This window comes from Strigops habroptila, chromosome 6 (assembly GCF_004027225.2).
Source record: "Strigops habroptila isolate Jane chromosome 6, bStrHab1.2.pri, whole genome shotgun sequence".
In the NCBI taxonomy this organism is placed as follows: Eukaryota; Metazoa; Chordata; class Aves; order Psittaciformes; family Psittacidae; genus Strigops; species Strigops habroptila.
Genome location: NC_044282.2, coordinates 52,895,075 through 52,966,856, shown reverse-complemented (window position 1 = coordinate 52,966,856; position 71,782 = coordinate 52,895,075). Strand labels below are relative to the sequence as shown.

General features: G+C 42.9%; 1 protein-coding gene and 1 long non-coding RNA gene across 3 annotated transcripts; one reads left to right on the top strand and one right to left on the bottom strand.

The window, feature by feature from the left end:
* Positions 1–32,334: 32,334 nt before the first annotated feature.
* Positions 32,335–36,797, bottom strand: LOC115609294. The gene is made up of 4 exons (XR_003991802.1): positions 36,408–36,797; positions 32,900–33,094; positions 32,683–32,745; positions 32,335–32,548 (listed from the first exon to the last, which is right to left on the bottom strand). It is a non-coding gene; the product is annotated as an uncharacterized LOC115609294 (long non-coding RNA).
* LOC115609293 (protein LYRIC-like) lies at positions 36,327–66,101 on the top strand. 2 transcript variants are annotated; one of them, XM_030489293.1, is made up of 11 exons: positions 36,327–36,814; positions 46,884–46,943; positions 47,916–48,006; positions 49,589–49,657; positions 51,534–51,749; positions 53,371–53,445; positions 55,026–55,124; positions 60,996–61,102; positions 61,810–61,929; positions 63,354–63,483; positions 63,928–66,101. In XM_030489293.1, exons 1-11 carry the CDS (start codon positions 36,533–36,535, stop codon positions 63,981–63,983), a joined length of 1,305 nt encoding a protein of 434 aa, XP_030345153.1. In that variant the 5' UTR covers positions 36,327–36,532; the 3' UTR covers positions 63,984–66,101. The 2 variants fall into 2 exon arrangements, with proteins under 2 accessions (XP_030345153.1, XP_030345152.1); XM_030489292.1 differs by having other exon boundaries at positions 36,330–36,814; positions 51,531–51,749.
* Positions 66,102–71,782: the final 5,681 nt, after the last annotated feature.

Below are 71,782 nucleotides of genomic sequence, written 5' to 3'. Positions count from 1 at the left end.
CTGATGAGGGGTAATGGCTCATTACATATCAGCCCTGATCTGGAGCCATCCAGCTTGCTCTGCTGAGGATTGCAGGACCACTAAGACTCTGTGTGCACACATACACCCCCGAGCTTGTCATATATGGATGCACTCTTTGTTTTTCTTTTTCTTTCTCATTTGTGCCTTTTCTTTTCCTAAATCCTCTACTGCTCCACTTGGTCTCTGCTTTTCCTCTTTCACAAAAAACCCAGTTTCTCAATGACTTTCACAAGTACATTTGATGTTGGGTTTTTTTCCACCAACTCCCATCACCATAATCTACTTTATCAAGCGAGTGTGATTATATTGTATTTTAAGAATAGAATTTGGTCCTCAGCATTTTTAAGCACGTGAATTCACTAGGTTTTTGAGACACTTAAAAATTGTCCATCCCATACTTTCTTCTTGTGCTCCTTTCCAGAAAATGAATACCATTTTAATGCAACTTTCCTCATATTTAGAATTCTGAGGTAATATAGATTGCCACGGTTTCATAATAATGCCAGAGTTCCTTATCATCACTTTCCTTCTCTATCTTGAAGATGAGTCCAAACCAAAATCCCTAGAGACCACTATCCTGTACTACCCTAATACAAGCTCAGAAAAAGCCTGAGCATCTTGTGCAGAGTGGGTTTGGCCTCCCTGCTCCTCAGTGGCCTTCACAGGGCTTCCTTGGATCTCTTCTTGGTCTTGGTTATAAAAAATGCCTTGGAGAAGATTTTGTAGAGCTAGTAAGAAGACAGGATAGTTGGAATATACCTTTAGGTACAGTGTGTCAAAGTGACTTAGCCCTCTTTGCTCCACACTGAACTTTTAGATTACACTGATTAAAAATCCCTGAGTCCTGTATATAATCTGTGTCATTGCTCACAAGTTACTTATTGAGTAAAATTTATTTAAATCGTTATTTTCCAGGATAAACACAGTGACAGAATTAAAAAACCAATCAAAATGTTGTTTCCAAGTGTTTTTTCATTAAGATCAGTTGACCTAAAAATTACCAAACCAAAATAACAGAGTAAAGAGGTGAAATAAAAGGGAGAAAAGTGAGTGGAAAAATTAACCACTGAGAAAAGAAAAATCCCACTCTAAAATAGGTGTCAGGTTTTGTGCTCTGCTACATCAGCTTTGAGCTAGTATAGCCTTGCAATTGTAAAGGGAGAAGGACTGTGGCCAAGCATCATCACAACAAAGCATTTCTACCTGGAAATGGCCAGCTACACCACCTACCTGTGCCCTTCCCTTATCTTAGTAATGGGCAACATCTGGGATGAGAGTCACACAGCTGAAACCTGTATTGGGAATAAAATGATACTAAACACAGCATTCAACAGACCACTTCTCAGGACTTGGATGGAAGAAGAACTTCCCGTTTAGGGGTGCTAGCATTAAGGTTTTTATACTGATACCATCTACTTCCTTCTGAGGCTGCTCAATTTTCATCTTTTTTTCAAAGTCTAGAAAAGTTATTCTCAACATGGCAAAGCTTCCTTCTTTGCTTGGGTGTTTAAAAAGATATCGGGCCTTGATTTGCTTCTAGTTGAATCCATGGGGGAAAAGAAAAATAGCACATTGATTCCATAGGAGTGGAGTTAGGCTGGTGAGTGGAAAATTCCTTCATGTAGCTTTTAGTGAATAGTGAATCTAGTTAATAACCACTTTTTTGGTGCAATAATGTACTCAGGAGAAGTAATTACTACCCATTATGTTAACAGTTATAACAGATCTATGTTCAGTGCTAGGTCAAGTGGCACTAGATCAGTAGCTATTTTTCCTTTATACTCCACATGGCAGCCCAGAAACCCCATGTGCACAGGGACAGACATTCATATGCATGTAGCCCAAAACGATTTGAGCCCATCAACCTCCAAGGAGTACTAGACCATGCTGTTGCATAAGATTATTCATGTTTGCCTTTCTTTTCTCTGTGCTGTTCTTTTTCAGGGCTTCCTTATTGCCGCTTATTTTCCTTTGTACATTGTATATCTTGTTCAGATAAGACACTCAGGTTTGGATAGCTTAGTCAGCTTTTACTGTACCTAGCCCCATAGGAAGTTTTGGTGAGGCAAATCAAGCTACTTGCCTTAGTGGTTTGGTTTATTCCTGTCATAAACCTGAAGCCTAGTGTAATGCATGTATGGGGGGTAGTGGGACAAGCCAGTTGGGAACATGCAGAGTGGGAGAGGGATGCTGATGCTGAGAATATTTCATCCACCATTCACAGGAAAAAAGCTCACTGAGAGTGAGCAATGAAGTGAGTGAATTGCCTTGGCAAGATACACAGATGCCAAAGGTCATAGAGTAAGTATGAGACTCTATGAAACTCATTTAATGGGGGGTTCTCTATATCCTAAATTTTACTTTTCTTCTGACACAGGAAGATTCCCTTAGGCTTCCAACATCAGCTGCTCTCTGTTATGCTGCCATCTGTTATGCAAAATAACTAGAATTCCTTTTTTCTCTTTCCCCAGTGGCTTTCCTGTATTTCAGCTTTGGTCAGCTCTGGTTAGTTTGTCTTTTTAGCTTTCTCTTATGATGCCTTTTACTTGTTAAATAAAATATTGCAAAATAGCATAAAAGGATTTATCTCTATACATAATATGCATCAAATCTATCTACATTAGTCATTCGAGAAATACTCTTTGCTTTGCTTTGTAGTTGCTGATTTAAATCACAATATATTCCAAAGTGTATGTGGCATTTATGCTGGGAGTTGTAGCAAGTCCACTCTGGTGGTATACTGCAGACCTGAATCCAGATTCAGATTTTAAAACATCTTTGACATGCAGATGTGATTAAGGGTTTCAATTTAGAATTTTCTTCCCTTTAAGATCCAATATGCAAATTATTGTGCCAGAAACTAAATATCCATAATATTTATATTGCCAGTACTTACCAGGGTGCACCAGAGATTGCTTTGAAGTATTTGGAGACTTGTTAGGTTGATATGGATTTTGAAAAGATGTGAAACGCATTGTCAAACAGACTGCACAGAGGTATTGTTTTCTTATTTTAACTCTTTTCTTAGAACTAGTACTTTTTTTTTTTTTTTTTGTGATGCTCAGGTAAGTTTTTAGGGTAAAGCCTCTGCACATCTTCCTGTGCAGCCTATACATTCACAGTTTCTTTAAACTGAAGAAATATTCACTATACATGTAGAAAACTCAATTTATATCTGACCAAAAGGGTTTTACAGCAAAATCACTTTTCTGCAGGTTTTCAGACGACTGCATTAAACCCAGGATTCAATAGCCTACATTGCCCTCAGAAGACCACAAACGCTGCGATGTGATGTCTATCTCACTAGTTCACCACTCCCCTGGGAGTCTGTGCAGCTCTCTGTGTTCCCCTAGCTGGTGGAAATGATTTTTGGAGTCTGCAAACTCTCTACATTGCAAATGTCACTTTATAAATGTAAGAGGAGGGGAGACTTCGCTATATTTTAGCCTCAATTTTGAACTAGATTACAAGGAGGAGGGTAATTTTGATGGCATAGGACCAGCCACAGAGGATTACTGATCCTCTGTGGTTTTAAAAGTTCAGATGTGAACTTTTGTGGGGGAACTGGGAGGGAAGGGGCTGTGGATCACAGCATCTTGGAGCTGATCAAGGAGAAGCAGAGAAGGAACAACAGGAACTGCTGTCATCTGGCACTGTTGTCTCTGCTGGCCTCCAGCAGACGAGCTCGTAAGGTTTAAGGAAATAGTAAGTTCATTTTCTCCTAAACCACCTGAACCTCTTTTTTTCAGTCTTTGAGATGAAAAGCCACAAACCCCATGCAAAGCCTGCCTGTATTTATGTAAGTGCTAACTTGCTGTGTGCTCCTGTAAACGTATGCTGTGGCTCCACAAACTCACCACCTCTGTGCTATCCAGGTAGCACAGAGATCTTGATCTTAAATAATCAGGGTGTTCTGCCTGGGAGCTGTGAGTGTTCTAAGGGCCAGCAGCAATGGGCTTGTGAGCCTCCATGAAGGAATAAGAGACACAGATGATGGATCTTATACCACTTACATTCAGATATGTAAAATTCATCACCTGTCTCAGCTGCTTTTCTGGGCATCCTTTACAGTCACTAGAGGTAAAGTAGGAAGCTGCAGGAAATTTTCTTCTTATCTAACTTTGACATTTCCCTTTGAATAGGAAAAATAAATACCTCCTCAGAGCGCTCTTTTGACATCACAGGTGGCAGAGGGAGCCAAAACCCAACTTTTACATATTGAAATTTAGGTGAAGCTGATTCCACTTGGAGTCTACGCCTGATATGTCCCAGGAGGAGTCCTAGTGAGGCACAGCAAAGCTGAAAACTGGTGAGCAGTGAGCTGAGCCTCAGCACAGTAGGCTGGGAGGTGTCCACACCTGGGGATGTTGACCAGATGAGTGCCACTGTCACAGACCCAACCAGATTTGCTTAAATTTACTGTCATATGCCAGTCACAGATTGAACCAAATGCCACTGAGCTGATTGACAGTGAACATCTCTGCTGAGAGAACATCTCTCCACTGAGATGTTCACTGTCAATCAGTAAGATTGCCTGGAGCAAATAAGAGGTGTGTTTTAGAAGTTCCTCTGCAAGAATATTCAACATGGAGGTGTGCTCACTGTGCAGGGAATTACCCGGACTTCAGTCTTGTAGCAACATGATGGTAGACTGAAGACACTTCGCTCTTGTAAGAAATCATGCTTTTTTGGATCTCTTGAGGAATTTGGCAATAAATAATGGGTTTGAACCTTACACCTTTAAGGCTGCTAAATATGGGGGGAAATTACAAATACACAGGGTTTTTTCTAAGAAGGGACCACATATCATGTATTTACTGAATGATTTTACAAGAATTCTCCTGTTAGGAAACTGCAGGAAAGCTGTAACTAGTAAGTTACCCAAGCTACAGAGCAGTGGACTTTGCTGTATGAGATGTACCTTTTGGGGGTTTAAAGGGAGTTTAGAGAGATTTGTATATTAGGAAATCTGAGCTGGGATATGAAGAGAAACCTTTCTGTTACATGACAGACACACTGAGCACTACAATGAGTTGCTGAAACTCTTCAGTCATGACAGCATGTTCAGTATCACTAACAGAAACAAGGGAATTATCAGCGGAATAAAAACTTTATAACTCATCCTGTCTGTCACTTTAGAATGATATATACTTGGATTGCTTCCTCCTCCACTGACTTGCAGCCACCTTCAGGGATGGGACAAGTGCAGCTGTTCAAACACCATGCAGCAACCCTAAACCATGCAAGGAAGTGGAGAGATTTATTATTTCTCCCTATCTGCAAGGAATTCTAGGAAGATACTTTGCATCCCCCAAAATACTGAGTCTTTTCTGACAAAAATATGCCAAGGTATTTTTAATGTTCAAGCATATTGGACTTGTTTTTGTTTTATGACCACCAAGCAAGGACCCACCATTGCAAGTTGCATGGAAGGAGCAATATTTACTTTTCAGCCGAATTTTGATAAATTGAGAACAAGTAAGTGTTTTGACTGATAAAGCATAATTTAATGGGAGTACTGGAAAAAACGTGTTCTCAATTTAATTTTTTCCCTAATCTCTCTAAAAATGCTGAGAAGGTGAAAGACTATGTGGAGATCTGGGCAAAACTCCTTTCGTTTATGCCTATTTCTGACTTGCCTGTGGACACATTACTTCATCACTTTCTCTGCAAACAATTTTTTTTTCTTCCAAAAGACGGTGGAACAGTCATGCCAATGTGATTATTTTCAGGGAAATATTCCCAACTTGAAGATACCTTAAGAGTATTTATCTAACCATGAAAGAAGCTGTGCTTCTAGTTGAGTTAAAGAGCCAGAACTGTGTTGAGAAGTGCTCTGCAGAGGAGATCTCCATGATTATACAGATAACACTTCTAGCATTGTGCTGGAAACTTCTGCAACCAATTTAGTTGAAACTCCAACAATGGCCTGGGCTGGTATGTCTTCACTGATTTGTTCAGGGTGCAGGACTGGCTCCAGGGCCCTCAAAACATGAATAAAATCACAAGCAGGGTGGCTTTTTGCTGTACTGCATGACCCAGACATGTACTTGTGATACCTATCGTACATATTGCATGAAGGTATGACTACAGCTGGGCTTTGGATCTCTCACAAGGCTCTCCAACACTGAATCAGAGCAGCTGAAAGTGAAAAGCTATCTGAGGCTTCACGCATCTTTAATTTCAGACAATGAAGCCTCCCTCTCTTGTTGACAGATCCAATGTTGCTCCTGGCATGGATTTAAGCAGCTGTAATGTCAAGGATTTACAAAAATTCAAGCAATGGAGTATCGCCCAGGGCTCCAGCAAGCACAGTTTAAATGGTATAATTAGGCATTTACTGAGATGTTTCTTTCTGCAAATTATATTACTTGTTTTTCACACATACTTACAGCCCTCATTAGTCGAAGCATAAGGTACTATCGTAAACCCTACTGAAGTATTCAATCTACATTTAAAATGCTGGGTTAGTAAAGGCAACAATTCAAGCATTTATTAGAAATGCGATTTTCAGACCTTTACATGCAACCAGGAGTTGTTTATTACTAGCTAGGTACATCTGACCTCACCTCACATGTTCATCAGGTATGGCCTACAGAAGACCAGCCTGGAAGCGCAGAAAAGCAGGGTTGTCCTGGCTGACCAGCACATGGCTCTGCTGCTGACTTTACTTCCTCCCTTAGCCTTCATCCCTCTTGTCTATCATCTCGAATGCAAGCTTTCTGGAGGAGGGACTCTTCCTCGCTCCCTTACACCAAGTAGTCCCAATGTAGGTTAAGGTCTGTGGGCAGTACTCTAACATACACATACATAAAATTCTCAGAGGAGTAACAAGACATTTGGAAGGGGGAACTACCTGCTTTTCCTTTGTGAGCTCCCTGCAATGAGAGCTGCTTACTAATCTACCAGCAGCCAAAAGCTCTTGTTGTCCTTTATTCCCCTCTCACTCTGACCTTGCTACAGCTCTAAAATTTCAAGATATGATATTCCTAGTTATGTAGAACCTTACTTTCTGGGAGACAAAAATCTGTGTACTCTCTCTCTGTAAGTGTGACTTGCAGCAGGAAAAAACCTTAGACGAGGTTTACTCTTCCAGATTAATTCCTCTTAATTCTTCTAATTCTTGAGGTCAGGAAATTATATCACGAAATTATGTAACACAAACAAAACATGGTTTAAAGGAGAAATTTAGATTGAACAAATATATTTCCTGTTAGGTGCTCATGCTGAAAACTGCAAACAGCTGTCAAGGGCAGCCCTTCACCCAGGACTGTGCATTCTTTCCTGGCCTGAGTACGCTTCTCCTAAAAAACAGTTCTCCTGCAGCCTTACAAAAGATGCTGAATCTGAAGTAAGAAGGAAATAACTGCTGTACAAATGTGCTACTTCATTTTTAAAACCATTGCTGGTAGATATTTCTACAAAGAACTGCAGTTAAGATAGAAGTTAATGTAAAAGAAACCACCCTGTGGACCACAAGCATTTTTTGCAAAGAGAACAACCAGTCATTAGAATAATCTCCCCAGGGAAGTGGTGGACTCTCCAACACTGGACACTTTTAGGATGTGTCTGGACAGGGTGTTGGGACATCTAGTCTAGGTCATGCTTTGCCAAGAAACATTGGACCAGATGATCCCTGAGGTCCCTTTCAACATGGTATTCTACGGTTCTATTCTAACATTAATTTTCACTTCTGTCATTGGGGGTACAAGAAGTAAATGGCGTTTGCTTCTAGCTACAATATTTACCAGTTCCCACCACTTATATATATATAAAAGTGGATGCTTAGGCTACCACATTGTCTTCATCTTCAAACAAACAAACCTTTGAGAAGCACCACAAGCCCAAAGGCTGGGCACTGCTGGTGGGTGTCCGGACACTGCCCCAGCCCTGGCCAGGGTGCCAGCACTGGCCTGTTTGGTGCCCAGCCCCTCTGGAGCAGCCACAGGGTATTTATCACTTGTGACTAACCCCAGTTTCCTATATCTCTGTGCAATGTGTGCTGCTCTCTGTATCTGCAGAATCTGTAAGTCAAGATTAACTCACTCTCAGTTATTGTGGCAGCTGAAAAATGCTAGAAAGGAAATCGAAGTTATTTCAATTCTTTCTGTGCGATTTGTTCAGCTTCAGGAAAGAGAGAAACATGCAGTGACAAGTCTTAACTCTGAATGGTTTTAGGGAGGGTGAATCTGTGGGTGTAACTATATCACCCAGTGTACCCAAGTTCACAAACAAGCCTGTGAGCTGCCTGAGAAAAAGGCGAGAGGAGAGAAAGAGATAAGGAAAGAAATACAGACAAAGAGATAAGGAAAGAAAGACAGAGAAAACAGACAAAGGAAGAAAGGGAAGAAAGGGAGAAAGGAAAGGAAAAGAGAAAAGAGAAAGAAAGAAAAAGGGAAGGGAAGGAAAAGGGAAGGGAAAGGAAGAAAAAGGGAAGGGAAGGGAAGAAAAAGGGAAGGGAGAAGAGAAGAAAAGAGAAGAAAAGAAAAGAAAAGAAAAAAGAGGAAAAAAGGAAAAAGGAAAAAAGGAAAAAATAGAAATAAAAAATAAAACACAAAAAGAAAAAAGAAAGAACAAGGACAGAGGGAGGGAGGGAAGTCTATACATCTTGTTTATAAATTATGACTTTTCACAGGCCTAATTTTCATCACTAAGTCAAAATATGACATTTTACTTTAAAAATGTGCTTAGGAAGTGAAACACAGCAAATACCATAATGATGGAAATATAATCACAGACTGAAACGGCTCAAGGGCAAGCAGACCCGCTCTGCGCGCTAGCACCAAACAACACTGTCCCCAAATACCAATATCAAGACAAATTAATATCTCTGAACAACTTCTGCTCTCAAACTGTTCAAATCCATATCTGACCTCTGCTGGCCAGGTTTTTCCAGTCTCTTTACATGATTCATCTACAGAACGCCACACACCGACTTCCCAGGCATGCCTGTGGCTGGTAGGTGATATTCTGCATATGGCTATTTTGATTCCTTTCTCAGTAGAGGAATTACACCAAGTTTTTAAGCAACTGAGGAATCCAACCACTATTTCTAACTGTTTTCCAAACCTTGAGTTGACACCAATACTTTGGAAGATAGAATTTGGTGGAGTGAGATACGTAACTGGTCTCACAACAGATACCCAGGCAGTGTGGCCTCATTTCAGTTGCCTGCGTGGGAATTCCCTGGGTCAGGTTTCCCACGGGCTAACACACCTTACTGTCACCCAGCCACTGGGACAGCTATGACTGCATTGACAGGAAAAAAACATCCTTTGCTTATAGAATAGGGTTATTAACAGTTATTAACACAGTTTTTCATGTTCATGTTCTTGCTGTGTTTATATAAAACAGAATTGACTTTACTTGCTGGTTTTAAACTTTTAGAAAGTGCAAGAGAACATGCCTGCATGGAAACATGCTGGACTGGCCATCAGAGAGGGATGAGTTCTCCTCTTTGACTGCAAACTGCATCTGAAATGCAATTTGACAAGTAGCTGATTAGTATAATACATCACTGAGAGGAATCCGCATACTGGGTGTGCTACAGGGACCTGGCACAGCACAAATAAACCATGGTGAGATGCATATTGCAGAGACACAAGTCTCCACAAACATCCTAACCTTGTCCTCAGCCTTCACTAAGAGCCATTGCCTCATGGGGCTTGGGGAAGCGTCCCTCCTCCCAAGTGCTGTGAGGTGCATCCCAGTTCTTTGGGAATAATAACCATATAATTTGATGTGGGTATCTGACAATAACAGCTATATGAACGCTAATCACAAGTAGTATCTAAAAGTAGTGTCAGACACAAATTGTAGCATTCCTCAGAATTACCAACTCCTGTTTTAATGGCAGAGTTTGTGAGCTCTTGCAATATAATATAAACCGTGTTGTGCAGGGAAATCAACAGACTTACATGAACTTAAATGTACTTTCTTCTTTCATGCATCGGTATGTATTACGGTTGGGTTTACACTGTAATCCTTGGCTAGCCACAAAAACCTGAAGACTTTTAGATGCTTGTCACCTGTTAATGAGCCACAAGACTGATTTCTTGGTGTTACGACATTAATGTGACCTCATATTTACATGCAAGAGAACACTGGCAGAAAATATCAGCACAAGTCAAATCCTGAAATCCTTTCCTGAGCAGAAACTCCCATCAAAATCAGTAAGATGAAGGATGTAAGGATCACTCATGTAAAAGTTTCAGAGCTATTCTTTCCATCTACATATCTAAAATTACTTGTTAAAATGCATCAGATCAGTTTGCTTTCTGTCTTTTCTTGCCAGCATGAAAAATGCTTTGATGATTGCACAATCAGAGTCCTTCAAAGAATAGCTCTGATTTGACTTAAAAACCTTTGTAATGCTGGTTTTGCCATGTAGACTAGACTTGCCTTTGGGATGAATTAGATACTTTCTGCCTGTCAAGCTGAAATCCACACAGCAGTTCTCAAATTTTAACAAGCAGAAAATCTTTGTTGGAAAGACAGGTTAGACTTGATTTATTCTTTTTTAAGATGAGAAAATACTGTCAGTAGCAGTGGAAAGGAGTAGACATGTGTTCACTGGTTACAGCAGTTACAAGATCCTGTATGTGAAAAAATGGATTAGAGCAGCATGGATTTCGCCTTTAGTAGACCTGGAAAATTTAGTTACAGGTTCGTATTGGTGAACAAATGCCATGAGCTGATCCCACTGCTATCAACATGAAGGGAAATTTTGTCATTCATTTCCTAAGGAACAATTCTTATTTATTTTCTTTAGTCCTTATCCAAGAATCTTACCTGAGCAGCTCAGGGATTTAACTTTGCAGCGCACTCCCAGGACATTATAACACAGACTGTGAAGAAGACCTGATTTGAAAGCTGTGTCTTAGTATAGGCACTCCTATAGGAACAGGGAATGAAGCCTACTGTGTAGGTAGCCATGGAAGTCATGGACTGCAGACTGAATTTAAGGGCAGCAATATGAGCTCCTGTGTAAAGCAGAAGAGGATAATGTGATTCATGGATGTATGAACAAGGAAGTAGTGAGTAGGAGTGGGGATCTGATCTTATCTCTCTTTGCTGCTCTGGTAAGACTAACATTGGCAGAATGCAAAAAGTTCTGGTGCCCATATTTTAAATGGGAAAAGTTGGAGACAGGTCAGAGAGAGGATGAGAGAAAATGTCTCTCTCTAGTGAAAGCCTGGAAGGGATCTCTCTGCTTACCTTATCAAAAAGATGGATACATGACTTGATTAAAGTATACAACTACCACCACAAGAAGATAATACCATATGCAAAAGATCTCCTTCATCTGGTGGAGAAAACATAGCAGGAATCAACAGCTAGAAGCTGAAGCCAAACAAATTCATATAAAGAAACTCAGGCATGCATTATTAATAGTAAGAGCAATTAATCCTGGGAACTACTTACCAAAAGTAGGGTTGGATGCTCTGTCTCTTGATGTTTTCAGATAAAGATTGGATGTCTTCCTAGTAGAGATGCCCTAGGCAAACCCCTAAGAAAGGAAAGTAACGTGAGACATAATAGTCCATGATATTCCATCAGACCAGTTGAATGGATGATCCTATTGTTACTACACACTGGCTCTATGTCTGCTAGTAAGTTAAAGTAAGTCAAAGGACCCAGGCCCAGACTCCAGAACATGGCAACTTACCCTATTAAATTGCTAGGATAGTCCCTCACGTGCTGTTGGCCTGGGTCAACTAGCCCTCTCCCAGACACACATAGCACAGTTTGGGAATGAGCATAGTCCAGGGCTGTAGGAAATTTGGACATGGGCACCCTATTTTGGAGAGGAAAGAAATGTAATGGTGGAGTATGCTGACCAGACCACCCTTTGGTTGGCAAAATCAATTTTTGCCTATATTATTGGCAGAGGCTTGAGTTGCCTATGGCTGCACAAGGTTCAACACAAAGCAAGAGAAACGCATGTGAATCAGGTATTCCAGAACCGCCTCCGAGTAGGTGGAATGATGTTGACAAACTCGCAGCTTTGATGAGCCCTAAAAGGGAAAAAGGAAGAATGTTTTGACATATTTTGAATATTCAGAAAAGATAATTGTTTCCTGCAGTAACTGACATTCCATAGGGGTAGTGTATTCCTGTCAGTCATGTCCATACTAGATAGAGACATTGAAACAGTGCTTCCCACACAACCCTTGCAATTAGGCAACACGGAGCTTGATAACAGGGAGCTTTTAAATGTCAACATAGCTTCCTACTCCAGTGCTCACCCGGTGCTCATTAGCAGCATTGAGTTAGTGTGTTTTGTTACTGACAGTGATGATGTACAGGGACCCAATTTCTACCCCTCGATGCCTGCTGTAATAGCAAAACAAGGAATGCAAGTTCATTACCAGATTTAGTATCTCATCTTCAGGATCCCAGAAGGATGCTCTTCACTGTTTCCAAGTGTTGGAAGTATTTCTTCCATTCTGAATGTTAATTTGATGCTAGCCCTCAGGGGTTTTATAGAGGAAAAAAAACTCATATACTTTGACTAAAGCTTTATCAGGGTCTAAACAATTTCTACAACGAAATTGTATCTACAATGCATGTTTTCCAGCACTGTTGAACCTGCAGTACAGTAAATATTGTATGGGCCATAAAGACAGTTGTGCAGTAGTTGCTGGTGTGCATCAGATGTCCCTAATGCATAGTTAGGTCTGTTGGGAGACATGAGAGAAAAGACTGGCATTATAGCCAGCTTCTATGTAAAGACTTCCAGACTTCATCTCCATTCATAAATCAATCAACACCAAATCTCCAAGAGAACACAAAATAGTATTAACCTTTCTTCTAGTTGAAGAAAACAAGAGAGAAATGTGCTTTTGGTTCACAAGATGTCCAGAGAAATGAAAGGCAGGTCACTGTGCAGAGACACTCCGTAGTTTTATGAGAACTGCATACCTCAAAAACAGATGTTTTCCTCCACACTAAGTACCACAGTGCCAGGACTAACTTAGCAGACAGTATCTGAATGAGGGAGTTTAGCATTAGTCCACATTCTCTCCACAAAACGCTCAGGCCAGCCTTGCTCTCTGTGTGTATCACAAGACTCTCTTGCCCAAGAAAACTGGGCAATTCTGAGTGTCTCTGAGACTCACCAGAGCTCTACAGCAGCAGCAAGGGAATGCAAAAAGACCGTTTTAAGGTTTCTTCTGCAGGCCTAAAGATCCTATGCTGACAACAAGGTCATCTATCTCAGATCAAGGTTTATTATTTTTGTGAAACTCGGATCACTCAACACCTGGAGGCAATTTCCTAAGCATCTGCATTTTTACAATGTGAAGCCAAGGTGGGATGAAAGGGCAAAACCCAGTCAGCTTTCAGAAAACCTGGCACTCCTGGGCTTTGCAAGTTTGCCTTAGCTGAGTATAGTTGTCATTTGTAGGGTATCCGTGAAAAGCTTCTGGTTTAAGTGGAGCAACACTGTGGTTGAGATTTTCCCTTCATTTTACAAAACACCCATATTTTAGAAAATTTCAGTCATGTTTCATCCTGGCCTTAAAAAATCATATTGTCATAAAAAGTGGATATAACACTGAAAAGTGTAACACTGAAAACCATCACTCTGAACAGAGGATACAGATATACTAGCAAACTGCAAAGAGGCCCATGGGCTGGCCATTGCTCATCCCCAGCCAAGGCCAGCTTGCACTTTCACAGCCACAGCGCAGGCAGGGTTCAGGAGCTGGACCATTGACAGCAGGCATTTTGGATGTGGCCACTCAGTTTTGGGGGAGAAGGTTCCTTATGTCTGTGGCCATGAGGTGTGCCACAACTCTAGACCATGGAGCAGGAAGCAGTTGAACTATTTTTTATTCACATCTTAGGGTTTATCTTGCCAGGACATGAGAGAATAAGAACAAATGAGGCTCTCAGCAGCACTTCAGACATCAGAACTTAGCAGGAGGCAGTAAGTTACTGTAAAAAGTCAAGATTCAATTTAGGACACTAAGTTGAGGTGTCTACATCTAGACATCAACACGTGAAGCAAAGGAGCAGTTCAGTTCCTATCACCTGAGACCTACCTAATGCCCTTTCTGGCTTCTGGACAACAGTGCAAAAGACATTGGACCTTTCCTGTGCTGTGTCATTTCTCACAGTACCACATAAAAGTCTCATGGACCCCAGGACATGTGTCTAGGCAACCAAACTGTGCCAAATTGCTCATTGCTCATTGGGCTTCACTGACTGTACTGACAAGCTCTCCGCTGACCATGATGGTCTCATATGTAAAATGCATGGTTTGCTTGTAGACACAAGTTCAGGAGTCTTAATACAGAGCTGAAACCTACCCTGACTTCCTAAAGTATTAATCTTTAAATTCATAATAATTTAATGAATTTAAAAAGACAGACAAATAAAATCATATATTGGTCTTAAGATGATTAAAAATTAAAAATAAGAAAACTATTCTTATTTATTCTATTCAAAGCATAGAGAGGTATAAATATCAAGAGCTACCAGTGCTGATTTCCATACTTTATATTACTCTTCTGTGTGCCATTCTAAGTATTAAAACTTTGTCTATGTGACTTTTGCATTTTCAGAGGAAGTCATGGGTGGATCACTTCTGCGGATGCAGCATTGGTCTCTATCATCTTTTAATATTTTTACAGAGCACAGAAAGCAAAGGTGGTAATAAATTTCCAGGACATATCTACCGTGCTATCGCCACCTCTACGGCAGTGACAGTGAGTCTTCTCAGGTGATGGCACTGCAGTGTGAGAACTTCCAACAGGAGAAATGAAGGGGCAATAGCAAGAAGAAAGAGGCTTCTCAAACAGCTGAGTAAGACACTTTACTGGGCATATTCAGACTTGCCAAACTGAGCCCAAAGACTTAATCCATTAGGACCAGTCCATGTCCACTATATGCTCAGCCTCCTGATGGACATCTTGTCATGCAGAAAAGCCTCACTGAGATCTCTTTTCCACTCTGCTGTTGATGGTCTTCTGGATCATAGAATCATAGAATATCTCAAGTTGGAAGGGACCCATAGTTCGGTCACAGACCCATAGAATATCTTGAGTTGGTGAGGGATCGTTGGAGTATCCCTCACCTCATTGTCATCCCAATTTTTTGGTCTTGTCTGATTACTTTTGTAACACTTTCATCATGTGCTGTTAAGCTGGGTCCAGTTTTGAACTGTGCCTCCCTGAAAACTGGAGCAACCCTGACTCAACCTCCCATTTGGAAACTTGGGAGGCTAAGTGGCTCCCTCTGTGCATCCTGGGTTAAACAGTGTTTTCCAGTCACAGTAGCAAACTTTAGCAAAGTGTTTTAAATGAGCGGAATTTTATTTAGAGGGAAGAGAGGGAAGGAAACAGAAGGAAGTATTAGTCTGGGAAACCTGAATTAACAGTCAGCAAGCCCCACCCCAGCTCCTCAGACTAGTTATTAAAGTATTAGCCTGGACCCAGCTTTCTGCTTGCAGCTATGTCTGTGCCAAAGGGACAGCTGCTGCTCTCCTCTGTGGTTGCATTCCCCTTAAAGCATGCCTGTGCTCAGGGTGGTTCAGTGGGGTGACTGGTCAGGCCGTTTCCAGGGCTTTGAGTATCCCATGGACAATGATCCCAGCCTCACTGCTGATGAATGATATCCCCATGGAGCCCACAGTCTAGGCAGATATTCCCAGTTGCCGCAGACTGGTGCCCGGTAGTCTCCATGCTGCAGGTTTTGCCGTGGGCTGCTGTGGCTCATGCAGTACCACCTCTTGCTTACAGCTAGGGACCTGCTCCCACCTGCAATCATCACTCTCAGGCCACCTCCTCACCTCAGGGCCATCCGCCCAGAGCTCCCTAGAGAAACTGGAGGTGGCTCTTCTCCAGGCTCACCAGTGGGGCCAGTGGACTCCACACTTTTAAGAAAACCAGCCATCATACTTACAAGCACTCTGGGTGCAGCAGTTGTCTCCTATTATGTGTTTTCACTGTACCAAGGCAAAAAAATGTAAAGTTTACAGCTATTACTAATGTAAGTAACAATGGTGGCTTCGATAATGAAATAATACATGGTCCATAAGAGGATTATAACTCTACCAAATAGCCAAAACTGATGGAATTCAAACAGGTGGGCTAAAAAAAATAGCGTAGGTAGTGAACTGGTGCAGCAGTGACCCCTTTGCAATGGAGAATGTGGTTGATAGCCATCCCCCCTCTGATGCCTGAGAAGAGGGATGTGTGCTCAGGTGCAGGAGGCGGCATGATGCAAAAGGAAGTTAAGGAGAGGAAACACACGGAACAGCAAGAGGGAAAAAGATGAGCAGAGCACATGATATGAGCTGGGGCAGGATAGCAGGATGGGGCAGAGAAACAGCCAACCTGAGACATGGTACAGCCGTTTCCTACCCACGATGTTCCATCTTCCCTGAGATACTGCCTTCTCTTCCTTCTCCCCCTTTTAAGTTTTCAATACCAGCACACACTATGTCCATGGGGCTGCAGACCAGGACATCTCCTGTCTGGACAGCCATGATGACATCAGTTCTAGTGATATCCAAAAGAGTATCTAGAGTACCTCTCCTCCTCCTCCCTCAGCATACCTTGGCTCTGATATTAGCATCAAAGGTCCTTACATCAGGAACAAATTGCATTTGGTTCAGGTTTGCCAAGTGCTATTATAATCTGTATTTGTATTTCTCCAAAGCCTCCCCACCAGGTCCAATGATATATTCTCCCTCGTGTTACATGTTACAGAAACTCCCTTTGAGCAGTCTCCCATCCCCATGAACACAGAGCAGCATGCACATGGTTAAATGGGCTCTTCACAGCACCCACATTTTTAAAAGATGGGCCATGGGCATTGTAGCTTTCAGCGTGTTTTCCCTCCTGCGCAAGCACGGGTCTGGAGCGCGCTGTGGGTGGCAGATGTGAGTGACATGGTACAAAATCTGGGCTGGTCTGACTTGGCTGAAACTGCAGCTGAATTACAGGCAGTGGTGCTGGCTCAGCCTGGGAGTGGAGAAATGTCTCTCTTGAGTATGATGATGGAGTGTGAGAGAAACTGGGAGGCGAAAGCTACGGCAGACCAAGCCAGCAGCAGGACCCTGTCAACACTTGTCTCCCAGTGCCTCCCAGCCAGGCTGCCTTGCTACCAAGGATGTGATTCATGGAGATATAGTAGTCAAGAGAAACGTTAAGTATGTTACATTGTCCTCACCTTCTCCTAGTAAAAAATGAGGTTTTTACTTTTACTTTTTTACTTACATGTGCTTTCATGTCCTGCAGGCAGCTCACTCACATCATGTGTGCCTTGGAGCAAGGAAACAACCATTGGTCTTTCACTGGAGAACAGAAGCACTGGAGCAGTGCTGAGGATGACTTGTGATGAGAAAGAGAAGAACAAAGAGTCCTCAGCAGCCAGTGCTGGGACAGGCCGTCCTTGGGCCTGAGACATGCTGGCAGCCCAAGGGGCATTGGGTTGGAGCAACAGTGCTATATTCCTGCAGCTGACAGGAGGAGTCGTGCGAAGAAATGGAGACTTTCCCCATTGAAGAGCTTTGGTTCACATTAAGAAACCCCAAAACAACAACAACGAAAAATCAATCTGCTGCTACATGCATAGCTTGGAACTGTTACAACTTGTGAGTGATCTTTGAGCAGCCCTCTTCATGGCTGCAGAGGCATCAGCTATTTTGGGTTTAGGCACAAATTAAAGGATGTCTTGCCTTTGTTTCCCATCGTCTGTCCTCTCTGTACCACATAGGGCTGATCTTTACTCATCCTTACTTTATAGGGAAGGGCAAAGCACCCAAGAATTCAAGTGTATTGCATCAAAGATAATGCTTTTTAAAAAACACAACACAAAACCCCGATCTGAGTATGTGGTGAAAGGGCCTCCCCGCCTTCCTCAGGCAGAGATGAGATTTTGGGACTTAGCGATTTGTCAGTTTGGGCTCCTGTTTCAATGGAGCATCTTCATTAAATAAATTCTACTTAAATCTGCTTCTCTATCACCAGAAGAACCACTCTGGGCAAATCCTACCTCTCTTCCTTTTGTAAATGACTGAGATGAGCTCACTCACGTGCACTGCACCTGCATCACTTAAGCTTAGTAACAAACAACGTAGTGAAATAAAATCAGCGTGTTAGCCATTTCTTTCTCAGATTCTCATTTCCTGATTTCTCTTTGTTATCTACATAGGAGGAAAGCAAGTGAGAACTTCTTTATCCTTTCTGACTGTGAGGCAATTAATTCCTCTTTAATTGTGAGGGTGTTTTGCCATAAATGGTTTAACTTTTACCCAGGTTGTCTTCTGCATCTCCCACTGCTTCTCAAAACCTTTAAGAAATATAATGTTATAATTACATGGGCTCCCTGACTCTCACATTGTGCTACCTCTGGGAAACGCTCCTATGGGGACACCTATTCTGTCAAGGGCTTTTTGCATTATAGGGGCTGTAAGCAGTGATGGTCCCTGCCAGTCCTGATTGCATTGCTGCGAGGACAGACAAAAGGCTGGTGTGTTGTCCCTTCCCATGGGTCAAGGTGGTTTGAATCCCTGCCTGCCCCAGCAAGGCTGCTTTTTGGGGAGCAATTTTGGGGGAAAAATTTCTTCATTTACCACCTCTGTGACAGCTTCTTCCCTTGGTGAAATGTGAAAGGAAATTGCCCCACAAGTACCCTGGCAGCTAGAAACAGTTAAAAGTTTCCTCCAGAAACCTTCTGTATTTGAAGATTTTGATTAATATGAACTAAAATAGTTTGCTAGAACATGTGTATCTACTTTGGAGGGGAAAAAAAGCAGAGATTTTTTGCTTCACACAAGAGAAATATATTCCACTAAGGTAGCTAACAGGTCAGTGTCAGGGACCTTTGGCTAGACCAGAGTTCAAATGTCCTGGACATTTGAACAAATGGACAAATGGACATGAGGACAGGGACTCGACCTTTTGTTTACCAACTAAGTCTGAGTATAAGTAAAACGCATTTCCCATTTAGTCAGAGGTTGAATGAACAGTTGGAGGGGAAGTTTTGGCTTGGGTTGAACCAAGAAACAGAAATTTGGGTTTTCTAAAGAAGAGAAATACTTTTGCTGCCATATAAGTTATTTTTTACTAAACAACAATGTTTTCAGACTCTTGGGAGTGACAGAATTCAACCTTTAAAAGGCTTTCTTTTGTAAATGTAGGAAAATTTTTAAATTCAATTAAAAAATGAAAAGTTATGTTTGGCAAATGCCAGGAAGAAATACCAAAGTAATATTTTTAAAAAATATTCCTGCATTATTTTCAGGGTCAATATTTTTAGCCAAACTTAACTCAGATCTATAAATAGATTTGGCATTTCTAAAGGTGGGTTGGGTTTTTCTCAGGGGAAAAAAATACTGCTTGTAAAATTAAATGTAAAAAGCTTCAACATTCTTTCACCACACCTGGAATAAGGATCTTGACCATTTGGCTATGCTGGAGTAAGTGAGGGGCTTCTCACTTGCTCATATTCTTTTTCCATCTTTAAAAATAGTGGTCTCCTCCTGTTGTGAAACAAGAAACCAGTTTTCTGGTCAGAGCTCTTGCCAGGCCGTGCTCTGTCTCCTGGGGGTTGAACTCCATTGCAAACCTACTTTCCCATTAAACACTTGACCAATGCATGGAAGCAGTTTATGAATGGGAACACTGCCAACGAGTCCACGTGCACTTCCCAGGCCTCTGGCATCTCACCAGGCTGCTGACAGAGAAAGAGGTGGCAGAGGAATTATCTAAGACAATTGGCACAGTCTCTTGTGGACTAATTCCACAGGAAAGCAAGACAAAAATTAACCTCCAGGTTTGACGTTCTTACTGTCCCAGGAAGAGAAAAAACCACCAAGGAACGACTTTTGGTGAAAGCTAAGTATCAGGGCATGTACCTGTAGGTAAACATGTTTAATTTCTTGAGCTGGATAGCAGTTACACTATTGTGAGTAATATCAGCTGGATTATGACTATTCTGCCACTCCTGCAGACTCAGAGGATGGAAAGCTGAAATCGTTGCCCTTATCTGTTCTGCCTGTTTGCTCTTGTGAAAAGCGAGGGACAGGTTTACAAGTGGGACAGGTTTCTGAGGGCTCATTGTTAACAGCTGTAACTGCTTCCAGTACAGTTCACACCCAAAGGCAGGTCAGTGAGCATTATTTTCACTTCCCTTGGAAAGGTACCGAGAAACGCCGGAGATGAGATTTTATGTAATGCAGCGATGTGGTACAGTGCTCCGTAGGAAATTTACTGGACCTTGTGACTTAGACTACCATGAAGAAGCAAGATTACTTATTAAAAGTTCACTCCTCTGCAGTATCAATGAAACAAGAAGTTTGACACGATCTCAGCATCAGGCATGCCAGTTTTCAATGGCAACGTGATGGACTGATGCACACGGGAACTCCAGTTTCACTGCCAATGCATGTGCCATAAATCCACAGAAACAAATAGGCTTTCTCTGTATTTATAGGGCCAGGATGTTGCCATGCATATGATTGTATTTTTAGATTTTACAACAATTTCCTTCTGTGGGCAGAAGCCTTATTGACCCCAAAATAAACACTACGAAATCAAAATAAATGCCAAGGGAATATGGGCTTCAATATAAACTGCCTAATTTCTGGCTCTTTAACAAGTACCTATACAAGTCTCTTGCTTGTATAATAACCACTGAGTCAGAGTATGACCCTGAATGCTCGTTCGTTACCTCCCCAGGTGTTGTGGGGAAAGCAGAGTCTCATCTCCCCAGCTGCTAGTTCTCGAAAGTGTGTAGTGAAGTATAACATATGAAAGGGCAGGACTAAGCTTTACATCACTTTTTAATTCAACAACTCATTCATTCAAATAAGATTTACGAAGGCATTATGCAGTGTTGCTGTATGCAGTCATTAGGGGTGTGTAATGAATATCTAATTCACAGACTGAGAAATTTAATTGGATGTAGATCATCTTATGACCATGATCAGAAAGCAAACAGAAAGCAAATTTGTGCACCAAATAAGCTTATAACAAAATGCGTTGAAGTCTCTGACTCAGTTGTTGTCTTATATAAAAAAGAAATGTTAAAGAATTGTGAAACCTTGAGAATTACGCAAGGTGGGAGTTTAATTAGTTTTATTGAATTTATTATTTTTTTTGCACCACTAGTAGCTTTTAATTACTCATTGCATTGTAAATGCTTGAAAATCAGAAATAAAAACTGCTGGTAAATTTGCCCTTCAAACTGCTGTTAGAGTAATGGAAAATTAAACCTATCTGTACAAGTTATTTTACAGTGATATTTTAATTCATACATAATATAATGAATGAGAAAAACAAACAAACACACAAAAATCTTATTCACTCATTTTTTCCTGAAAACTTGTCCAAGACATTAAATAAACATTTCTCAACAATCATATAACAGCACTTTTATTTCCACTAGAAAGGTTCTTCCACTTCGAAAAACTCCCAATGTATTTATGTTACCAAAGAGCATTTCAGAAAGTTATAACACACAGGCATCTATTTTCCGGCCTGCAGCTTACTGGGAATACTTACACAGTTTCTTGCAAATAAAAGGTGGGAAAAAGATAAAAATAAAATATTTATTGCTAAATCTATAAAAATCCAATAAACAAAACTTGACACGTGGATTAATTGGAAGAAAAAGCGATTTTTTTCACATTAAAAAATTACAAATGTATCATCAAAAGGGAAAAACAGAAACTTAAGTACGCCCCATTATCTTCCAAAGCTGTTCAGCACTAATGGAGTGAAAGACACGGTGATTTGAATTTTTTTGCATAGACATCTGCAACCATTTGCTTTATAGAAAATAGCAGAAGAAAAACATACTTCTATTTGTAAACATGGCATAAGCACTCAACACAAGGAAATGGAAGTCAGCTATGGGGAGTTCTGGAAAGAAACATAATGTACTTTAGCCCAGAAAATTACTGATTATTTCAAGTAATGCTGACCCCAGTCTCCCTTGTCCCTTAACATGGTCAACTTGCCCATGGCAATGACAGTCACCGCACTTAAGTGAATTCTCAAATACGTTTTTGTTGCTACTATTGGGTTTAATTTACTTATTTGATTTATTAGGTAGCTAACTAGCGTGAATTCCACTAGAGTGGAATTCAGGTGTCTGTGATTAGCAATATCGGTATTGCTCAGTATTTGGGATTGCATCTCCACTGATTTTATTGAGCAGGAGGCACTACAGAGACTAAATTGTGAGAACAGGGAAAAAAAGTATCACATTGGTGTGCCTGTATTTTTAGTTACCAATTTCCTCTTAGTCTGCACTCTGCACAGCCTCAGCAATTCTTGCTGATGGCTGATCTCAGTTCAGTAATTTCATTTCTCCACATCTCATGTAGCAGCACAGTGATGGCACATACAAACAAAGCATGCCAATTTGATTTGAGTATTTTGACATCTCCTCTAATATCTTTACAGCATAAGCACAACAATAATAAATCACTACCATTATTTATTATTTGTACCCAAAAGCCTTGGCCAAGCTCAACTGTAGCAACTTTTTTCTGCATAAAGGTAATGATTAGGTCTCTGCCTCAAAGGTGAAAGCTGACTATAAAAAAGAATCACTGTAACTTCCAGGTTTACTCCCATAGCCAGGTCCTCCTGGTAGCCAGGAAGAGGTGACAGGGTGCGGAGGGTGTTTTGGGTCCGGATGTGCCCAGGTGCCGCGTGGGACAGCATGGTGGCTGAGGCCAGCATCAGGATGTGGGTACTGGCGCCTGTGCTTGGACTCGCACCCTGCAAGTGTGGAGTTTGCTGCCGAAAACACACCCGACCAGGCTGGGCTTTCAGCTCCGGCCATCTATCCCCTGTAGTTTACAAACCAAGCCCCACATTACACAAAGCTTACTCATCCCACCACCACATATTTATGCAGTCTTGCCACTCTCAAGCAAAGCTCTCAGCTGTGCGGTGAAGAATTCGATATTAAACATTGAAGCAAAAAAAAAGGGATAAGAGCTGGTGGCAAAGAGCCACAAATCCCAGCAGTCTGCAGTGCCTCTTGCTCGCCTGCCCCAGTTTTGCGTTACACTCTGTGTGTGACTCAGCCAGGGAGAGTGAGCGCCGGGAGGAGTCGGAAAGAAATGTGTTTGGAGGAGGAAACTGAAGGAAGAAAAGTGTTTTCTGTAGGGGGATAGAGTGGTACGTAGGGCTCCATGGTGGAAATCCAACATAAGCCTCGTGCAAGACTAACTGCTATGATCTCCCACAACTATCTTCTCGTTCCTTAAGTAATTGAGGCTTTAGTTCAGCAAAGCATTTAAGCTCAGGCTTCATTTTATACTGTCAGTAAGTGTTTTGCTGAACAGGGGCTTAAAGTATCAAGCTTGTTGCGGGAGATTTATCCCACCTAATTACATATGTTTGCAGTGCAGAGATCTACACCAGAGCTAGTGACTCCAGGCTCTCCTTATTAATGGGAAGAGATAAGCATTTCTGGGGTGCTGGTCATTAGGCCTACTCTACCTTTGAATGAGAAATACCATTCAGTCAAAATGTTTGCAAGCAGAGCTTAAAATAGCTAGATCAGATGTAAATATCTACAAACCAGGTACCTACGTTCATATACCTGAACCACAGCAACCTCTGATGACAGAAAAGTAGAAGGTATCAGGCAAATTGGAAGGTATCAGGCAAATATAAACTGAATTGTTACAGAGAAATGAAACTGAAAATTATTTTCTCAGTGGGAACGTTAAGTTTTTAATTGTTTTTAAGACAAACAGCGGAAGAATAGACGATTGTGATTCCCTTGTTGAAGGCATTATTTCTTTCATACTTCCTTTGCCTGAAATCCTCCTCTGCCTCCATTGATTGCTGAGGGTTCCTGCTCAGCAGCCTATCTTTTAGAAAGCTGAAGCTAGGTAAGATTAATCTCCTCCTGTGTCAGACATATTTTTGGAGGAGGAATCCCAAACATTCAAGACATTTCTGCAGAGTTATTCGTCTCAGAACTCATGTTTCTCTGAATGTTGAAGACCTTTGCTCTCCCTGCGTAGGCAACAGGGATGTAAACTTCTGGGAATTATTGCAAATATGGGAATGCCTGGAATCCCTGTGGGAAATATCTGCAAAACCCTTAGACCGTTTTATCTCTGAGAGCACATATTTTTGTTTGCTTGAGTAGCAGTGGAGAGGATGACCGATTACCGTGTTGGGCAGTAAAGCATCGCACTATTTCTCTGTTTGCCTGCTGCAGACTGCCTCTAGGAGAGGCTGGTTTCTGGGCAAACACCACTGAGCACAAGAGCAACAGCAGTTCTCTGTGTGCTGTGGTGGTGGGGTCGAGGAACGTGTGCAACTGCAAAAACGGCAGCAGCAGTTGCTGTTGTTGAAAGTAGAACACAGCGGCAAACACACTTTTGTTAAACTGAAGGAGTTGGTGCTTAATGTGCTCTGACGCCTACAGCAGGAATCCAGGATGCCCATTCAAACTCTCAACAGAGGCAGTAAGTTAGAAGTAAAATCGCTTGACATTTCCTCCTATGAACAGTGGACACAGACAGCTCCAGAAAAACATTCATCCTATCCCAAGGAAAAGATTTAAAATTTGGGGGTTGAATTGCTTAGAGGTTGCAGCTTCTTTCTAACTGCAAAAAAAAGTCACCAGTTCCTTAACCGAGGTGGATAGTCCAGTCCTTAAATGTTATTAATATAAGTTATATACTTCTTAGCACTGGAAAAGTCTTTTTCTCTGCACTTTGACATCTACTGAAATGAGGACCCTGCTGAGATTGCCGCTTCAATGTGCTACCACAGCAGCTGACAACAGAGCTCTGGGCTCTGTAAAACCTTCAGAGGGAAAATTCACATACAGGACCACAACACATCTTTCTCTTTTGACATTCAAATCTTTCCAATTCTAACACACATCAGAGCTTCTCCTGCAAGCAGTAACCTGGCAGCTGCATGGGGACCAAATCTGGTAAAGAGTTTATTTTACTTGGGGACAGATTCTGTCTGGGTGTTTTGTGGGACTTGAAGAAGAGGAAATGATTCACTGACAAAGGCGGGAACAGATGCCTTGACTCACAGTTTCCTGGTCTAACCACTAGACAATTCCTCTTGCAATTCTTTAGTGCATCAAAAGGATGGATATTTTCCTAATTCCTTAAACATCATGAAATGGTTGTCCTGGATTATACATCCAGGCTTACCATACTGCCTATTGTGGGAAGACGTCTAGTTTTTATTCTGCAAGTTTGTAGGAAAAGTACCAAATAAGTAAGTGCGTTTGCCCAACAATCTTGTTGACACTATTGGAACCGAAATGCCAAGTCTGCTGCATTGCTTTTCTCATACTACAGGGCTGGGGGCTTTGGGGTTAATACACTCAAATCTCAGTTCATAAAATTCCAAACATAACAGAGCACTTGTTTGTGCCAAATTCTGAAAGATTCTGGGTGATGGCTAAGAAACACAGGAATATTTGGCCCGCATGAAAGCAAATTTAAGACATTAGTGTTCAATTAAATCGTTCTGGAGTTTCATTTTCCTTCCAGTAAACAGAATTTCTTTACATCTGTGGCCACTACAAGTTGTTTCTAGATCATACAAGCATAATTAAAAGAGTGCTTTATGAGGCATGGATGCCAAAAAACCTTATAATTACATTTAAGATGTCAGCTGTACTTGATAGTCTTAAACAAAACTCCACTGCTACCAGATTGTCTCATATATGCAGTTTCTTTTATAAATTATTTCTCCTAAAGAGAAAATACCCTATTTTCAAACCCAGCTTGCTTATGTTGACAAATGTGTAGACTCACTCCACAGGATCCTCTTTCAGGAGCTTTCAGTTTCGTGAGTCAGTCAATGTTTCTCCGTGGCTGCCTTTCGGGCTGATTTTAGTTTTAGTACTGTGCCATCTGCTGTTGGAATTGCAAATTTCCCTGGGTCTTCACAGTTCGCAACCACCAGCTCCGGCAGTCTGGCCGCTTGTGACTGTGATTTGTTCCCATGCGAGGGACAGATGCAGGGTGACTCTGCTATACCCATGTGAGGCTTCAACCTTCCCAGGATCATTTACTTCACTGTTTTGAAGGGCTGTGATTTCGCATGCACATGTAAGAACCTCCTTTTATCCCTGTTGCTCAGATGTAATTTTATCAGAGGTGGTATGTCACATGTAGGATGCAGGGCCATATTCTGCAATATCAAATTCTCACAGAAAATTGAACCTCCTGAATTGCTCTTCAGTTCCATGAGCAGAGAAGCTGCACAGACAACTAAGGAACGGGCAGTTTCAGCTTCCCAGCATATTTGCTAGCTCTAGGTACCATTGCAATTGCTGCTGAATGAGGCTATAGTTCCAGGTAAATAGAGCAGGAAGGGAAAAGGCTCATTGGAGGCCAGCCCCACAAAATGAGGAGCAAAGGGCACCACAGGTTCTCAAGGGCAGTGGAGAGCATTCCTCAGCAATGTGAGGATACTGGGTCTCAAAAAGTAGTTTAAAACCAAGACACTTCTTAGGATATCCCATGGCTTCATCTGTCAGTGCCTCTGCCTGATCCTCATTATGGGGCTACTTCCATCCCTGAGACTCAAGAAATTCACTTGCTCACAGAAGGTGTTTTCCCACCTTCTTCAAAATATGACCCAGTGAATTTCATTAGGCCTGCCTGCTTTTGTCTGGAAGCTCTCTTGGTGTATGAGTTAGTAACACAGTTATTCCAGTGACATTTCTAATCACACAGATGGAGTTTCTTTGTCTCACACAGTGGTTCTGTGCATTCACACAGGACCATATATTGAATGAATCATATGCCCCTCCCCTAAGGCACCTGCAGTACTCTCTGCTGGTGGCTTCACATACCACAGAGTTCCTCTCCCAGCAGTCCAGTGCAGACCACCCTGCTAGTACCAAACAAGCTGGTTTTCGATCTGGAAACAGCAGACGAACATCACCATAGTACTGCAAATAACCTAACTGGTCCTGTTGAGAGGCAGAGTGAATTAGGATATATATCACAGAATCATAGAATCACAGGTGGTTTCGGTTGGAAGGGACCTTAAAGATCACCTAGTTCCAACCCCCCGCCGTGGGCAGGGACACCTTCCCTGATCAGGGAAATCATAGCAAATGTATTTTCAATTTCAGAATTTCAACAAGGGGCATCTTCCTGGCAGTCACTGCAGAACAAGTACACTGTACTTCATACCTGCCTATGGCAGCTCAGGAAATCAGGTGGCTGCTATACAGATGAGCTCTCCAGGGAGACAAAGTCATATTTCAGGAGACAAAACTGACCTGGAACTTTTTAATCACACTCCTGGTTCCTGTTATAATTACATCCAACTGCCTCGCATCACTAGCATGTTTATCTACTGACACTACGAGGAAAGGAAATGTCTTACGTTTTAGACAGAGAATTATGTTAGGAGTTAGTTAATGGGACTTTATTACTGTGAGTTGTAGGACCTGCATCTTTGTCATTTAGACTGTAAAATGAGGAACAGGTATATGCTTAGGCAGCAAGCCGAGAAAGGCCAGCACACCATGCAAGAAACTGTTTAAACAAACTGGTTAGAAATAGGACACATATGCATTCAATCCCATTCTGCTTCAGGATTCAGGCAGGTTTTAAGGCTTGTTTTTCTCTCTACAGCATGAAGAACTCCCAGCTCAATAAGCATTGTTAATACTTCCAGTTGGCACATCACCGCAACAACACTGGCCCCAAGGCTTTAGGTACCCATCCTAACATCAAAAGCTCCTGCGCTGAGATGTCACCCTGCTGGCCACGCTAGCCCATGGCTCGTGGGAACCTGCCCCGATGCTACTCACAGGCGCAGGAAATTCCAAAGTTAAAACTGAGGCTGACTGGGAAAGCAAAGGGTGGTGTTGCCTGGAAAACTTGTTGCCTCTTGTATTCCATGGGCTGGTGGAATCTGGGGAACACTGATCTGAGGAGACAAGCAGATGAAGGATGTGAAAGCAAAGCCATTAACTCCTGAGCCAAAATGGCTCGGCCAGAGTTACCCAGCAGAGCTGGGAGGAGAACATAGCCCCCGAGGGGCACCTAGACCAGACGGTTATGTGTTCTAGTTAAGAAGTAACATGAAAACTAACAAGAACATGAAAAAAATCCCTTTAGCAGACTGACAATGTGGCTGATATTGCTGTCCCCCCTCCACTTCATTTAATCACCTTAGAACTTGCCTGTAACAGCAAATGATTCATTTTCAGATAGAAACACAATGAAGTGTCAGAAGACACTCTTGACATAATGATGGCCAGCACTTCCTTCCAGGGTTTGAGCTTTTCCCACAGGACATGCTGTCCACTCCAACCCTCTTTCAATGGGAGCTGCCCTCCCCCCCTGCTGCCCATAACCTGAGGCTAATTAAGGGAGAGCTATTAAGAGGTTATGTGATCCCGAAAACCTTCCCCAGTTTGCCTGACTTCACGAGGGTTCAGAGGGGGTGTTGGATCAATAGAAGGACTACAAATGAAACAGGAGGGCTGAAAGCAGGAGGCAGAATTAGCTGTGACTTTCTGACCATGAGGACTTCAGCAAGAGCAAGCCATTATGGGAAGCAAGCTCCTCCTGAGAGAGCCCTCAGGGTCCAGCCGTCGCTGTTGATCTCTTTGTGGTGGGTGGACAGGGGCATGGAGCTGCCTGCCCCTCTCCTGCCTGTCCCGAGGTCACTGTGGCTCTGCCCAGCAGCAGCACAGCTCAGGCAAAAACCTTGCCCTGCCGTGGCAGCTAACCATTTCCACCCTGGATTTCCTTCTCCTGAGGCACTTTGCTACACACATTCCCAAGCAAGGGAATAAAAATAATTCCCAAGCTAGGGAATTAAAAATATGACTGCCTCTGATCCGTGCTGGGTAAACAGATTTTGTTTTCCTATTTTGATTGTGTTGAACTGCATGTTTTGCATGATATCTAAAGACCACAGTAAGCTGCGGGCAGCACAGTTATTGACAGCTGAGAAAAGAGCCATCTCATCTCTGGAGATGCCTTATACAGGGAACTTAAGCTGAAGACCTTAAATTTAAGAAAATGTTATCTGAAAGGAAGCTGGGGTGTAGGGAACAGCTAAAGGACTTCAGCTGGGCTTAAACACGCATTCCTACAGGGGCTTGGAAAATTACAAGATACTCCATTCTGAAAAACACCTGCAAATCACAGCCCTCCCTTCTGAAATGCTGCATTATTTGGGAAGAAATGTGGAGGAACAAGTAACCCTCTGCATGGGAGTCTCCAATAGGATTGCTGCAACAAAAAATGTTGTATGGGGTGGTGGGATGGCTTTGAATGCTAAATTACGTCATGTTTTAAGAGAGACAACACGATAAATGAAATTGCAGGTCTAAGTTACAATATAGTTGCCATGGCAATTATAAAATAGGAAACCATTGCCGTCATTGCTTGCATTGTCACATGCCTTAAGGTGAAATTTTGGCTCCCTGGGTTATAGAAGGAGACAAAAATGTTGGGCTCATCCCAAGAGGCTGTGTTTCTGTGGGGCAGGGTGAGCAGAGGAGCATCAACTCCAACAAATCCTGCAGGTTGCTCTGACTCTGGCTGGACCCTTGGGACACAACTCAGGGACACAAGCCTGGGATCTGGACAAAGCAGCAGTTTGAAAACTGCTTAGTCATTAATAGAGATTTCTCCTGCAGAGCTAGATCCAGAAGCTTCTTCATGATGACTCCAGGCCTCCAATCTGGCTACCTACAGATCAGAGTCTTCAATTAAATAAACCTGTTTATCTACCCACAGTATACAGGCAATGCCCAAGAAGGATGATCTCCTTCAGGTATAAGGAGACCTGGAATTAAAGGAAGAGAAGACAAAACAATAAATCATCTACAACCGGGTTACATCTGGGGGCAAATGCCCCGTAAGCCTCAGGGCTGACTCCCCATGCTGAGATGATTCGCCCCAGCTCTTCCGGCCGTCCCTCAGGAGCATGAGCTCCAGTGATGGGCCAGCTCTGGAAACTCGCCATGGTCTTTTACAGCCAGACTCATAATTTCTCTGCCTCTAACGTTAAAACACTGAACCCAAACCAGGTCTGAGCAGCCGGTATACTGTGGGTAGAACAAATAAGCATGTACCTACAGAGCACCATGTAAACAGAGCCTCCGTAAGCGACTTTTATTCACAGGAGGTATGCCAAGAATATAAGAAATCAAATGCATCTATATTAATACTTCATTACAGGAAGTGGTACTGCAAACAGTGCAGAAACATATTTTAATCCACTGACCAAACCTGCTGCAAAGATGTGTTGGGACAAACCATCTGAGAGCAACACTACTAATGCACCAGGCTTTTGTCTGCTGATGGTATACTGACCAGCCCATGCAACAACCACAAATCTCTTCAGTATCCTCAAAAAGATCTATCTGTAAGTGCTCCGGATTCCCTGTTAATCACTAAAAAGATTAAACTTCTTCTTCCCAACGTTGTGATGAGATTACTCTGTGCTGGCAAGACAGACTAAGTGCTGTAAAAACATTATTTCTCCTTTGCAGAGGATGGAACTAAGTACAGGGCAGTCACCTTCTGGTAACCAAAAAGTCCTGTCATTTACTCTAGTAATCCAATAAATGTTTCTGAATTGAAATTAGTAAACTGGCTAGGGAACAGGAAAAACATGAGCAGGCAGCTCTACTGGAGCCCCTAATGTGTTGGTGCAGAAAAGAGAGCTAAAATGATCCCACAATGCATATGCTAGGACCAAGTAATTAAGTTAAAGAGGCTGAATATTAACTTTCTATATGACCACACAGAGAAAGGATGTCAAGTGGATGTGCAAAAGAAAAGCCTCCAAAAATAGCTTGAGACTTGGTGGAAATGCTTTTTGGTGAGCACTGTAAAGAGATCTAATATCTTTTATTTATCAGAAGAGAGTTTAAGAGGTAATGTACTTGTGATGTTGAAGCACTTTCTCAGGAAGAATACAACAGCTACAAGAAGGATATCTCTATCAGAGAAAATCACAGAAATCAGTGGTGGGAAATGAGATAACATTAAGTTAGCAACAAGATGTATTTTTTTCACATGGAGCATGACTAAACATGAGAAGAAACGATGAAAGATGTGGTGGATGTGGTACATTTTTCAGACCTTCATGTCTCCAGATCAAAGTGAAAGATCGTCTTCAGACATAGAGTCGTGTGAGCATATATAGGGAAAACTCTGTGGCCTTTCAAACCTAGATCGCATGAGAATATGATGTTGTCTGAACACTGTAGCATAAGCCACACTTATGGATACTTATTCATATATTTTTGACAGTAAAGCCTCCCTGAGGGTAACAATCGCTTCCCTCCAGTGTGTCAGCTGCATCTCTCTGAATGTTGGTTTTGATAGCAATAAACAGTGTGGCATCACTAATTTACTCTGTGTTCACTGTGTCGTGTGCCAGTCTGGAACAAAGCAAGAACAGACACTTATGTTGATTTTAGGAGACTTCCCTGTAGTCATCATTATCTTCAAAAAATGCACATGTGCTGCCAATCTCTGGTGAAGAGACCTAGGAAGTTTTTAAAGCAAGAGCTTGAACTGCTTATCAAAAGAAACAGAAAATCACCAGCTGGTTTCCCAGGCAGATGGATCAGACACAGGCTGAACAACACTGAGAGCAAATATGCATGTAAAGAACATACTAACACTCCTGTCTTCTGCTGCTAGACAAACCCATTTTTCTTATTGCATAAAATATTTATAATAGTGTGTTGTAGGTTGCACTCAGATTTTTTTGTACAGGGGAAGGGAATAAACTCTCCTGCCAGATTCCCAGATCTCCACTGCTGGTGGCATGTGCAAAAAACCTCCCAGTGCTGCTGTATGTTCATGCAGCTCTGCACAGGCTTTCATCCAGGGGAAGTGGATGCTAAGAGTGCAAGAGTGAGCCGGGGCACTTTACAGCTTCTTTTCTGAACTGTTTGACAGGGATGCAAATATCTTCTCCTTCAGGAAAGCCAACTATGCATAATTTTATGTCTACTTCTACTTTGCTCTCAAGGCCTTTGATTTTATCTTTAAACCAGCAGTGTTTACAGTTCTCAAGATGATCATGTTCTGCTAAAAAAGTTCCTTTGTCCCATGCTGTTGCTGACAAATCTGCTAGTGAAACAACTTTATTATCCAGCAACTTCAGTTTTGCCTCCAACTTTTTCTATGTACCCTTTGAACTGACATTGTTGCATTAATGCCTGCTATGGCTTTGTCTACCATGCATGTCATTGCTACATCCTGTTAAAAGCAGTTGCAGCCATGCTTAGCGCTGGCTTCCTCCTTCCTTTTGAAGCAGTTTTCTTTGACTGGTCTTAATTAACGCATAAGCTGGGAAAGTGCCTTCTTTCCTCCTTTCAAGATGTTTTTGTTTCTTTGTTTAATTTCACATCTTTGGCTGAATAGATGTTTCCAGTATGTTCTTTATGAAAATGAAAGGGAAATTGAAGATTGCACAACTTTTTATTAGTGAAAGAAACCCAGGCCATGGTTCTTCTTTGACTGCATTACCATTGCGTGCTTATTTGACTCCATTTCTTCTCCCTATTCAGGAAAGCCAAGTAACATGATTAAAGTCCTTTTCCAACTCAAAGACTTTGACAGCAAACAAAGATGGATCACTTACCAGCCAAATGAATCATGTACAGGAAGCCAAGGCAAGTGTTAAACATACTTACTAGGGGAATCAGTTAAGAATGGAACGCTGAAGATCTGCAATTCATTAACACCAATTCCATGTACTGAAACAAGAGATTGAAAAGCTATTAGATAATTAGTAAAAATCTATAAAGCTGCATTCCTCAAATCAGCCACAGATGCCGAAAGGAAATGCCGGACTGCCAGGCCAGATATCAACTTGTCAAGGAATTAATCATCTTGTTTAATGGCAAATACCTGGCCACGTGGGCAGCCGTGCAAAGAACTGAATAGCCTGAACAGACGGAAAACTCCTCTCTCATTACTGGTTACTGTCATGCTTTGCCAGGCGTGCAGCTAGCATGCTCCTCAGTTTCCTCAACGATGGGCAAAGCAAGCTCAGTAGTTTATCAGCTTCACATGTGTCCATGGAAAGTCACTAGTGCACAAGGGCTTCAGACAGGAGGAAAAATGGGAAAGGTTTGTGAATTACACAAATATGTTACGAATACCTCTCCTGTACATCAGCAGATGAACCTTGGGATTTGGGGCAAATGTCCCTTCAAGCCTGTAAATAACTAAGCCACAGGCTGTGAGATCATCTCAGCCTGTAAATTAGCTTCATTACAGCAGAGCAAGAGGGTCGCAGCCAGAAGCAGGGCCCCATGGCAGGACCACTGCCCAGGGAACACATCCTGGCTCTACATTTCATTACCCATGAATGCCTGAAATGGAGACCTGCGCTTTGATCTCTGCCACATCTGAACATCCTCCCGTCCGCATCTGCATAGTACTCGCCTCCAACGGAGGGCTCAGAAACCAGCTACTGAAAGAAAAGCCACTCCGTGTCACTTAAACCAATGCAAAACCCCATTGTTTTCCATGTATTTACCCGAAATTCCCATAGTCTCAGAGAGCAGAGGACAAAGCCTTGTAATGTTATGAGCAGGGTCTGTTCTGAACAATGTGGTAAGTGCCAATTGCTCCTAGCAGGGAAGACACAGCTCATTCTCTCCCCTTACTTGAAGCTGTCTGAGCGGCTGATAGAAACAAAGCTCACCTGCCTTGTTTCGGCTACAGTTTTCTGAATTTCCAGTTGAGGGAAGATGATTAAGGACTACTAAATACTGCCAAGAGGTCTTCTCGCTGCCCCTCAAAAGGTGCTTTTGCTGAGGCAGTTTAAAAGCTTCCTCTTTACATCCCTGACTTGTTTGAAATCACTGTTTTTTTCTATCACATCTGCTGCTGTTGATTAAACACAAGCAGTGTCAGTGTAAGGTACTTCTCTTAGCTTCCACTGGTGACTCCTTAAGTCTACCGCTAACACATCAGGTCAAGAACTTACAATTTCTGTGAAATGCTATTAAAACAATTATTTTGTTCCCTACTTCTTTTTCCAGAAAATTTCAATTTTTCACAATTCAATACAAAATTGAAATAAAAGTTTATGCTTTAATTGCAGCTAGAAAACTCTGGTTTGCTTCTACCACGAAAACAACCCAAAATGAGATCTTTGCCTCTTTTTTAAAAAATCGTGATCTGTTTTTGTCAAAATCAAACTGTTTTCATGAAACATTTAAACATTAATAAGACTGGATCTTGATCTAGAACAAATAGATGGTTCCAATTCCTGGTTATTGGACTTTCTTCCTGAGTCCAAATGGAGAACAACTCCCATCAGACATCTGCAGTAAGTTTGTGTCACACATAAATAGAAAAATATCTTCTCAGGCTTGCAATAAAATTTCAGGCTTTCCATATAACATGTCATCATGAAAATTTGTGCTATTTTCATAGAGCAATAGTGTAAGGGGTATGCTGTTAAATAAACCTATATTAATACTAGAAAAAAGTCTAATATGGTAATGCTTTTCTTCAAAAATAAATGCCATTACAGGCCATCTACAGTAATTGCCTTTATTTTGTGGAGGGGAAAAAAAAACAAAAACAGAAAAGAATGGTGCAAAGCAGTGATCTCATAGTCAATTAAGCAACACTGACTGCTGAAATGTCTTTCAGCTTATGTTTCCCTGGGAAAAAGAAAAGCAAACTAATTTAGATGAGCTGAAAGTAGTGATATTTATTTACGATCCAAGGTACAGATTGCTTGCTTTTTAACAGCTCAGAGATGTATCTGCATTTTATGAGCCGAAAAAGCAAGACAGGGGAAAAAACAACTATCAAATTGTTATAAAACTAATCACACAACTGCCATTTTTTAACTTCAGGGGAAGCCCCTGTCTCTGATATTTGCACATAACTACCTAGGTACCAGCTTAGGGCTCCAGATAGGTACAAGATAGGCATAGTCTCATAAGAAATCAGTATCAGAGCTAGGCACAGAAACGCTGAAATTTCTGAGGTTTCAGACCACAGGATTAGTCAGTGCTGAAGTTTAGAAGATAGGCAGGATGAGATAGACAGAAAACAGATAATTTGTGAGATCCATGTTTAAATGGAAGCTTCCCACCCCAACAACGGCATTCAAAGTACCACCGTACTCCCCTAGCCCTCTCCCGAGTATTAAGGACTTCTTCCTCCTCAAAACCTTCTTCTCCCCATAAAGCCAATCAGCACATCATTTTATTAATGATCCTCCTGTATTTGGTCTGGAAATTTCTCAAGTGCTATCACACCTTATGGTGCTTTCAAAACCTAGACTTGTTCAGGATGAATTGGAATTAAGCCCAGGAAACTGGAATGATAAATCTTTCATCCCGGAAGAGGTGGTAATCTTAATGGAAGGATGGATAATGAGCCTTCCCAATTGCTGTCTCTGGCAAGGGCATGTGTTTGGATTTGAGCTCCAGTGTCTGGATCCATGCTTGGGAGAAGAGCGGTCCCCACTGGGTATGAAATAAAGCCAAGATAGACAAAGGCCATTTCCTTACCAATCCCTTTGCACTGGGTTTACTACAAACATGTAGGCTTATGCTTTTTATGCACAGTTTTATCCTTTTTATGCTGTTCTGTTTAAATAAGGTTTACTTACTATATTTGTAGTAATGCCCTGCTTACACCTGAGTTTGTGCCAGGTGTGAGGCATGACCACATTGAGAGACAATTCTGCAAGAGGGGCTCCTTCCTTCCCTTCACTGCTATTCACTGCTTTATATCTCGGAGGTCATCCCTCTAGATTGGCCAAGATGAAATACAACTTGTCATTTTACAAGAAGCTCTGTGACTCTGAAAAAAGGCTTTGTGAGAGCATCACCTGCATTTATTCATCAGGTGGGTGGAGAAATTTACCATCCAGCAAAGCAGAGAGGTTTGTGGTTTGAGGCACTCTGCCTAGCGCTCTGCTAGCGGTGATGAACTGTTATTTCTCCGAGGATCAGCGCTAGATGAGAACGCATCACACACTGCATTACATCGGCAGTTCTTGTAATCATCACAGGGATGTTGCTCGATGATGGCACGTTTGTAACGGCGCCTAAGATGTACATTCCTAAAAACATCAGTCTAGACGGGTGAATTTTGCGAAAACGCATCACTCGTGACCACCACCCCCGTGTATCCCGACCCTCGGGACCTGCTCTCAAATAAACGCTGATGCCCGCGGCTCCGCGGCTTTGAACCGCATCGCCTTCGCGATTGCTTCTCCGCGTTCACTCGCCCATAGCAGCTATTCATCCCGAGCGCTCGCCCCCTCCTCCACTCCCCCCGGGCTCCGTCCCCCCCCCTCCCGCACCGCGCAACCGCCCTCACGGCCAAATCCTTTGCATAGAGACTCCCGTGAGCACAGCCGTGTCCGCGCCCCCCGTACCCCTCCTTCCGCTGCCGCCCGCCGAGACCAGCGCGGCTCCGGCACCAACTTTCCGTGCGCGGCGGAGCGGAGCGCAGCATCCATCCCCCCTCCCCAGCCCGGGGAGGGGCGGCCCGGGGTCGGCCATGCTGGGCCCGGCGGTGCGGCTGGCGCTGGGCGCGGGGGAGCTGGGGCTGGCGGCCCGGCTGCCGGCCCTGCTCTGGCCCGCGGTGGTGCTGGGGGCGGCGGCGGCCGCGCTCATCGTCCTGCGGGGGCTGCGACGGGGCCGGGCCGCGACGGGGCCCCGCCGCCTCCGCCGGGACAACGGGGGGGCGCGGGGGGAGGAGGATGAGGACGAGGATGGCTCCCGCCGGGCGGCCGGGGCGCTGCCGGCGCGGCAGCCGGAGGAACAAAGGCGCACGGCGCAGGTAAGGGTGGCGGGGGAGCTGCCGGCCCGGCACGGGGGTGTCCCCAGGACGAGCATCCTTCCCTCTCTCCTCCCCAGCACCTTCTCCTCCTGCCTGCCCTGCCCTCAGCAGCACCGCCGGGCCGCCCGGGGTGCGCCCCCTGCTGCCAGTGGCTACAGCCATCCCATCCCATCCCATTCGCACGCCCAGGCAGCCGGACCTGCCTAGAGATGCAGACTCCCAAACCTCTTCGCGTGGTTTAGGGGTTAGAGGGCTCAGCTTTCCTCTCCGAGCCCTGTGGTGGCATCAAGGGTACAGTGTCAAGCAGCAGGTTGCTGGAGCACCTGGCCTGGGATTGCTGGAATTGGTTTTCCTTCCACCACTTTGTCTAGCACAGTAACTCCATATGAGCTTGATCCTCTCTGCAGGGAATTAAGAAAACTCTGGTTAATGTCTGTCATGTTAAGGAGGATGAGAGTATAGTATCTTTGTTATGGTGTTAATACAATGTGCTAATAATGTGTATTTACTCTGAATCAAAGCTTTGTTATTATTGCATTAATGTGAGCTAGTAGCTGTGAGCTGATGAGCCTGGCCGCCTTGTTGAATCTATGTTGGAGAGTTTGATGTGATGCACAGCAATGGAGTTCCCATATGACATTGTCATGACTGTGTCACTTTGACTTGCTGTAAGCTGTGCGTAGTGGCAAATCTCAGCGTACAAAACAATTTCACCAAGGTATTGCAATATGGAAACAGGAGAACATACTGAACATAAGTATGTACTTAATACATCAAGCATTTCTGAACATTTTTATCTGCTACTAGTATCTCCCAGGTCTCACTTCTGAGAAAGACAAACATAATGAATTTGTAGGTGGGCTATAAAATAAGTGGGTTTGTTTTTCATGAACACAAATGTATCAGGCTTTCCATCCTGACACTAGTTTTCAGGGGTTTATTATTTTGTCATGAAAGTTTTGACTTTTAGTTGACTTATATTTTAATAAGCTATTCCATTTTAGGGCATTTTGTCTTTCATCAGTGAGAGCAGATCTTGACCTGACAGCATAGGTATCCCTGAATTAGTAAAGAACAATTAAATCAAACAGCAATCCAAACAGAACCGCCCATGCCAAGGGATAAAGAGGGATTTCAGTAACAATCTTTTATCTTTATAATCATCAATACTAGATGACTTGACTTGGCTACAGAATGAGTTAAACTGTTGCAGAGCCACTAGTCATTGGAGGCAGTGCAGGACAGAAAGGGGTGGACACCCCCGCTGCTGTCAGAGACAGGCCTGGTGCTGTAACGGTGGCAGGGTTATTAGTTCAAGCTGAAGACATTGATTTGAACAGATATTTCCTGGTCAGAGATGCTGTACCTCACAGGCCTGAATAACAGAAGCCAAAGAAAAGGAGGAAGAGAGAAAACGGAGGGATAAATTTGTTTACAGTCATCTGCAGCTTCTATCAATATTGCTTTTCATGGCACTGAGTGATTCCTATTCTTTAGGGGCCGCATTTACACAGAGTAGCATCATCCTCCATATGAGACCCACTGATTATTTTGTAAATGCAGAGGAGGCAAAATAATGGTCCTAAGGAGGTAGAGAATGAGAAAACGATGATCAAGAAAAATAACTTAAAAGATCCTAACAAAAGATAACCTGGGGAAAACATCTTACATGCTGAAATGAAAAAATCAGGCTTGTCCTCCCATGGCAGTACCCTGCCCTTTCTCTTTTCTATTTGTCTCTTTTGTTTTCTTTTCCCTACCCCCCTTCTCCACTGCTCCTTGTCATTTCCCATCATGTTATCTCTGTCTTTGGAACATCATATCCTTGAGGCAAAAACTTTATCTCCTTACGTAAGTGTAAAATGATGCATGCTACTTTGGCACTTAGCTGATGCAAGGATGCCAGAACAGCAGAACACCTTTAATATGCCAAAATTTGCATATGAAAATCTCTACCAAGGCAGCATCAGGGATATTACTAGTAACAAAGTCTTACATCCGTAGACATAGCCAATGCCATAAGCTGGTCTATGCAGGTATTACTGGATGGGAGCCCCTCTTTGCTGCCTCCTGAGGTATGAAGCCAAGAGACGAATCGCCTCCAGTGCTCAGGTGTGTTGATACATCCCAGCAGCCAAACATCTGCATATCCTGGAGTGGTGGAAAAGTCAAGATCTTAATTAAGAGAAACCAGGCAGTTAATTATTTTTTCAGTTTGGGAATGCATGTGTGCCGGTGATTCCCAGCCACTGCCCCATGGGTGGGCTGTGAGACTCCAGGGAATCTGCTCTTACAGGGCTGCAGCTCCCCAGATGTAGCACTGATCTCGTTTCCTCTGCCTCCCACTATCCCCCATAGCTGTGGGCAGCCAGTGCCTGCCCAGGGTGCCTTCACTGGAGGGTGCAGTTGCCCTCAGCTCTCAGGGGCTCCTTCCCAGCCTGAAGCTCCTTCACAGCCCAGCCCTGCCAGCCACCTCCATCCCAACCCTGCCCACATCCAGGTCACTAAATGCAGCGGTGCACAACTATGTCAGTCTCTCCCAGTGCCAATGCTGCCAGTAGGCAGCTTTCGAGCTTTTAATCTCACTACGTGTTAACTTTGCATGTAGCAGAGTAACAGGATGGAGTGATTACTTATCTCAGAGCAGGCTTTAAGACCCAGTCTGAATTGCTTTCACAGCCCATGTCAAAGAAGTCTGTTGAACGAACTTTGGATGCACACAATCATACAAGCACATTTTGAATGTGATCTTGTCATGCATCACACATAACAAGTTACATTTTGCCTGTTGTCACACACACAAAATCTCTAGAAATTATGCTGGAGGGTGTTTAGTCTTTTTCAGGATAACCTTTTCCCTAATAAAGAATCTTTTAGGAAATTGCTAACAAGAGTTGCTGGAAGCCAACAGATGTGAACACGATTGCTGTTGAGTTTTGGGATTTATGTTTATTCAAAATTTTGGGGTTGTTCTGGAAATTGGTCAGTTCCAAACGAGGTTTTTGCACAAATGCTGGGATATCACCTTCCTTAGGCAGCTTATAAAAACCTGTATTATCTGCTGCATCCCAAAAGAAAGGTTTCTGCTTTTCAGAAATGTCTTTATAAACTGGAGATACTTTTTGCCTCTTGCAGGGATTGCTTAACAGGCCCAGAACTGTGCAGACATATGCAAACAAACCTTTTTGCCTGCCCTTTCATGTTACACAGTATTCTTCATGCCAGTGCAACACAGTTGCATAATTATTTTCATACAGCTCTCCTGGATGAGAATTGATTTTGTAGGTATCCTGGAAGGTGTTGGAGTTGGGTAATTGCCTCCTATAAAATGGAGCCTTGATCCCTTGTTGTAATGCTGCTCTAATTAATTAGAATACCAAAATCCCAGGAAACTGATTTCTTCATCCCTCCTTGCAAGACTGGTTTTAATCTGCTCACACTGTGGAATCTCTTCTGTCTTTCCCCAGATGTCTCATCAGATGATAAGAGCAGCTGAGCTGAGGCAGGTACTGTTGGCTCTCCATTTTTATGGCTGTTGTACATGGCCTCTTGTGTATCCTGGGCAGGCTGGCCAGCAGGAGGATGTGTAACGTAGGCAGCAGCATCTTAGGGCTGCTTTTCTAATTTTCTCTTGGAATTGTCTTTGAATATGAATGGCTTCAACTGCAGTTCTGGCTCCTGCTTCTTGCCATCAGCCTATATGTGTTACCTGTTAGTGCTCAGGGGCTTCCTACAGGCAACTTCATCCCTGGGAATATGTGCAGAGGAGCAGGTTTTCTGTGCTGATGGCCCAGATCTTTTTCCACAAAGTTCTTGGAGCATGCATTTGATGGGAGCAGCACCTCTTTCCTCCACCAGGCACCTTAAACAAAGGGCAAAAACTAATGTATTTCCAGTGTGTATTTCCCATATAACTGTGTCTATTCATTGCATGTGTTTCTCATGTAATTTTCTATTTGAACAGACTCTTCTTTCCTACTGATATTTAGACATTTATCTGAACTGATTTTGTCAGGGAACTTTGTATTAATGTATATAAATAATAGCTATTAATAATAGGATGATTAATATTTACAATATTGAGCACAAACCAAGATCCTGCTCTCTTTTCCCTCCCCTTTGGAGGTACCCGTGTGTAGTGTTGTGAGCAAGCATGGCCCAAAGATGTTCTTTTATGTTCTTCTGCCGTGCATGAAGAGCCTCTCGGTTTCCTTTGCTAACCAACCCAATATGTTTTTGTGGTTTCCCATTGTCACCTTAGCAGAAATTGCCACTGTGTTATCCTTTCTCCACCTATTAGGACTAAATGAGGAATTTTCATAGAATCACAGAAAGGTTTGGGTTGGAAAGGACCTTAAAGATCATCTAGTTCCAAGCCCCCTGTCACAGGCAAGGACATCTTGCACTAGACCAGGTTGCTCAAAGCCCCATCCAAGGTGGCCTTGAACACTGCCAGGGATGGGGCAGCCACAGCTTCTCTGGGCAACCTGTGCCAGTGTCTCACCACCCTCATAGTGAAGAATTTTTTCCTAATATCTAATTTAAATCTCCCCTCTTTCAGCTTAAAGCCATTCCCCTTCGTTGTGTCACTGCATACCCTTGTAAAAAGTCCCTCTCCAGACTTTCTTTGAAGCTGTGCCTTCCTGTCTCTCTGGTGGACTCTTGCTCTGCCTAAACCCCATCTTGCCTCCTCTGACAAATGCAGGCTTGTCCTTTCCTATTCACCTGGATTGCACTGGTTTAGGAAGTAAGTCTCACAAGCTGATAAGTCCATCGTCGGCACAGGACCATGTGGCAAAGCCAGACTGGCCAGGATGTCTGCTTCCATTTATGACAATCTGATTCAGAATTAATGCAACTCAGTGCTGCTTTATTTCCCAACATGTTTGTCATGCAGATTGTTCATTGTCTGCTGATGGAGCAATACAAGCTGTTGGCTGGCCGCAGCAGTCCTCTGGTTTGCCTACCTTGTGGCTGAGCCTTTGCGTCTGTGTGCAGGAGAGAAAAGCCCATTTTCAGAGCGCAAACACCAGACTGCAAGTGGTATTGCAAATATCCAACTCATCCCTAGTGTAGACTAAAAAGACCAACTTCTCCAGAGGATGATGAGAGAGGGGAAAACTTCCTGCTAAGTCTTCAGCTTGTTGAAGGTCTGCTGAGAAAGCTGAAGAGTATAGTGTTATCTTGTTCAGTAGCAACACGGCATGTTTCAGGGAGGTTATTTAGTACTCTGCTTAAAGGTTCTTTTCTTCGTGCTCTTTTCTCTCCCCTCCCCCTTTTTGTTTTTAATTTAGTGCATGTTGGTGTTGCTTTTCCTGTACCGCTGTAGCCTTTTGTCCAAGTCCACCATTAATCTTGCGGTGTAACATAAAGGAGAAAAAAAAAAAAATAGTTTTTGCACTGGAAATGAGCAGTAGGAAACAATTTAATTGAAGTATTTCTTAAATCTGGAAATGGTTTTGTGTTCACAGACCCCCTGCCAGAACGGAGTAGTTTTGCTTCCTTTCATTTCCAGTGTCCAAGCCACTTAATTCGAGTCTTCTGAAAGTGGTAGCTGAAAACAATTTTCTGAATCTTTATTCATGTTCTTGAACGAATTCCCTGATTTCCAGTGTGTGAAGCATATAATAGCTCCCCTTGGATTTCATACACTGAGTTTATTTTGTCCTAGTATCCCTCTACTGGGGAAAGCTTTGCATGCTTTCTTAAGGTTAAGGCAGTTTTAAGCACCTTCCCTATGTGGGACAAGGGGCAGTTAGTGAACCTGAAGCTAATGTTCACATTATTTTTAATTAATCCTGTAAGCAGCTGGTGGCACTGAGATCTGAGAACAGGCTTCCTGATCTGACAGACACTTACAGAGGTGTTTAGTTTTGTAAAACGACTAGTCTCATGAAGCTATTGAAATGCATAAAAGTAAGTGTCTAGGGGTACCGTTTTATGGCTTTGAATACAGGGTTTATATATTAATGATTAAACCCAGTATTTTTTAATATTTGAAGACCTGTCACGTTGCCTTCCTTCTTTGTGACTTTATGTAGAACTGCATTAACAGCGTAAAATAAATTAAATGCTAGCTCAAGAGAATAAAGGTTTCAGAGCAATCATCAGAAATATAACCTCAGGTTACACAGAAAGGAAAAAAAAGGCAGGGGGTGGGGGGGAAATCCTGTTCCACTGGGTCATGAGCAAATGGCCATGAACTAAAAATAATCTTCCTATTGTTCCATAGAATGTGAATAGAAATTAATATGCTAAGTCTGAATCCACTAAAAGTCCTGATGCTGTTTCTCTGCATGTATTTAATGTATTTGGAATTGCATTGATGATTTTATACAGTCACTTAATGTGCTGGGTCTAGATGTGTTCTCCCTGTACAAACCTACATTTTTCATTAAGAAAAATCTACCCTGACAAAAATTAATTTCTCTTTAATGAGTCCATTAGATTAAGTGCAATAAAATCATGAAAATTCCCTTTCCCTTTTCAGAATGGCCAAAAGGCATGGTAAAGAGGCATGACTAATCCCGCATCCTAAGGGCTTTGAAAGGGAAGAATGGGGTAGGATGGAGTTCCTCAGCCATACAGCCAGCTTACTGCCTGAAAAGGGGTTGGATAAAGGCAGGATTTAATACGAAAGGTCAGGCTAGAATAATACCTTTCCACTGAAAGGAAGCTGAACTCGGTAAAAATACTTGGTGATGAAAGGAAAGGAGTTGCTGCTGTTACTGAAGGATGGTGGAGAAGCAACGGATATTTCAGGTTTGAAAGAAGAGCATCACCAGTGTGATGGGCTATTTGGAGATCATCAGTCAGTGGTGGTTTGGTATTTTTCTTGCACTCAGCTGTTCATTAGGAAGGATGCAACAAGGTTCAGGAGTCCCAGGCGGGTACTTAGGGCTGAATAGCCAGTCAGTCATCGTGAAGACTCCTGGGATATAGTAAATGACTGTCAACACTCTATTTTTAACCTCTTAGTCAGTGATGGAGAGAGAGAGGGATGTTTGCCTAGCAGATGAAATATCATTTAAGTAGCGAATGTTGTGCTTGTCTGGTAAAAGTATACAGCAGTCAGACTGGCAAAGCATTAAAACAAAGTGCTGCAATTTTTCCAACTTCTTCCTTGCTGTCATTTATATGAAGAGAAGGTCCAGAAACGTGATCTTGCCTATGCTGAGACAAGTCTGTCAGAGCCAATAGAGTTTGCATCTTCCCTAATTCTCTGTTGCACTCAACATTTTCCCTCTGGAGCTCTCCCTGCCCCTGTGAGGGCTCTGTATAGCCCCGGGCTGTGCTCACTTACGGCAGCCTGGGGGAGGAAGACAGTTACATGTCCTTAATCTTGACACCTTCTCGTCTCTGCATGTAGTCCCTCTTGCTTGCAGAAGCATCTTGATATAAAGAGAGGCTAAGAGGAGATCAGATGTCTCTTACCCTCTGTGTGTGTCTGAAAGAAGGCAAAAAAACATCCTTGTCATCCTCATAAGTTGGCACTGCTGTTTCTGTTGCTAATGGCAGTCTTGCTGAAGGTACCTTAATTTGGGAGGTCCATTTGCAAAGAATGGTGAAAGAAAATGGTGAAGATTTCATTACGGGAACTGGGAAATCACCAGGGTTTGTTGAGATTGGAAAGGAATATTGTGCTTACATGTTGTGTGGCTTCCTCCAATTGTCCCTTCTTCTACTCATCCCATAAAATTCAGTTTTCCTGAAGTCCTGTGTCATATATTGAAAAGCCATGCCCCTGACATTTTACATTCCATAGAACTGTTGTTCACTAAGACATGATCTGTTTGTATTTTCACATATTTAAGTGGACAGAAGCATATTCTGAGAAAGAAAGAATAGTGTAAGCTCAAGATCTTCCATATCTAAGTGGTTCAAATTTTCACCAAAATTCCCCTGGGTTTGTATTTTATGTCTCCTGTGCTATGTGAGAGGTTGCTCCCCTCCTTGCTGCAGGCAGAGTGGTATTTTTCCCTTGAGCAGAGGAGGATATGGAAAATGGTCTGTTTTGTAGTGGATTCTGTGGAGTGCCTCTAGTAAATGAACCTTAGAGTCTCAGAAGAGAGATGACTGCCTGTGGGAAAAACCAAAGATGGCCTTGCTAACTATTAGAAAGTGTTGCTGGATTTTAACACAGAAGTCATTATTTTGCTAGTGAATGTTCAGAAGAACATAACTGTAAACAATTATGTTGTTTACAGTTGACAGCTAAGGGAGATGAAAGAGATGTGGACAGCTTGGTTTAAGCTTATAATTTGAAGATGATGGATCTTTATAATTTGAAGAAGGCAGGGATTTCAGCTCCTGCTACTGTGATATTTTACTAGAAGACCCAGAATCAGTGTTGTGTGTGTATTCACAGTGGTATGTTGCAAAGTCTGCAATTTTGGGTCCTCCCTCTTAATAGTTGCAGCGCATCCATTGAACACCAGCCTGCTAGGTCCATGCTACACCCTTGCCCACCATGAGCTTGTAACTGGTCCGCGTTCCCAAGCGAGCACCTCCAGGGACGAAGCATTTGCCAGCATACAGGTGCCTGTTGTGCTGTCTTTAAGAAGCACTTCAAATCAGATCCTTCTGAGATTAGTGAAAAAATAGCTCCAAAATCTCCACAGTACCAAAGAACTAAGCATTAATAGGCTAAAGGATTGCAGCCCCAGTGGGTTTGCTGGGGATAGGCATGGCCAGTCACCTACAGGATTTTATTTGCTGGTAACTAGTCATCACAAACAGAGATTATTTTTTTGGTGTCTAAGAAATAACTGGTTTATCTCTTGGAAGAAGCTCTTTCAAGCCCTGATGATGTTGCAGGGTGTCTTTGGGATCATACATAAAAATGTATTGCTTTGTGGAAAAGTTTCCTTGTGTCCCGTGTGGCTGTTTGAGAGCTGTAATCTCACCCGTCACAAGGTGGCTCTGAGCCTTTGCCTCTCACATCTGGGGTGGTGTCACCTAAAGGGATGTGGCCATCCAGTGAGATATTAAAAGAAAAAGAATTTCCTGATTCACTGCACAGTGTTTGTGGAGCGTGCTGATCTCTATCTCTCTTTTCATTAATTGCACATGTTATTTTTCAGCCTGCAATGGCAGGGCTGTGATAGTGCAGAGTGGGTACCGCTCCTCTGCAGCTGAATCAGAGCAGATTTTGCCTTCTAGAGTGTGTGTGGCTAAATTCTGCCGCAGCATCTTGGGGACAGAGATGACTTGTGAGGGTGGGGCGGAGGAGTAGATGGTGGAAAGCATCAGCAGTCTCCCGTTCCCCAAAAGGACTGAGGGCACCTGGAGCCCCTCCATCACCAGCCTGTGAGAGGGTGCTTCCTCATGCTGAGAGACAGCTCTGGGCTGCAGCCAGGGGTTTTGCTCCCTGCAGGGCTGCCCTCACCTCCCAGGCATTGGGGCTCCGTGTCCCCCCTGGCAGAGGTGGAGGATGGATCAGGGTCTATAAGTGACAGCCTTGGTCAGGCTCCCTTCTGCAAGCTTTAGGTTCAGCTTGGCAGTGGAACAGGTCTAATGGAACTAAAGGAAACCTGAGCAGTGTTGAACAAGGTTTGCATTGCACAAGGAGGGCAACCCAGGCAAGGGAGAGGAGTGCCATACATTCAGGAACATGCTCCTGTGTGTGTCAGGCAGAAACAGGCACCTGTAAGAGGGAGGTCTGCCTTCTCTTGGATGCTGCTGCTTGCGTAGCATGCAGTGGCCCTTGCTGGCACAGCCCTTCCTGTCTCAGCTGCAGATTTACACCCTTCCACCCCTGTAGCTGGAGGTTGGTCACTGCCACTGAATTCTTAGAGAGCCGAGACATTAATCAAACTGTAATCTGAAAACTCCTTAAGCTTTCATGATTTACTTTACAGGATCTAGGTAGGATGCAAGCTGTTCTTTTAGTTGGTCAGATTTGGGCCACAAATTCTAGCCCAGATTTGTACAGGAGGTTATTTAGCTGTGTCTTTCAGCTATGTATCATGTGAAGGTACTGAAATAATTGTATTTGTATGTATATTTACACATATACACACATCCGCATATATATTCCGTAATGCATTTTTTACTGTCCATATTCTAGGTTCCAGTGAATGGCCAAATTATAACATCAGTCAACATCAGAGAGAAAAAGCTCGTCAAGGTACCAGCAAGAGTTTTGGAGTTTATATATTGTCTTTCAAGAGACTTGTTTTAAGAGTATTTCCTATTTGGTAGTCCTTTGTAAAGATAATTTGTTGTTCCTGTTGTTGTGGTACTTAAGAGATGACTTAGGAACATAAGACCAAGTAACTCTCTGGTACAGTTACACTGTGGTGCTTGTCACTGCCACCACAAGTTGGACGGTCTTGTGGTCCATGCGTGAGCTGGGATTGCCTGTATTTCAGTTCCAACTCTGACATGGACATTTCCTTGGGTCTGGGCAAGGGTTTTATCTTGGGCATTGAGCACTTGTATTGTCATGGAGGAAAGTGTCTGTGCTTTACAGGTACTTCCAAGTGAGGAGCAGCCCCCCACCCTGGGCGTGTTCCTGATAGGGGTATTCTGCCTTGGAAAAGTCAAGAACCACTGTGTAAAAGCTAGAATATTCAAAATTGAAGGCTTAAGGTTAGCTCTACCATTTCATCAAGCCATAAGAAAATGGCCTCAGCCACTGCTGTGCCCTTTCAGATTAGTGTAAACGAGAGATACCTCCATTTAAAAAAGGCTGTTCCATGGGGCTTTTTTTGGCTAAGCATAGGCAGGGTCTTAATGCTTGATTTCAGCATTGCTGATTGTAAAGGGGGTAAATAATTTTAGGGTTTCCTCCTTTACAGGATGAAAATTAGTTCTCAGGAATGATGAATGCAAATTTTACTATAGAGCAGGTACCTGAATTAAAATCTGAGCTTTCTAACCTAGCAGATAAGTCAAATTTTGTAGGCCAAAAGCTGTAGCATTCATTGGTTTGGAGTTTGCAATAAAATCTGCTGAGGAAGACTTCTGCACCCACTTAAAGATTCCAGCAACAACTACTCTCTCTCTGAGTACCACTGTGTGGCTCTTTTTTCCTTCATGATGAAATGTAACAAGTACCTGGTTTATCTTTCTGCCATATATCTCCTGTATACTGTAGCCTAAGAAGAAGAGGAAAGCCCAGTGCTTGGACAGGAAGGTGCCAAAAGACCTGCTTTCTGCGGAAAAAGACAAACTGCAAGAGGAGGAAGGTAACAAAAGATCTGGTTCTTCTGTTATCTGATTTATATTACCAAATAATAACATGAGATGAAATATTTCAAAAGGGAAGTCTTCTCTATTATTCTAGTATTCTGTGTTATTGGGAAAAAATGCCAGTTTGGGAGATAATTATATCTATTAAGGCCAGATTGGACAGGGCTTTGAGCAACCTGGTCTAGTGGAAGGTGTCCCTGCCGAGATGAGCTTTAAGGTCCCTTCCTACCCAAACTATTCTATGATATGATTCTATGATCTGCTCCTTACTATGCGTAACTACGACAGGGACCATGTGTTTTTCTGTAAGGACTCCTCAGGTCCTTACCACGTTCACAGGGATGGCAAATCTGCAGATGAGGAAGCATGTCTGAAGTGGCCAGGGGTCCACTGAGTAGCAGAGTCCCGTCTTCATGCTCTTACTCTAGTCCTTAATCTTGTGGCCTCTGCCATGCTGACACACAGCTGAAGCTGTGGTCTTCCCAGGCAATGTTTTGTGGTGCCCGTGATGGAAGCTGGTAAAGGCGCTGGGGTAATATACATCCAATTTCTAACATGCCCATGAAACAGAGTCAAGATCTTTGCTTGCAAGCAAATCTGCAAAGAAATCTGGCAAGGGCTAGCAAGGCTTAAGCAGCTAGAATTTCACTGGAAAATACACTGCATCCCATGAGCCCCTCTCTGTCTCCCCCCATCAAGGGTCATATTGGAAAAAACAAACTCTAAGCTTTTTTGGACTTAAAAGATTATAATGTGATTCATGGGGTGGTGAGACCAAAAGAGAAGCCCTCACTGCTGTTGGACCAGAGTCTTCCCTGTGGCCCCTTGTGCCTGGAGCAGAGTGCCTACAAGGCTTCCTGAAGAGAAGGGGAAGCAGTAGAGCCTTTTCTTCAAATGGATGTTTAGTTTTTTGAACACATGAGCCAGCGAACTGTTTCACATATTATTTGTGGGTACTTTGGAAAACGAAAGAGTTTCTCTCTGTGAAATCCAGGGACTGTGTTTTTCCTTTTATTAACCATTTGTGCCAGTCTCTCTAATGACTTCTTGGGTCATGGAGAGCATGGATGGAGGCAGAACCTGGCCCATTCAGTGTGAATGAACACGTGTTGAAATCAGCTGTCTGGCAGAGGGTCTCCACATCGCAGAACAAGTCTGAGGGTATGTTCAGGGCTAGAGAAAGCCAGTAAATTGAAGCCTTGTTTGGCGATTAAGATTTTCTCTGCTGTCAGATGTACAAGGCGGTTGATGCTCTGCTGTGACATCTCCTCTAAGGGAAAGGGGTGTCACGTCAGGCTGACACAAAGGACAGAAGAATATGTGCAGTTACATGAGTCAGGACATATGACAGGCAGGTTTGTGATGGGGATTTCTTATGTAACTGTTTTCTGCAGAGACAGCAAAGGCTGCATGCAGGGAAGATGCTGCATGAGGCCATGCCAGCACTCGCTGCCCTTATGCCACTTTTACAGCTAGTATCAGAAATTACGAAATAGCTGTTTACCTTCATGCTAAGCAATAAAGGCAGTAAAAGAAGTTTCTTGTTTGCTTAAAAATGAACTTTGCTCTGTGTTGTAGGAGTTTGGCAGACCAAGATTAGCAGCCGAGAAAAGAGACACTTAAGGAAGGAAAGGCTGAAACAAAAAGGTAAATGTACAGGCTCAGTTTACACATCTGCCCTGGCTGAGCTGGTCACCGCTTCTCACTTCCCAACATCCTTCTGTTCTTTGTTAGTCATTCGGCAGCAAAATCTTTGCGCTCACTTAGGCTATTAACTTAGGAAAAGGAAGCTTTGGGAGCTCTTACTTGGGACCTTGCCTTTTACTCCAGGCTTTCATTAAAACACACAGTATTACTCATAGGACTTTGAAAGCAAATGTCTGTTAGATCTGAGATCTGCTAAAGGCTTGGTGTAATGTGGATTACTTACTTCTGCGTGACTTGAGAGAAGAAGTTTTCTGACAATGGATGTATAAAAACCTGTGTAATTTGCTCAGTTCCAAACAGGTTCTTTAATCCAGACCTGCGTAGGGTAAACAACTATAAAAGGGGGATGTGCTCACTCCATGTTCTTCCTCTGGGGATTTCAAAGTGTCTGCTATGCACTTATGCCTATACACATTTCTACTAATTATGTTGTTATTAGTGTTATATTAATGTTATATTTATATATGAAAGCAGGTCATGGAATTAAGACATTTGGAAATGTTTTAATTATTTGTGATTAAATGATCAATATAATAGTGAAACCTGTAAGTTTAATATATTAAAGTAATTTAGAAGCTAAGATAGAAGTTTGGAATTGGGAGACATAGCTGGATAAATATGGGTGTTTGTGCACTGTCTGCAATAAGACTGCCTTAAAGTGCTCTCAGATGATCTACTAAAATCGAAGGGCAAGTGAACAGCAAATTTTAATCTAAAAATATACAGACATTTTGGAACCACTTTATCATTTGGATTATGTAAAGTTCAACATTGAGTTTGGATTTTTAACTCTTGGATTATCAAGAGTTAAATATCTGCATGACAGTCTCTAAGGGCTTATGGTGCTGCGGTCTCTACTTGCTCTCCAGCAAAGTAGGTGGGTCCATTATTTGTCTGTCTTCATGCAAGTTGGCCTGTTGGCATTGGTGGTGCCAGCTGCATGTGCAGAAGGTTAACGCATGGTTTAACAGTAAGATCAATCAGGTGTTAAGTGCTTTGCTGACCCAGGGGAAGGGAGCTCAGCTGACCACATCACAGTTGAAGCACCAGAAGTCCTTGGTGCAGTCCTGGAGCCTGGGTTGTGCAGCAGGCTGAACCAGGTCATTGTGGTGATCCTGTTTAGTATGGATATTTACAGAGAAATGTGAGGAATCCCTACCCCTGCCAAGTGCTGATTGCTGTTTCCTAGCAGGGAAGATGCATAAGCATTAAGGTGTGTGAAGATGGGGTTAATGACAGCAGCGGTCCCCTCCCCACCAGAGCCCCAGGAAAACACTTTGCTGTTGTGAAGGCTGGAGTCATAAAGTGCATTAGGAGTCCTTTAGAATGAAAGATGTTGAAGATTATCGTAATTATTTATAAATATCCATGTGCCTGGTGCTGATTTCTGTAGCAGCCTTGAATTACCAACATCCAAGAGGTTTGCTTTCTTTTTTCCTTGGAGGTCCTGCTGTTCTTTTTCTCTCCCTCTATTGCTCTGGGTCCCCAGCTGGACTCTGGAGGCATTGAGCCACCCTTGCAGTTAGGGAGGGATGCCCAAGGCCTCTGAAATGCAGCGTCATCTCCCGTGGAATTCGTTGCTGGATTGTATGGTGCCTTCCTTCTCACATGTTTGGTTTTTTTTATCTGCTGCTTCAGTGTCCCCTCCCAGGGGCTCTGCTTTACTGTCATTGTATCTGTAAATAATTTCAGTTGGAATATAGCCATTACTTCTGATGGGTTTAGATCAGGCATTGCTCTGTTGTTTGCCCTGTACAAACTCTTCATTGTAATTAAAAATAATGATGACCCTGTGATAATGTTTATTCCCAAGAAGACCCCAGCAGAACATCTCTGGGTAGCTTGGTGGTTGAGCAAGCCTTTGACTGGGATGAGAAGAGAGCGCTGTGGCCACTCACAGAGGACACTGGTGGTGGTGGAAAAGGTGCTCTCATTGCCAAGGCAGAGTGTGGGACCGCACTGAAGGCCTCAGGAGCCATACGGGAAGAATCAGCTCCCTCCCTGGCAGAAGAGGATGTTTTCTCCAATGTAGGTGAGTGTTGACTGTCAAGCCTTGCAGAAGGAAAGCTTCATGTCCAGCACAGTACAGCCTCACCAACATTCATCCTGCATACGTGCAATGTTGTCCAACCCTTTAAACCCTGCTACTTGTTGTTTATTTTCCAGCAATAGTAATTCCTGGTTTTATGGCAGGAATTTTTTCTGTGTTGCAGACTACCTGTTGGGTACAAGTTGTTTTCTACCCTCAGGTATTTAGTGTTTGGTTCCTTTGCAGCCAAAGCCTTTCCCTTCCTTTTCAAGGATGCTCACACATGGTCAGTTAGGCTTCGGGGTATATCTGCAGCATGTAGATCAAAGCAGTATGAGGCAGGGTATTCCTATATCAGTTTGCCTATTTGGCAGTTGGAAGTAGTCTGTTTCCGTCAGTGCTGTGCTGTACCTGCACACTTTACCCAGCTTCCCAGCTGATTCACCCCTTGTTGGTGTCCAAACAAGGTCAGTTAAAGCAACTTTGGGTCTCAGTTCTGCTGCTGGGACATTCTCTATGTAACATAAACTGGAGGTGGGAAACTGCGTCCCTATAACCTCAGACACCTTTAAAGCAGTGAAGGGGTGGACTGGCAGGCCATTAGGCTAAAGATTAGAGATGCTGTTATCAGCTCTTTTACTGGTATTTGATGACTTTTCGTTTCCATCATAGAATCATAGAATAGTTAGAGTTGGAAAGGACCTTAAGATCATTTAGTTCCAACCCCCCTGCCATGGGCAGAGACGCCCCACACTAGACCATGTCACCCAAGGCTCTGTCCAGCCTGGCCTTGAACACTGCCAGGGATGGAGCATTTTTATAGCAAAGTTATATTTCAAATTGTATTTTTACTGTGGGTGATACTGTAGATTCTAGGACAAAACCAATAATCAGTAACAAGGAGGTAACTGGACCTTTATATCTTTATATCTCTCTTCCTGACTTCTTGGTGGAGTGGGAGAGTTACAAGTTAGAAGTTAAAGTTGTTAATACTACTTTTTGGTTAATTTTCACAAGCATTTGATTTTTGTTACAGTATCAATGATTAATCAATCTTGATGACCGGACTGATTGGTATATAAGGCCATACAATGACTCACCTTCAGTAACAGTAATCCAGTACTCTGGTGATTCAGAAAATGGTCTTAGATTGCCCTTACATGAGTTACATGAGTTGCTTTCTCTGCTAGCGTCCTTTTTTTCTTTTCTTTGCAAAGTATAGGGTTGATGGGGGGAGGATGTTAGTACCATTTTTTACTCTAATGCTTTCAAAAGGCCAAATTCCAAGCTGATATGTGATGACAGCTTCTGCCACTTGTGCATAAAGGGGGCAGGCATCAGTTCAGATGAATGAGGAATTTGATTAAGTCCAGAGAAGTGCCATGCTGGTGTGACGGCACTTTGAAGGGCTGAGAAGGTGTACATGGCGACTGGGCTGAACTCTTTCTGTCCCTAGAAGATAATTTCTCCTTGCTTGATTCTTCTCCAGCAACAGCAGTGACTGCAGGCTTGGGATGGCGTGAACAGGGAAGGGCTGTAATGAGTGCCTGGTAGAAACTACAGTTGCCAGCTCTGAATGTGACATTGCATTTTCAGTTACTGTTTGTTTGCTTTCTAAATGCAGGAACATGGGATATTGCAGAAGTAAAATCCTGTCCTGTGACCTTTGGGACATTATCAGACCTGTCCAGAGAGTTAGGTGAGTGGTCTCTCTTTGGACTTCCATGTGAATTCCTCTATCTTTTTCTTAGATGCTTGGCTTAAAGTACTCTCATTGCTCACATATGGGTCTTCTCCCTTGGAGCAACATTTCATTAGACGCTCTTCCACAAAGAGCTTGCTTGCACCTGCAATCCGCCACACCAGCATTTGAAGAAGTGACATCAGAATGTTTTACTTGTCAATTTCCAAACTTGTGTCTCATCTAGGAATAAATAAAAAAAAAATACTGCCTCCCCTGCAAATTCTTCCTGTTAGATCTGCTCACACAGGAGGTTTCTGTTGTGTCCTAATGACCAGAAAATTCAGAGAATTCAGACCAAGGGAGGGAGCAGATGCCCAGCTTGGAGAGGTCCTGTTAGAGGCTGCCTAGCCAGCAGCTTCCTGGCCAGCACAGCAAGGGATTTTCAGCTTCAGCCTCTCCACACATGGCCTTGAGAAGGATGGAACACCTCCTGGTTTTGCATTCAGTTGAGCGGTGTTCCTGGCTTTCACTTTGCCTCTCTGCAACTGTCAGTCCTTCTCACTGCCTGGTTCATCCACTCTCTGTTTACCAAAAACTCACACTTGTCTGGAGGTTCTGGAGGTCCAGCTAGCTGCCTGATGAATGCAAAGTCTGGTCTGAATCTTTTAGAGATGCTAAAGGCAAGCAGAGATACATATAGATAGACATCCGTGCACAGAACAGCATGTGTGGTGTAAGCCAGAATGCTGAAATTAGTTTCTAAAGCCAGACATGGTAATCAATAATCATGCCACATTTAATCATCTATTTTCCAACACTGCATCAGGGGAGTGAAGCAGTTCCTAATGTGCAAGTACTCAACAGGGAGAACATTAACATTGTTAACATTTGCATTTATGCAGAAAAAAATCAAGCCAATACAGAACTATACAGAATCAAGGGAGCTGTTTAGGTGAAAGGAAGAAAGAAAAGATCAGATATATGAAAAAAGAAAAAATTAAAAAAAATCTGGTGTATAAAAGAACTGAAGAAAATGCTAGTTATGTACAGGCCTTAGAAAGGGGCTAAAGGAAGGCATGTGAATCCTACTGGTTGCTTTAGTTGTTAGAAATAATAATCAAAAAAACTTTAATTCGTCTTTTTCTTCCAGCAGCTCTCTTTCATCGGTGCTCGCTCTTGGAGTAATTCATATGATAATTATGGATTTCTGTTAGAATGAGCAGAAGCCTTCTCACTGAAGGCAGTGAGAGTTGGAGCTGGATACACTGGATGTGGCTTTTTTTCTGCAGGAGCTGTAGCTCCCTTCTTATGTCCCCAAGAAATATGTGTTAGAAGTTTGCATCTCCAAATATTGTGTTTTTAGTAACTTATGCATGTAGTGTCCTCATCCAACCTTCGTTAATAAATCCAGTGTGATGAGCAGCACAATGTGGGGTTTAAATTACATAACATCCAGGCATCGTGACATAGCTAGCAGATAAAGGCATGATTAATTGGTTTTAATGATGTGAATGTACCTATGTGATTATCTTTTAGGTGGGGGGGTGGGGGGGTGTTTGGTTTTATTTTTTAAGAGGATGTCTTCCTGTATGCAGATAACGTGAAGACTAAATCATCTGAGGACAGTCCTTCCAGATGCTGTTGGCACACCAGCTCGACTTTCCTCCCCGCAGACGATGCATGGCAGGGGCAAGGTACATCCCTTTGCTCTTTTTCTGTTGAAAGAAAAGTGTACCAATGCTAACACCCTTTTCAGTCTGTTCCCTAAGTCTCAAAAATCAGGGTCCACTTCCCATGTGGCTAATCTGCACAAAGGGTGGTAGAGGTAAGGAAGAAATTCAGCTTGGGTCTGGTTTTGGGCAGATGCCCAGAGTTGCTGTGAGCTCAGCCAGAGCAGCAGGTGCCCTGCTGCTTTGAGAAGTGTAAGAACATGCATTTTATTTATGTTTTTACTTAGTGACAAAAAAGGGATGCAGTATGTAGAGTCTTGTGCAGTGCATTCATACTGCTGCACAAAGTGTAATTAGACACTGGGGGTAGCAAGACCAGCTATAGGGAGACTGTCTGAAAGTTTCTGTAGCTTGGTGTCCTCTCTCTGGCAGTAACACATAATAGTTACGGGCGGATAAGCACAGGAACAGGGCGGTCCCTCCTCTCGCCCAGCAGAGAGTGGCCCAGCGACTCCCTGAGCTAGAGGCAACAGTATGGCCTCTATGCTTCAAAACCCCCATGTGTTAGCAGTCATTGCAGATTATTAAATTTGTGCCATGAATGCAAAGTTGGGTTTGGTTTTCATAACTGGAGCATTGTGTTTGTCCCCCTCCCACTGCTGGGTGGGGAAGGTGGAGCTGGGTGGCCCCTTTCCAGGCAGCCCCTAGTCCAGGCTCTGTGGGGTGGCCAGGGAAGAGCTACAGGGAGGACAGGGTGCTGCTAAAGCACGAGGTACCTCTGCCAAAACTGAACGTCTCCTCTGTAACACCCAGAACCCACATGCAGAATCCAGCTCCAGTGGACTCTGAGCATTTCAGTCTTTTTACGACTGGTTGTTTTTTTGTTACTTTTAACATCTGCTTGATAGGCCAGCGTGGGTCCTGAGTGGCTGGAATAATTTGGCATGAACAGTGTGGGTATTATGTCGCCTTTTCTCTTGACCTTTTGGTCAGGATTGATGTATCTATTTATACGCCTGCTGCTAGGAGGCTTTTAGCCTGCTCTTGCAGGAATGATGGCCGAGCAGACCCCTTCTTGCTCTTCTAGCTGCTCTGATTGCCTTAACTGCAGGAGAAGCCAGACTGGTTGAATGCATTGAGGAGAACGGACTGCGGTCATCACGCTGGTCCTCTGCCCAGCAGTTATTGAGACTTTGCAGCAGACGCATCAGTTTGGCCATCAGAGGATTTTATAAATAGCATAGTTTTCTTAAAAAAAACAAACAAACAAAAAAAAAAAAAACCAAAAAAACCCAAACAAACAAACAAAAAAAAACCAACCCAACCCCAAGCATTCCCGTCCCTTAGTGGTGTGTTTGTTCATCCCCATGTTGCTGCGGGGCACTGTCTAACTTCTGAGCCCAGGCTCACCCGTGCCCGAAGGAGGGAGGCAATGCAGATAGCTCTTCAGCAGCCTTTCCTTGCGTTGCATTTAGCACGTCACAGTTGGTACAGTTGGGATTTGATCTGCAGTTGCAAAGCCAGGCAGAGCTCTGCTTTTTCAGTGCCCTGTCTGGGAGCAGAAGAGATAGGGGCAAATACAGCAGCTCTCTCTTGCAAATGTTGGAGCAGAAGCATTTTGACTGAAAGCAGAAGTGGAAGGATTCCTGCCTGCCTTACAGCTTCTTTCTTAGTAGTAGTAGTATTTTTCCTTTAAATCTTCAGCCTTGATATTGATGCAGAGGGGAGTGTCACAAACATGTATTCCCTGAATTTAGATGAGGTAATGGTTGGCATTAAGGCCTGCGCTGCAGGCAAAATGAGCTCTTTGACAGTTAAACAAGGCCTGTTAGCGCTTGCAGGCCTCTGAACTAAAAAAAAAAAAGCCATTCATAACCTGAATGTGAGCTGGGGTCATTTTATCAAATCCAGATCAGTACACTTAATGAGTGTCTTTGTTCTGTGCCGGTCTGGTACAGAAGAAGGAGCGTGATGCTGGACTCCTGCCTCTGCTCTGGCTCACGGAGCAGCCTTGGCTGGCTCCCTGCTCCTCATCGGGATATCTTTTTGTGAAGTACCAGTAATAATAACACCCTAACCAACAAAAGGTTTGAGGCTTAAGTGTTGTTGCAACTAGAAGTGCATGCACATAGAGGGAGAGAGGGAGTTAGTAGTTAAGGAACTTAGGCCACTGTGATAGGGGTGGCCTGGTTGAATGCATTGAGGAGAACGCATAAAAGACTGATAAATCAGTCTGGTTTCAGAACACCACACTGCTAGGGTGATGTTCATTAATGATACACACTACTGATGGTTAATTCTTAGTCACTGCCACATCTGGAGTGCTGTGCCCATTTCTGAGCTTCCCAGTGCAAGATGAGCATGGACATACTGGAGTAGGTCCAGCAGTCTCTCATGTGTATGAACACCTGATGGGGTGGTTGCCTGTGACAAGAAACACAGGAAATTCCACTTACACATAAGAAAATTTTGAGGTTTTTTTTTTTATGGTGAGGGTATTCAGGCAGCAGAACAGGTTGCCCAGAGAGGTTGTGGAGTCTCTGCATATTCAAGACCCTGGTGGCTACATCTCTGGGCAACCTGCTGTAGCCAAGCCTGCAGTGAGCAGCGGGGTAGGATCTCCAGAGGCCCCTTCCAACCTCAGAGATTCTGTAATCCTCGTTCTGTCATCAGTTATTGTCTCTGCATATTAAAAAAGTTAGTCCTTAGTAATCTAAGCCATTAGCTATGGGTGTTGAGTGTCTTGGAGCTGAAGCCACATGGCCAGCACTTATGACTGCAGTCGCACGAGGAGGGTGAAGTGGTCAGGACTTTTCCATGAGGGAAGGGGGCCCCAAAATGGGCAACTTACTCAGTTTTCCTTGCTCATCATTAGTATTTGCATACTTTTCATCCCTGCCATGAAGAGGAAAGAAAGGGGGGTGCATCTCTTCTGCTTCTGGCATAATTCACTTGCTTCTTGGGCCCGGGAACTGCTCTGGTTTTGCCAGGCACCTTTCTTGCTTGTTCTACAGGGTCGTTCTGGATCCTCCTGCTCTGCCTCCTCTGCTCTACCTTGACAGCTTTACTGCTTGCATGTGTTTCCCAATACGGCCTTTGTGCACCTGTACCACAGGTCTGCCGCTGCCCCGTGATGACATTGATGTACTTACGCTTAGCTGTCTCACAAAACACATTACAGGCTGCGGATAGTTTTGCTTTTACAAAATGTGCAACCTGCACAGAGTGGCTGGCTGGGCTGTTGTAGAGCACCTGTGTTGGGTTCCAAGGCAAGCAAATACTGATTTTGTCCGGTGCTTCTGCTTCTGAGTGCAGTGGACCTGTGCTTGGGCAACAGCACAGGGCAGTCTCAGAAATCCCATGTTCTGCTTCACAAATGCAGCATATCCGTGACCATGAGGGTTGTCTTTATACCCGTGACTTGGCATCTTCCCAATGAATCCTTCTTGGTTGCCAAGGCAGATTTTCCCTGGAACCCTCAGAAAGTTCCAGTGTCTCCTGACTCCCATCCTTCCTTCTGTCCTGGGGTTAAAATGAATTTTAATTCTTTTGTTTCATGGGAATAAGCAGCTTCTTTCAATTAAAGTCTGGGATTTATTTGGTATTTTTGCATCTACTGAATTATGCTAGAGGAAGTTGACAAATGAGAGACTCCTACATCCAGCTGAAACTGAAAAAGGGTAGATTTAGATTAGATATTAGGAAGATATTCCTTACTTTCAGGATGGTGAGTACTGGCACAGGTTGCCGAGAGAAGCTGTGGCTGGCCCATCCCTGGCAGTGTTCAAGGCCAGGTTGGACAGGGCTTGGAGCAACCTGGTCTAGTGGAAGGTGTCCCTGCCTGTGGATGAGCTTTAAGGTCTCTTCCTGCCCAAACCATTTTATGATTCTATGGTTTTCCCACTAGGTTCTTGCTTGCCACCCACCTGAGTCCCCCAGCAGCTCCACCCAGACAAAGCTGTACTTTTCTGTGCACCTTCCACTAGACCAGGTTGCTCAAAGCCCCATCCAACCTGGCAGAACTGCTTTTGTAAAAATGAACAACAGGAGTTACCAAGATGTTGGTCTATAGGTACACTGGGAGGGACCATTTCCATGAGTGCTAAACCCACCTGGGGAACAGGAGTACTTGCTGCTGCACAGCACATTCCTTTTTGTGTTCATGGTTTTCTCCTAGTGAAGGAATTACTGACCATTTTTAGCCTGTGGGAGAATTTATGACACACAGAAAAACAGTTGTTGATTTAAAAATATTAGAGAATATTCAAAGTTTAAAAACATTCCAGGAGATGTCAGTGTAGAAGGGAAATATGCTACACAACAGGAGAGGTTTTAAAACCAGAGGCAGAGTATGCACGGCACAGGCTAAGGAGCTGGGACTTGCTGTGTCCTCACTCTGATGTACTTTGTGGCATAGTTAATGGGTGAGGAGTGCAGGTTGGTATTGCCTTCAACCACTCCAGCTAAATCCTCCGGAGTTGTGAGCCAGACCCTCAGGTTACCTAACTGGGGAGAAGCAGCAGGAGCTTTTTGCTGGTCATATCCCATGCTACAGCTTACACAAACCGTTCTTCAGACATATAACTCATTCATGTATATTGTGCATCTCTCAAATCTAGATGCATTCATTTGCTTGAAATACTTAGACTAGAATTTTGTTGAGGAATGCATTCAAAAATACTTGCTCCTATTTTTTTGAAGAAGGAAAGAAATACTGTCTATGCATGGATTTTAAACTGAGAAACTTGAGCAATGTCTAGAATCATGTTTATAACATTTGGCAGCAAACTGGACAGAGCAACTTTTTGGAAACAATTTTCTTCTGTCATCCCCAGCATGCTTTTGGTTTTGGCCCTGCTTCAACGAGAAGTTTTTCCATCCAGCTTGGGATTTTTTTATATTTATTTTTATTTTAAGAGATGTGATCAGCTAAGAGTTGTTATTATTATATGTTGTGTTTTCAAAGTCTTTCTCCCTGTTAGGATAAGACTTAAGATTGTTTCATTCTAACCATTAAAGAATTATCAAGTAGTCCTTTCAACATCTTATGCTGATTTATCTGGTTTTTTGCAACTCATTCAGTTTGGGCAAAGGAATTAGACTGGTCTGTTTCGCCTTCTTGCCTGAGTATCATTTGCCAGTGCTGTGTGGAGAGGCAGCTGAGGGCTTGTGGCCAGATTTTCAGAGGTACCAGATGCTGGCAGATAGAGAAACCTAAAAGATTTTCAAAAGTTTTTTGCCTAGCCCTCATGAAATGATAAGAATTGATGCAGGGTAGGTGTTACCTATTTAATGCATATTTAGAGTTGTATGTATGCCATGATGGTGCATTTCTGGGTTGCATTAAAAAAAAATAAAACAGGAAGATTAAGTCAAGAATGCACTTGGTTCTATTTTTGATAGGAAAGAAAACACCAATGAGAACATTAACAAATGCATAAATGCTTTGGTAATATTACTCTTCCATACAAACAACTGCCCTGAGGCTCGTGTGTTGCAGTGAGTGGAAGAGCCTGCTGTGTCTGCCAGTATGTCTGGATATGCCTGAATCCTTCTCCATGAAATTAAAAGAAAATGTTTGACAAGCCATGCTATTAGTACTGTAAAGCTTGTTTTCTTGAAGTGCAGGATGGAAGCACTTTTGTTCCTGTATCTATTTTTCTGTCCTTCTTTAATTTTCCTCCTGTCCTGAAGAATGCAGTCACTAATTGTCAATCAGCAGTCAGTTATAGTTTTTAAAATACACTGAAGATGCATCTGTGTACATGCACACCCAGACAGCCCATTGGCAAGCAGGAAGATGACAGATCTTCTCTGCAGCGTTTGTGTTGCTAGTGTGAGCCTGGAAAGTAGCATGGATTTGAACATAATTAATTTGTGTGCTTGTCCTAACAGATGATCCTTCAGCAATTGACCTAGACTCTGACTGGAAGGCTCCCTTGGAAGAGTGGGGAAACTGGACAGGAGATGAGGAGCATCAGACAGGGGACGAGAAGGAGAAGGTGAGACAGCGGTGCTGATGACCAAGGGAGAGCTGGTCCACTGGGATCACTCTCAGGCAGACCAGGGTGTCCAATCCCGCCCCAAAGCCAGGCTCATCCAGTTGTGGGGGCATTCTCACAGTGGGAGAAGGCACTTGGCATGGTCACTCCCCTGACCTGTCTGAGAGAGCTGGAGCTGGGGACACACTTTCAGGATATGTGAGATGAGTTGGGGGAGTTGGCTTGTTCTGGAAGTTCATCATGTGGTGGCACTGCTGCCCTGAGCAGTAAACATCGGGTGTTTGCCACCCTGTGTGAATGAACTCTTTCTACTGCCACTGACCTTCCTGAATACCTGGGGATTAAAAGAGGTGCAGAGTCCACAGCTGGCACCAGCGTTCACACCATCCCAGGCAGCTGGCATGTGTTTATTTAAGCGAGAGGGTTTGCTGACAGTGATACGGTTGTGGAGAGGTAGAAGAGAAGGCTTGCTGTTTGAATGCTTTGTAGAAAAAAGCCCAGGGCAATGTCCCTCTTTGACAGCAGTGAGAAGAGCATACTGAGCTTTTTTGTAAAGAGCTGTCTTAAGCCAAGGTGTGTACCTTACCCAGAGAGATGCCCTGCTTGTACGCTGTCAGCACATGCTCCTGGAGGTAACCAGTTTTACTGAAAAAAAAAATGAATCAGCAGCCCCATGCCTCCTCTTATAAAATCCCTGATGCTTTCAGGATTTGCTAAAAGGCAAAGCGGGCATTCATTTCTGCCTTTCTGGACTCGAAAGCAAAATGCAGCAGAAGAAGAAGAAAATGGAAGTGAAGAAAGCAAAGGGTGGAGCTGGACTGAGGCTTGTGAGTATTTTGTCTTCCCAGAGTAGTGTCTGGTTTTCCAAGAGCAGAGTGGGGCATCTTCTCCATTAGGATGATGTGATCTAAGGGGGTTTTTCTTCCTCTCCATCTTCGAACTTCCTCTTCTTTTTTCTCCTTGCCCTCCCATAAAAGAAGGGTGAGCACAGTGACCAATGGGTTTTTGCAGTACAGTATTCCCCAACACATTTACAAAATAGTTTGATTTTGCAATGCAGAGAGGAGCAGATGGCTTTAATCATGGAAGAAAAAATGCTTTCTCAGGAAAATGCACTTCAAGTTTAGTGTACAGCTGGGCTGTGTTTTATCCATGGTGGAAGGTCACCTGGAGATACTAACAGTAATGCAAAGGTCGTTTCCAAAATCCAGTGAAGATGAAGCGAGACCAGTGCTATACCAGTAAAACACTTATTGAGAGCAAAATGTCTCAGAGCACAACAGAGAAAGGCTGTGGAAAATGTCAGATTATTTGGGATGGGAGGTACAACGGAACAGATTGTTGACTGGGTTTTGGACCAGTCCTTGGCCGTGATGTCCTTGCTGCTCAGTGAAATGGGGGACCCCCCATAATGTCCTAACTGTTTTTCATTCACTTGTCACTGAATTTGGCTCTGGATTTGTATGACTCTGTAGTACCATTTGTCTTCCCCTCACACCCACTGTGGTCTTTCCTAATCCTCAGGACAGTTTTGCTCTGTTGAATTCTTGATGCTCTCTTTTAACTAATGCACTGACTACAATCCATGCGGTAATTACATCAACCCACCAGTTACCGGGGTGCTGCCAGGCCACTCTCTCTCTTGCACATCCAATTAGTTGCTTTAGCTTTGTATGTACCTTAATAAATAATCTTAATAGTGCTGTTCAGACTCCTTAGGACAGCACTGTTTCTTCTGGCATGTTTATGATGGGCCAGAAGGAGCTCGTGTTGCATGTCAGCCCAAAATGCTGGTGTCTGCTGCTGTGCAAGCTCATCCTTTGGAGAGGGACATAAAAAAGTGAAATTACATATGAAGCCACATATAAAAAGTTGCTCATCACACGCCCTGTGCTACCTCTGTGGACTGTGGTCGTTTAGCAGTCACTGAGTACATCTTAGTCTTCAATCTCACTATACAGTTACAGTGCTTTCCCCTCAATATATCTTGCTGTACTTCTATTCACTGGGGGAAACAAGGGGAAAGATGGTAATGGAAGACAATTTCAACACTTTAATCCCTTCTAAAACAAATAAACAGAAGGTAGGTAGATGATGTGCCAGAATATTCTAATAATTTAAAATCTAATTTGTCCTGCAGTTTCTTCAAATACCCTAATTCCCTCCGATAATGACATTTTGTCTCATATTTTGTACTTGCATATGCGTCGTTTAACTCATATGCTTAGTGAAGCATACTGTTTCAATTAAGCCCCAGCAAGGTTTGGAAACAAGAATGGAAGAAGGCCCAAGGGATTTTTTATCCACAAAGCATAGCGGTGATGCAGTCTGTGCTTCCTTCAAAAACTCCTTGGATGTTGCTAATAATTCACCCAGTAATGGTAAGTGATTGTTTTTTCTGGTTTCAGAATAATGCATAATCTGAGGAGTGTTCACAAATGCATTTTTAAGAGGATACGTGAAACACTTCTCCCTTAGCTGTGTTATTTCTTAGAAAGACTCTGTAAAACTTTGAAGTTTTACTGTGGCAAATACCTATTCCTGCTCCTGTTACAGCTAAGAAGCAAAACTACTATTGCATTTAGTACTGTGCAAAGCGCTTTTAAATGTGAAATGGAAGCAGAGGTATCTGTGAGTGAATCAGAGCCCACTAAAAACATTCAGAGCCATCCCCATGACTTTGGATTACCCTTGAAAATAGGTGGCCCTTGTAAAACACATCTTAGAAGCCCAAAATACCCATTTCAGATGAAAACTCAGCAGTGTCCAGCGACGTCATTGCATGTAGAAGGTTTGTGCACTGGCCCCTGTTGTTTGTATGGCAGGTGTACCTGGAAAAAAGGAGAGGAGGAAGAGGAAGAAAATGAAGAAAGAGACTTGAGGGAGCTGCACAGCTGCCAGAATGACAACACAATGGGGCAGGCATGCCGATGAGCTGCAAGGATTCTGCTTTCTGTGATGCTGCACTGAGCCCAAAGCAAAGAGAGACTCTAGGAGACCTCCCAGCGAGAGGAATTGGGGAAGAGGAGCAGTGAGCCAGAGAGTGTGAGTGTGTGCGAGAACGGAGAGAATGAGCACACTGTGCACAGGAGGTGGCATTGGAACAGAGTAGCTGTTCATTACAAACTGCTGCCCTTGAATAAAAGCTGTTGAATGGGGTTTGACTTGGTTGCATTAAATCCTTTCAGTTTTTCACTGTCATGTTGTTTGTCAACTTGTAATGTTATATGCTATTGTAGAAATGGTCAGGACGCTCCTGACTGTGATTGTACTTCGGTCCCATGGAGGATCCACCAGCTAGTCTCGTCTCCTCTGGCTTTTTTGCAGAGGTACTTGTCGACAGGCTTGTAATGTACAGAAGGAACCACTGTTCAGAGACAAAGGGAGAATACAAGGATCATTCTTAAACCTCCTAAATCTTTTTAAACCTTGTTGGCTGCTATTGTCAGACTTTTGCCTCATACCTTGACGTATTTATACTTTTCACCCCACATGAGGCTAACTTTTTCTACACGGGAAAATTTCTAAAGGAGGTTTTAAAATTATTTGGAAAGATGATCTAAACCCTTTTTTTCTCCTCAGATTTCAGGGCGGGCTAAAGTTTCAAGTCTGTATGTCCAAAGCATGTTGCATTTGTACTTAGAGTAGACTGAAGTAACTTTTAAAAATAATTTTTCTTAATCTGATGTCTGAAGGCTTTTATAATTTTGTTAAATATTCTAATATAAATGAAATTTGTGAATGAAATTTTTTAAAATATCATTTTAGTATTTATTGAAGAGTGTGTATTTCTCATTGTCAGAGGGCTTATGGTATGGAGGAGGGAACGTGTTACAATTGAATACTGAGATTTACAAACAGCGCAGAGCTGACACCACTAAAAGCTGAAGTCCTTTATCTCTAGAGGAGCTGCAGGTTTACTGGCAGCTGTGAGGGTTTCATCAGAGGGTCCTCAGACTATGCCTCTACCTGATCCATCCTAGAAGTGCTGCCTCGAAAGGTGAAATAGTTATTGCCAAATCTCCATCTGCATTGGACTTTGTGCCTTTGGAGACTGTATGGGAAGATTACGTTGGTAACACGTGTTAAACGTATGCAAGTTTGTAAGCATTGGGCTGATGCGCTGAAACTCACTTCACGTGGGACACTGAGTAAGTAGGGATGATAATGGCTTTACTCTGCTACAGCAGTACTGCTGATTGCATCACTGGGCCGGAAGAGAGCGATGTGCTTCTGCCATCGCAGCCACCCAGTCCCTGATGCTGGCTTGTCTCAGCTTTAGCTGCAGCTCTGCACTATTACCTGACAGCCTTCATCTGCATAGCTGTCAAAGCAGCTGTACCCTTCAGAGAAGCAATTAATTGCAGCAATGTATTTGTGTTTGGAGTTTAGCTACTATATGTTCTCTTGTGCTGTGACTGTTTGGGTAGTTATCTGTACAGTGTGTCCTGAAAATTCAGCACAGCAGGATTGTTTCAGACAGGTAGGTGAAGGGTACTCTTAACCGATGCCACTCAGCAGTCCACTATCTAGTCTCTGCATGTCTTGGTGTTTGTGTCTCAGCGTAGGCAAAATATAGGCAGTTTATGAGTGGACTGAATAGACCAAAGAGCTTTTATCTGGAAAGTAACTGGTTTGGAGCAGATGCATAACAAGAAAACACACGGCATCACTGGAGAAACAAGTACAGCAAGTTCAAGGATTTAGAAGAGTATGTGGATAATGACTTAAGTTCTGCTATCTCTGAAGCCAATGGAAAACATTCATTCATTGGCCTCATTGGGGCCAGGATGTTGCTCAAGGTCTTTGTTTAGCGTTGAAGATAACCTCTGCCATCAAAAGAAAAAAAAGAAGAAGAATGAAGGAGATGATAGAGAAGCTCCAGATTTCTTCTGTTTTTTCCTCTGTATCTGCTTGCAAACTTTTTGATGTCTGTGTAATTATGTTTTATTTCAAATGTTCATTGTTTTAATAATAAATATAAAAACTTTTGCCCAAATCCCAGCATTCATGAGCAGTTTTATTTAATTAGTTTGTATGTGTATGAGTAAGAGCATGTGGTTTTGGCTAAAACCATTTAATTTTCAAGCTTTTTTGGTGTACTGTAAATGTTTTTTAATATATTTACTTCATCTGAACCCTTTTATGTTTAGGAAATCCTCGTGATATTCTTCTGTTGTTGGGATAAAAGAACAATCAAGACCTGTAACACTGACAAGTTGACTGCGGTACTGATGACAAGCAGCAGCAAATTATATTACCCAGTTCTTCTGTCAAATTCATCAGTACCACTCTTACTGACATCAGTGGTGTCAGGAGAGCTGTATTTTTCATCTGCCTCCACTGTTTCACAGATGGAAAGTAAGTCATCGCTGTAATACAGATGGGCTCAGTAGTTTATAGCAGCACATTATTTAATAACACATTCTAATGTAAGCAAAGAAAATACACTCCTTCAACTAAATACTTGATTGTAGTTGATCGTAGGCTTTCCTAAATAATGGCAAAGCTCTCTTCAGGGAGAATTTAGTGTCTGTATTGTTTTTGTGATTCATGTGCAGTATTGGTACCATTGCAGAGAGTAGTCAGGAAGGTATGTGGGTACTGTTTGGCTGGTACGTGCCTGGAGCCTTTCTGTGCCACATCCCCCAGATCTGCTGCTTACATGGGCTCCCAGGGATTGGCAAGTGTGCTGAGGGTCTGGTTCCTCAGTGAGAGGACTGAGTTTAAAAAAACAACCAAACCAAATCACAAAGCACTCAGCAACTGCTGTTAACTTCCACTTTTTCATTTCCTAGTCCTCAGAGGCTGAAAAACCATCACTCAGCTTAAGAAATGGTCTTTGCAGATAGCCAGCACCTTTGAAAAGCAGACTTGTTGAGTCCCTTATGAAATTCCCCTTCCTTTCAACACTGCATGTTCAGGCTACTTCCTGGTTTCTATGATTTTAAGACGTTTCCTCTTCTCTTCCGTGGGAATTAACTGTTCTGCGAAGATCATTAGCCTGGTATGCTGCTTCTGGCACTGGGAGTGTTAAACGAATGTGCTAGATATGCTCATTCTCCTAGTCTCTGATCTTTACTAGCTGGAGACTAGCGTAAATCCTCAGACAGGAGATTCAACATCCCTCCAACAAGTTGGAGCATTGCTTGTGCTACAGCTGAATGTTTTCATCCTCTGCATAACTTATCCCCTAAACGGGTAAGTCTAGAGTAGCCTCTCTTTGGTCATTCATCAATCCACTGTGGTCTAATTGCCAGTTCATGAGCCAGATCCAGCTGGCTCCTCCTGCTTTTTCCCTAAGCAATTTATTATTTGCTTGAGTGGCATATGCCTTGGGAACACCCAGAAGCTCTCCCTGCACCTGCAGACAGCCCAGTGGCTAGAAACCAAGACTCTGGTGCAGCCGCGGCGTAGGAGGTGGGATGAAGTGAGGCTGGGAAAACATCTACGATCTGGTTAGGAGCAAGCAATTAATTGTTACAGCAGCAGCTGCAAATGGTGAAATACTGCTTTAAGTTTCAACTTTCTCTTAAACTCAGTCTGCTCTATTTCTGTAACAATGCTTTTTCTTGTGGGAAGCCTTCTGAAGGTGGAAGATTGGCTACATCCCTAATAATAGGGCCATATCCGTGTGGCTCCATGAGTATTTCAGGGATTAAGATGTGGTTGGTGCTGTAACTGATGAACTCGTCACCTACAAAGCTGTGTTTACTCATAGGCAGACTGCAGGATGCAGATGCAGAGGCTGAAGCTTCGCTTCACACTTAAACCGTGGTATAATACCATCAGGGTTAAGTGGGGCAACCGCAGAGAGGAATTTGGCCTGTTGTTCCATAATTATCTGTAAATGATCATTGTAATTATCTATAATTACCAAGGTTCCACCCAATCTGCAGATCAGTGGCACAGCTGACATATCTGCAGGTAGACATGCTAATTACTTGGCAGAAAGTAATGCAGGCCTGCTCTGTAATACTGAACATTTTCTAAGGGTAGCTGACTCCTTGTGAGGAGAGGGGGTTTTTAAGTGATGGGCTGCAAAGATGAGGTCTTGTCCTTCTTCTGTGATGGTACTGAACCAGACCCAGGGGTCTCTTCCAGTATGTGCCATTCCTGGCAGCATTCAGCTCTGCAGATGTTCCCATCTGCAAAGGAAGCGTCCTCCTGTACTGAAAGGATACTGTAATGCATTGGTCTCAGAGACAAACTCCCTGTGTCTTCTTGGGAAAAAGCCACTCTAGCAGTAATTGATCCTGGTATTGTCCCATCAAGAGTGTATTAGAAATGTAGTGAACTTTATTTCCTGTCAAACTTTGCTCTTTGCATGCACTATTTTCCTTTGGTGGTGATGGCAAGTTACAGAGATGTGATAAATGACTTTATCAAGGGCTTCTGGCAGCATGAGCTGCCTGCCACTGTGTTCCTCATGAAAATCTTTGCCCAGCTCCCAAACTGCAAACCCATTCAAAGAGCCGACATGTAAAGAAATAACAATCACCCGGAGGTAACTCTTCCTGCTTCCCTGAGCAGGTGACGTCCAGGTCCTCAGGCTCCTCCTGTTCACTGTGCCAAGATTCATGGGGAGGCAAGTCTGGGCCGAGGGCTGTAAGGGAGAGACTGCCAGTAAGTCCAGGACATTTCCCGTTTCCACTGCTCACTTTTCATCATGTGAAAGTACTGAGATATCTGAAATTGCAAGTACCATTTTAGATTACATTATTTTTAGACATTTTTATAGCTCCTCAGCTGCATGAAGGCTGCTATGGATGAACCACAGCTCTTTTAGTTTAGTAGATTTCGATTGTCTCGATGAATACACAGATTTTTATTCAGTGTTTGATATTCAGAAAATCTGAGCGAACAGCAAGTAACCGAGAAACACAGTCTTGTGGTAACAGAAGTTTTACATCATGCTGTCATATTTTAGCTGCTTTTCATAACCCTGACTTTCTGATCCATCTGTTATGAGTTAAAAGGTCTGGAACCGAGTTAAATTGACTCTTGCTGGTAAAGGATAATTTATATTTTTAACAGTATTCAACTACAACAAAAACTACAGAAGCCTCGACCATTACATTAGGAACCCCAAAAGTGATGTTGATTAATTCAATAAACAAAAGTAAAAGCCAATAACCACAAAACTCCATGCGATACATTCTTATTACTTTCTTATCTCTTGCAAGAAACCACTGGCTCTTTGAATTAGCTTGTTTTCTTCTAGCAGAATCCATCTTGGAGAAAAAGGCTGGTGAAATTTATTAATGCTGACTTCAGGATCATTAGGATTTCACCATGTGAGTCACTAACAGGAAGGTTTCCCTCCTGACTAATTTATTTTAGGGTTTTTTTCCCTTTGTTGTTCCCATTAATGCTTTGCTTTTACTCCAATACATTCTTATATATTTTTAAGGAAGCAAAAAGCTAATCCATGCTCTCAGCCCAGATATTTTTCACACCTTCCACACCAGTCCTATTGATTTTTCTAAATTCTGTTGTATGGATCCAGTGTTATGTACTGCAGTATCTATGTAAAGACATTAGTTTCTCTGTGATGTTGAAAAAACTTGCTTTTTTAATTTAAAAATGGTTGTTCAGTGCGGAAAATAACTGAGTCTGAGAGCCAAGTCACCTATCCTCTTTTTTTTTATTATTACATTATTTTATAGAGTAGCAGAAACATGCCTAGAGAAAAGTTGGGGAAAAAAATACAGAAGTAGCTTGTTACTGTGCTTATAGTCAAGTGCCTTCCATTTGGGATGGAAAAGCTCCACATGTCCTGTGCTCTACCTTTTATTCCCTGGCAAAGAAGCCATAGGACAGGAGATGTGCTTGATGTTCCTATCTATCTCATTCACTAGCCTTCGTGATGCTGGTCAAATCAGTACAGCTCACTGTGCCTCAGTGTCCCCAGTTCCAAACAGGGCAAGATTTTCACTATAAAGTGGTATCAACTCTGCCAGTGGAGGTTATGTATTATTATCAGCTCATGGTCTGTAGGTTTCGCCTCACAAACACACACACACACACACAGAGAGCAACTGCTGAAGAAGAATAGCACCTCATCTTTCATAAGCAACCTGGCAATAGTTCAGTGCACACAGAGAAGTAACAATTACAGCATAAGTCTAAACCAACATCTTTTAGCCAAGGACAGACTGAAGAATGGAACAAAAGAGAGAGACTGTGGAATTACAAAAATCAGCTGTATTACAAAAATCTTAGCGCTGTATTGTTCTGACATCTTGCAGGTGTTGAACTTGATTTTTTGAATCAGCTGAAGGAGAATGCATCCTTGCATCTCGTTTGTCCAATCCTAACTGTTCTTATTTAAAAGAATATCCTAACTGTTATTATTTAAAATAATAACATGTGTTATTTTAAAATATTATTATTAAAAACTAACGTGTTTGGTAGAACATTGCCAGGCCCTCTCAAGACAGAAGTTCAAATCTCCTGTCTAGACATGGATTTTTACCTAACTAGTTTGGCTAAGAACACCATGATATCAAAACTCATTCCCTCCCTACCTGCTGAGAGGGCAGGAATTAAGTTTCTTGCTAGTAAAGGAGTCTGAATCATTCTTTTGCAATTGCTTCTGACTTGCAGGATGTGTAGGGCTCTCTGCTCTCACTGTTGTGGAAGTGGATGATCTGGTCCTGCAATATCAAGGTCATTTTGCTATCTGGGAAGAAAAGTTTATCATCAGTATTCGCTGTCTCTCTGAGATTTTGCTCTGGCTGCCCATGCCCATGCCCATAGCAGAGTCCTTCAGAATTTTTAATACATTTAGCCTCACAAATCCTCCCTGAACCAGGAACAATGAGAGAATTAAGGCGCAGAGAAGGAGGTGTCTTGCCTGAGGTCATCTGGGCTGCCTGTGGCATGGAAGAACTGGAGTCTTTCACAGAGGGTAGGACTAAAATCATTAACCTATTCTCTCTTCTCCAAAGTACAGGAAACAATGAAATTATTCTCAAAATACTATTTTAATCTTGCCTCCCCCCCCACCCCCCCTTTTTTTTTGAGGGAGGAGAAAGTGGAGAGTTGAGTTTTGGTTTTCTTTTAATGCACACTCAATAGTTCGACATCAGTCTATCCTGCTGTAGAAAGCTGCTTTGTGATGTTAAATGACATTCACGTTATTCTTCCCAGTGTCTTTTGTTGTCTGCAGAGTATAACAAGCAGTGAAGCTCAAGGGAATCACATCAATTTTTATTCTGAGCCTGGCTGACAAAGATATGAACACTTAATTAAGAGTTCTTTCATCTCATGAAAATAGCCCTGAAGATCTGAGCCTGACATGAGAGCTGCCAGAGATCTTAGTGAAGGCAAAGTGTCCAACTGCAAGATCTTCATGGGAACACCTGCCCTCGCAAACCATTTCACTTGGGAATGGAATCTAGGTATTTCCAAGTGGATGCCCAAACTCAAGTGAGAGGCTACTGCTTTCTCTTCTGACTCACTCTGGTCCTGTGGATTCCTGTTTCACACAGGCACCGGTCAATAGGAGGGAGAGCTGCTCAGCTCTGCAGGAACAATGTAATCAGTTCAGGCGTACAGTTGGCTTCGGCGTCCCAAGTGCCATCTGTGAGAAAACTGATTTATTAAATGACTGGTTACAACAAAATGCACATTCCTTTTCTACTTATTTACATGCATGCATGTATATTGATTAAA

What these genes read in the sequence shown, in the direction of transcription:
- LOC115609293 (XM_030489292.1), top strand. Translation starts at nt 36,533, where the DNA reads ATGCTGGGCCCGGCGGTGCGGCTGGCGCTGGGCGCGGGGGAGCTGGGG. An exon ending in AACAAAGGCGCACGGCGCAG is followed by an intron (nt 36,815 to 46,883) that starts GTAAGGGTGGCG and finishes TCCATATTCTAG; the next exon opens with GTTCCAGTGAATGGCCAAAT. An exon ending in GGAAAGGCTGAAACAAAAAG is followed by an intron (nt 49,658 to 51,530) that starts GTAAATGTACAG and finishes TTTATTCCCAAG; the next exon opens with AAGACCCCAGCAGAACATCT.